The sequence below is a fragment of the Ranitomeya variabilis genome, chromosome 6 (assembly GCF_051348905.1).
Source record: "Ranitomeya variabilis isolate aRanVar5 chromosome 6, aRanVar5.hap1, whole genome shotgun sequence".
NCBI lineage: Eukaryota > Metazoa > Chordata > Amphibia > Anura > Dendrobatidae > Ranitomeya > Ranitomeya variabilis.
Window position 1 is genome coordinate 80,360,097 of NC_135237.1, and position 72,089 is coordinate 80,432,185.

The 72,089-nt window shown below is 45.3% G+C and overlaps 2 protein-coding genes across 3 annotated transcripts in view; both read right to left on the reverse strand.

Annotated features, from left to right (window-relative positions):
- DNAH11 (dynein axonemal heavy chain 11) overlaps positions 1 to 693 on the reverse strand; it is a 390,030-nt gene extending 389,337 nt beyond the window's left edge. Inside the window, exon 1 of the mRNA XM_077268714.1 lies at positions 338 to 693. The gene's annotated coding sequence lies outside the window, so the exon portion shown is untranslated. The remainder of the gene's footprint in view (positions 1 to 337) is intronic.
- A 22,362-nt stretch (positions 694 to 23,055) lies between these two features.
- SP4 (Sp4 transcription factor) lies at positions 23,056 to 53,690 on the reverse strand. 2 transcript variants are annotated; one of them, XM_077268711.1, is made up of 6 exons: positions 53,502 to 53,690; positions 52,293 to 52,378; positions 48,234 to 49,788; positions 37,730 to 37,958; positions 26,358 to 26,557; positions 23,056 to 24,875 (listed from the first exon to the last, which is right to left on the reverse strand). In XM_077268711.1, exons 2-6 carry the CDS (start codon positions 52,359 to 52,361, stop codon positions 24,628 to 24,630), a joined length of 2,301 nt encoding a protein of 766 aa, XP_077124826.1. In that variant the 5' UTR covers positions 52,362 to 52,378; positions 53,502 to 53,690; the 3' UTR covers positions 23,056 to 24,627. The 2 variants fall into 2 exon arrangements, with proteins under 2 accessions (XP_077124826.1, XP_077124825.1); XM_077268710.1 differs by lacking the exon at positions 53,502 to 53,690 and adding an exon at positions 53,098 to 53,356.
- Positions 53,691 to 72,089: the final 18,399 nt, after the last annotated feature.

Below are 72,089 nucleotides of genomic sequence, written 5' to 3' on the forward strand. Positions count from 1 at the left end.
TTTTTTTCTGAACTTCTCTCATCTGATTTGTAACCACAGAACGCAACAAAGTTACAGGTGCAGGGAAACAAACAGCTGGTAACAGCAGAATGCTGCTGCAGTTTTAATTAAACCAAACAGAAAAAAAATCCTCCAAAAGCTACAAAGAAAAAAACGCTCCCTGAGGTGGAAACAATCCCATTAGCTCAGGTGCGGCTGTTTTATGCCCTGTGGTCAGATTAACAGCTTGCAATGTCCCGAGGTACAGGGTGAGACTGCACAGCCACTTATCACCCCAACTCTGAGCTCCATTACTCTGTAGTCCCCCATAGTGAGCTGCCCGCCCCCTCAGGCTCACCTGCCGTGCTCTCCTCTACTCCGCTGAGTACATGACTCTGCCACTTCTTATCTCCCTGCTGTGTTTGCTGACACTTCTTCCCCTAACGGCCCCAATTACCGAGGCGTGCCCGGAAGGTGCCTGTTACCGGGGCTGAGGCAGCAGCGGCGCCCCGTCTCCCTGGGACACACATTGCTGGGACTCGCAGAGCAGTAAACATCTCCCGCCCGCCTGCCAGGCTGCTGCACGGCTCCGTCATTCACCGCTTCCCTCCATCAGACGCCTCAGCCTCCACCAGGCGCCTCAGCCTCCACCAGACGCCTCAGCCTCCACCAGACGCCTCAGCCTCCATCAGGCGACTCAGCCTCCATCAGACGCCTCAGCCTCCACCAGGCGCCTCAGCCTCCACCAGGCGCCTCAGCCTCCACCAGGCGCCTCAGCCTCCATCAGGCGACTCAGCCTCCATCAGACGCCTCAGCCTCCATCAGGCGACTCAGCCTCCACCAGACGCCTCAGCCTCCACCAGACGCCTCAGCCTCCATCAGGCGACTCAGCCTCCATCAGACGCCTCAGCCTCCATCAGGCGCCTCAGCCTCCATCAGGCGCCTCAGCCTCCACCAGGCGCCTCAGCCTCCACCAGGCGCCTCAGCCTCCACCAGGCGCCTCAGCCTCCATCAGACGCCTCAGCCTCCACCAGGCGCCTCAGCCTCCACCAGGCGCCTCAGCCTCCACCAGGCGCCTCAGCCTCCACCAGGCGCCTCAGCCTCCACCAGGCGCCTCAGCCTCCACCAGGCGCCTCAGCCTCCACCAGGCGCCTCAGCCTCCACCAGGCGCCTCAGCCTCCACCAGACGCCTCAGCCTCCACCAGGCGCCTCAGCCTCCATCAGGCGCCTCAGCCTCCATCAGGCGCCTCAGCCTCCATCAGGCGCCTCAGCCTCCATCAGGCGCCTCAGCCTCCATCAGGCGCCTCAGCCTCCATCAGACGCCTCAGCCTCCATCAGACGCCTCAGCCTCCATCAGACGCCTCAGCCTCCATCAGACGCCTCAGCCTCCTCTCTGCCTGTGTGCACAGGGACAATACTCCCAGGAAGGTGCGGAGCCGGGACAAAGCCGGAGGAATCTCCATTGTTCTAAAGAATTTATTACACTATTGCTAAGCGTTTATGAGGTTTATCATCTGTTTTATTCACAAGTAATTTGTGTCAGCAAAATGGCCCCAAATCCTACACCCTGGGTGCTGCTGATCTATCCAGGTTCTCTGCCACCCTGTGCCATGGTCCTGCGTTTTTCCACATTTCGTCTTTAGGCTATGTGCACACGCAGCGGATTTGCAGCAGTTTTCCATGCGTTGTACAGTATCATGTAAACGTATGGAAAACAAAATCCACAGTGCACATGCTGCAGAAAAAAACGCGCGGAAACGTAGCGGTTTATATTCCGCAGCATATCAATTCTTTGTGTGGATTCCGCAGCGGTTTACACCTGCTCCATAATAGGAATCCGCAGATTTACCAAAATCAGTGCGGAAAAATCCACACACCATTCCGCAGCATGTGCACATAGCCTGTATATATATATATGTGTGTGTGTGTGTGTGTGTGTGTGTGTGTGTGTGTGTGTGTGTGTGTGTGTGTGTGTGTGTGTGTGTATATATATATATATATATATATATATATATATATATATACATATATATACACACACTATTAAAGGGAACCTGTCACCCCAAAATCGAAGTTGAGCTAAGCCCCCGATGTAACCTGAAAGATGAGAAGAACCAGTTAGATTATACTCACCCAGGGGCGGTCCCGGTTCGGTCCGGTCCGGGGCCTCCCATCTTCATACAATGAAGTCCTCTTCTTGTCTTCACGCTGCGGCTCCAGCAAACGTTGTCCTGTTGAGGGCAGAGCAAAGTACTGCAGTGCGCAGGCGTCGGGCCTCTCTGACCTTTCCTGGCGCCTGCGCACTGCAGTACTCTGCTCTGCCCTCAACAGGCCAGACAATGTTCGCCGGAGCCGCAGTGTTAAGACAAAAGGACGTCATTGTAAGAAGATAGGAGGCCCTGGACTGGACCGCGACGCCCATCGGACCCGAACGGAACCGCCCCTGGGTGAGTATAATATACTGTATATACTCGAGTATAAGCCGACCCCCCTAATTTTGCCACAAAAAACTGGGAAAACCTATTGACTCGAGTATAAGCCTAGGGGGGAAAATGCAGCAGCTACCTGTAAATGTCAAAAGTAATAATAGATACCAATAAAAGTAAAATTAATTGAGACATCAGTAGGTTAAGTGTCTTTGAATATCCATATTGAATCAGGAGCCCCATATAATGCTCCACACTGTTCATTATGGCCCCATAAGATGTTCCATATTAAAATATGCCCCATATAATCCTGCATAAAGGTTAATAAAGGCCCCATAAGATGCTCCATAGACACATTTGCCCAATATAATGCTGCACAAATGCTGATTATGGCCCCATAAGATGCTCTATAAAGATATTTGCCCCTTATAGTGCTGCACAAACGTTATGGCCCTATAAGATGCTCCATACAGACACTTGCCCCATATGCCGTAGTGCCCTACAAACGTTAATTATGGCCCCATACAGACACTTGCCCCATATAGTGCTGCACAAACATTATGCCCCTATATAGTGCTGCAGAAACGTTATGGCCCCATATAGTGCTGCAGAAACGTTATGGCCCCATATAGTGCTGCAGAAACGTTATGGCCCCATATAGTGCTGCAGAAACGTTATGGCCCCATATAGTGCTGCAGGAATGTTATGGCCCCATATAGTGCTGCAGGAATGTTATGGCCCAATATAGTGCTGCAGGAACGTTATGGCCCCATATAGTGCTGCAGGAACGTAATGGCCCCCATATAGTGCTGCAGGAACGTTATGGCCCCATATAGTGCTGCAGGAACGTTATGGCCCCCATATAGTGCTGCAGGAATGTTATGGCCCCCATATAGTGCTCCAGGAACGTTATGGCCCCCATATAGTGCTGCAGGAACGTTATGGCCCCCATATAGTGCTGCAGGAATGTTATGGCCCCATATAGTGCTGCAGGAATGTTATGGCCCCCATATAGTGCTGCAGGAATGTTATGGCCCCCATATAGTGCTGCAGGAATGTTATGGCCCCATATAGTGCTGCAGGAATGTTATGGCCCCATATAGTGCTGCAGGAATGTTATGGCCCCATATAGTGCTGCAGGAATGTTATGGCCCCATATAGTGCTGCAGGAATGTTATGGCCCAATATAGTGCTGCAGGAACGTTATGGCCCCATATAGTGCTGCAGGAACGTTATGGCCCCCATATAGTGCTGCAGGAATGTTATGGCCCCATATAGTGCTGCAGGAATGTTATGGCCCCCATATAGTGCTGCAGGAATGTTATGGCCCCATATAGTGCTGCAGGAATGTTATGGCCCTTATAGTGCTGCAGGAATGTTATGGCCCCATATAGTGCTGCAGGAATGTTATGGCCCTTATAGTGCTGCAGGAATGTTATGGCCCCATATAGTGCTGCAGGAATGTTATGGCCCCATATAGTGCTGCAGGAATGTTATGGCCCAATATAGTGCTGCAGGAACGTTATGGCCCCATATAGTGCTGCAGGAACGTTATGGCCCCCATATAGTGCTGCAGGAATGTTATGGCCCCATATAGTGCTGCAGGAACGTTATGGCCCCATATAGTGCTGCAGGAACGTTATGGCCCCCATATAGTGCTGCAGGAACGTTATGGCCCCATATAGTGCTGCAGGAATGTTATGGCCCCATATAGTGCTGCAGGAACGTTATGGCCCCCATATAGTGCTGCAGGAACGTTATGGCCCCATAGATGCTCCATACAGACACTTGCCCCATTTGCTGCGATAAAAAAAAAATCACATACTCACCTCTCCGTCGCTCAGGCCCCCGCACTTTCAATAGTCACCTGCTCCTCGTTCCGGTCGCCGATCTGTCTCCAGCACTGACGTTCAGCAGAGGGCGCGCACTGACCACGTCACCGCGCCCTCTGACCTCAGCGTCACTGCTGGAGACAGATCGGCGCCCGGAACGAGGAGCAGGTGACTATCGCGCAGCGCTGCGCTCCCCTCCCCGTATACTCACCTGGTCCTGCCGCTGTGTAGATCCTGCTTCTCCGACGCCGCAGCGCTTCATCCTGTACTCAGCGGTCACATGGTACCGCTGATTACAGTAATGAATAGGCAGCTCCACCCCTATGGGAGGTGGAGCCGAATATTCATTTACTGCAATGAGCGGGACCATGTGACCGCTGAGTACAGGAAGAAGCTGAAGCTGCTGCTGCCGGCGCTGGGGAAGCAGGGACCGCGCCTGGACTAGGTGAGTATTTTTAGACAGCCCCCGCTCCCCCTCCCCTGCCGACCCCCGGTATGACTCGAGTATAAGCCGAGAGGGGCAATTTCAGCCCAAAAAAGTGGGCTGAAAATCTCGGCTTATACTCGAGTATATACGGTAACCTCTTTTTCTCATCTTCCAGGATACATCGGGGGCCTACAGAATGCTGTAGATAAGCCCCTGACGCCGGTGGGCTTAGCTCATCTTCGAATTTGGGGGTGACAAGTTCCCTTTAACAATCTGCTCCAATTATTGGGTCTTTGCTGTATTTTTTATGTTTCCTATTTTATGTATTTTTGGTGTAGCTTTAATGCAGTTTTTTATGCATTTTTAGTGCTGAGATTCTGCACTGTAAGCAGCACTCCAGTGTTGTGTTTTTTGGGGGGTTGTTGCGCTGGAGTCTTGTTTCTAACCTAAGGTCCCTGCCATGCTCCCTGCTGCCGTCTTCACCTTTTATCAGCGCCATCTTGTGACTGCAACTTCTGTTTGCGGGAAGTCAGAAGTAACAGAGACACGCGGTCAGGCCACGCTCACATGTTCAGTATTTTACCTCAGTATTTGTAAGGGTACTGTCACACATTGGCACTTTGATCGCTACGACGGTACGATCCGTGACGTTCCAGCGATATCCATACGATATCGCTGTGTCTGACACGCAGCAGCGATCAGGGATCCCGCTGAGAATCGTACGTCGTAGCAGATCGTTTGGAACTTTCTTTCGTCGCTGGATCTCCCGCTGTCATCGCTGGATCGTTGTGTGTGACAGCGATCCAGCGATGCGTTCGCTTGTAACCAGGGTAAACATCGGGTTACTAAGTGCAGGGCTGCGCTTAGTAACCCGATGTTTACCGTGGTTACCAGCGTAAAAGTAAAAAAAAACAAACAGTACATATTCACATTCCGGTGTCTGTCCCCCGGCGTTCTGCTTCTCTGCACTGTGAGCGCCGGCCGGCCGGAAAGCGAGCACAGCGGTGACGTCTGACGTCACCGCTGTGCTTTCCGGCTGGCGCAGACACAGTGCAGAGAAGCAAAACGCCGGGGGACAGACATCGGAATGTGAGTATGTACTGTTTTTTTTTTTTTTTACGTTTACGCTGGTAACCACGGTAAACATCGGGTTACTAAGCGCGGCCCTGCACTTAGTAACCCGATGTTTACCCTGGTTACCTGGGGACTTCGGCATCGTTGGTCGCTGGAGAGCTGACTGTGTGACAGCTCCCCAGCGACCACACAACCACTTACCGACGATCACGGCCAGGTCGTATCGCTGGTCGTGATCGTTGGTAAATCGTTTAGTGTGACAGTACCCTAAGCCAAAACCAGGAGGAGAACAAGAGGAAAAGTATAATAAAAACACGTTACCACTACTGTATTTATCACAAATGCTGATGTAAAATACTGACCAAATGCTGAATGTGTGACCGTGGCCTTAACATAAGTCTATGAGAGCCTCGTTCTGGCTCATTTAGGCCTCCTTCACATCATGGGCGGACAATACCGCCTGTTCAACTGTTGTGGCTGCACCGGGGCCCGGAGGCTCCAGGGGGCCCTGCAGGGTGGCTAATAATGAGGGCAATCTGGCCAGTTTATCTAGCCTCGAGGCTCTGGGGGGCCCCTGGACAGATTGCCCTCATGTGCCGCGGGCAGGGAGAATTCCCTGCAGCTCCGCTGCTTGCAAGAGAAAATGGGAAAATGGCAGTGGAGCGGAGCAGCAGGGATCCGTCCTGCTTTTTGCCTGTGCTTTTTCTCATACAGCAGCGGCTGTGTGAGACAGGAAGCTGCCGGCGATGGTGTGGCTTCAGGATACCATGCACAGAGGTGAGTTGTGGTGTGTGTATCCAGAGAGGGGAATGGTGGTGTGTGTGTGAAGGTGGAGGAGAGGGTAATCATGGGGCAGAAGGCAATGATGGGGGTGATGGGGCAGAAGGCAATGATAGGGGTGGTGGGGGAGAAAGCAATGATGGGGGTGGAGAAATGGGCAATAATGGGGGTGGTTGGGAGGAGGAAATGATGGAGGCGGTGTAATGGGCAATGATGGTGGTGGTGGAAAGGGCAATGATGGGGATGGTGGAGGAGGAGGAAATCATGGATGTCGTGGAATGGGTAATGATAGGGTGGTGGGCTAGAGGACGATGATGGCAGTGGAAAGGACAATGATGGGGTGGTGGGGAGGAGGCAATGATGGTGGCAGTGGAAAGGACAATGATGGGGGTGGTGGGGAGGAGGCAATGGTGGGGAGAAAGCAATGATGGAGGTTGTGAAGACGGCAATCATGGGGGTGGGGGAGAGGGCATTGAGGGGTGTGAGGGATTGGGATGGGAGGAAGGGGAATTTATAATGGATTTAGAAACAGGGTGAGGTGGAGGAAGACATTATTATCAATTATTATGTGTAACACAGTCCCTTAGTATAAAGTGTACTCACTTATTATGTATAGCACTGTCCCTTAGAGTATAGTGTACTCACATGTTAAGTATAACACCATCCTTAGTTACATAGTTTCCTCTTTTGTTATGTATAACACCGTCCCTTATTACGTACCATCCTCTCTAGTTATATATGATGCCCTCCCTTTTTATATAGCTTCCTCTACTGTTGAATGCTGTTGAATGTACAGTGCTGTCTCTAAGGCTGGAGTCACACTAGACCGTAATACGGACGAGTGCTATGCGATAAAAAATCGCATAGCACTCGGCCCAATGTTAATCTATGGTGCAGCTCCCATCATCCGATATTTTCTCCACCGTATTTCGGATCCGAGGGAACTCGCAGCAGGCTGCGATTGTCAGCGTATCTCGGCCGAGACTCGCCAATGAAAGTCTATGGGTGCGAGAAAAAATCGGATTACACACGGACCATGCGTGTGCATTGCGAGAAATACGCAGCGGTGTTCTATAGAAAAGCCGGTAATTCAATTGCTGGCTTTGCATTTCTCCTTCACAAACCCGACAGGATATGAGACATGGTTTACATACAGTAAACCATCTCATATCCCCATTTTTTTTGCATATTCCACACTACTACTGTTAGTATTGTGTATGTGCAAAATTTGGCCGCTGTAGCTGCTCAAATAAATGGCTAAATGGCGGAAAAAATTGGCGTGGGCTCCCGCGCAATTTTCTCCGCCAGAATGGTAAAGCCAGTGACTGAGGGCAGATATTAATAGCCAGGAGAGGGTCCATGGTTATTGGCCCCCCCGTGGCTAAAAACATCTGCCCCCAGCCACCCCAGAAAAGGCACATCTGGAAGATGCGCCTATTCTGGCACTTGGCCACTCTCTTCCCACTCCCTGTAGCGGTGGGCTATGGGGTAATGAAGGGTTAATGCCACCTTGCTATTGGAAGGTGACATTAAGCCAGATTAATAATGGAGAGGCGTCAATTATGTCACCTATCCATTATTAATCCAATTGTTTGAAAGGGTTAAAAAACACACACACACATGATTAAAAAGTATTTTAATGAAATAAACACAGCGGTTGTTTTAATATTTTATTGCTCTCTCATTCCATTTTCAGACCCTCGCTTGGCAAAACAATAAACACACACGATACATACCCTCTCTGATGAACTGTCACGTCCCACGAAGTAATCCATCTGAAGGGGTTAACTAATATTACAGGCAGAGCTGCGATAAACCACTCGCTCGTGCCTGTAATCCCCGGGTGCTGAAAGGAAAGCAGTGATCTGTACTTACATTGAGTCGCGGTGATGCGCCCCTGCTGGATGTTCTCATGAACTGCAGCCTGGGAACTTTTTCCCACGCTCCAGGTCATATGAGGACATCCACCAGGGGGCGCATCACCGCGACTGAAGGTAACTATAGCTCATTGACCTACATTTCCTTCAGTCGCGGTGATGCGCCCCCTGGTGGATGTCCTCATATGACCTGGAGCGTGGGAAAAAGTTCCCAGGCTGCAGTTCATGAGAACATCCAGCAGGGGCGCATCACCGCGACTGAATGTAAGTATAGATCACTGCTTTCCTTTCAGCACCCGGGGATTACAGGCAGAGCGAGTGGTTTATCGCAGCTCTGCCTGTAATATTAGTTAACCCCTTCAGATGGATTACTTCGTGGGACGTGACGGTTCAGCTGAGGGTATGTATCTTGTGTGTTTATTGTTTTGCCAAGCGAGGGTCTGAAAATGGAATGAGAGAGCAATAAAATATTAAAACAACCGCTGTGTTTATTTCATTAAAATACTTTTTAATCATGTGTGTGTGTGTTTTTTAACCCTTTCAAACAATTGGATTAATAATGGATAGGTGACATAATTGACGCCTCTCCATTATTAATCTGGCTTAATGTCACCTTACAATAGCAAGGTGGCATTAACCCTTCATTACCCCATAGCCCACCGCTACAGGGAGTGGGAAGAGAGTGGCCAAGTGCCAGAATAGGCGCATCTTCCAGATGTGCCTTTTCTGGGGTGGCTGGGGGCAGATGTTTTTAGCCACGGGGGGGCCAATAACCATGGACCCTCTCCTGGCTATTAATATCTGCCCTCAGTCACTGGCTTTACCATTCTGGCGGAGAAAATTGCGCGGGAGCCCACGCCAATTTTTTCCGCCATTTAACCCTTTATTTTAGCAGCTACAGCGGCCAAATTTTGCACATACACACTACTAACAGTAGTGTGGAATATGCAAAAAAAAGGGGGATATGAGATGGTTTACTGTATGTAAACCATGTCTCATATCCTGTCGGGTTTGTGAAGGAGAAATGCAAAGCCGGCAATTGAATTACCGGCTTTTCACAGATATCGCGCTGAATGAAATATAAATACAGAATATATATATATGTGTCTCAATGACATATATATATATATATATATATTACTGTATATATGTTTTCCCGAACATTTGAGCACATAAATCCATTAGATGTCGGTTTTGCAAGCTTGTGAGAAAATCTCGGCATACGGATGCCATACGGATGTCACACGGATCATTTGATGCGAGGAAATCGCATCCTCGCACTGCACACGGATCACTGTTTTTGAAACATTTGTGCGATTCTCGGCCGTGAAAAACGGACCGTTTTTTTATACGTTAAGTGTGTCCCCGGCCTAACAGTGTATTCTTGTTATTTTTGATTTTCACAGCGCACTCTGTTATTATAAACAGGGCTCTATAAAATCCAATATGTAAGGGACGGTGCTGTATATAACAAGAGAGGGCAGGCACTGTATAATAAGGGACGGCAATATACATGATAAAGGAGACTATGTAATATATACATGTATGTGCGTGTCCGCCCCTGCTTCACACATCCGTATAACACCAGTACTGGATAAACAGTACTTGTGTCATCAGTGTTTTGGATCAGTATGCCATCAGTTTTTCGGATCAGTGTTTTGGATCAGTGCGCCATCAGTGTTTTGGATGATTGTGCCATCAGTGTGCCATCAGTGTTTTGGATCAGTGAGCCCTCAGTGTTTTGGATCAGTGCGCCATCAGTGTTTTGGTTCAGTGCGCCATCAGTGTTTTGGATCAGTACGCCATCAGTGTTTTGGATCAGTGCGCCATCAGTGTTTTGGATCAGTACGCCCTCAGTGTTTTGGATGATTGTGCCATCAGTGTTTTGGATCAGTGAGCCCTCAGTGTTTTGGATCAGTGAGCCCTCAGTGTTTTGGATCAGTGAGCCCTCAGTGTTTTGGATCAGTGAGCCCTCAGTGTTTTGGATCAGTGAGCCCTCAGTGTTTTGGATCAGTACGCCATCAGTGTTTTGGACCAGTGCGCCATCAGTGTTTTGGATCATTGTGCCATCAGTGTTTTGGATCAGTGAGCCCTCAGTGTTTTGGATCAGTGAGCCCTCAGTGTTTAGGATCAGTGTGCTATCAGTGTATAGGATCAGTGCGCCCTCAGTGTTTTGGATCAGTGTGCCATCAGTGCTTTGGATCAGTGTGCCATCAGTGTTTTGGATCAGTGCTCCCTCAGTGTTTTGGATCAGTGCTCCCTCAGTGTTTTGGATCAGTGCTCCCTCAGTGTTTTGGATCAGTGCGCCCTCAGTGTTTTGGATCAGTGCTCCCTCAGTGTTTTGGATCAGTGCTCCCTCAGTGTTTTGGATCAGTGCTCCCTCAGTGTTTTGGATCAGTGCTCCCTCAGTGTTTTGGATCAGTGCTCCCTCAGTGTTTTGGATCAGTGCTCCCTCAGTGTTTTGGATCAGTGCTCCCTCAGTGTTTTGGATCAGTGCTCCCTCAGTGTTTTGGATCAGTGCTCCCTCAGTGTTTTGGATCAGTGCTCCCTCAGTGTTTTGGATCAGTGCGCCATCAGTGGTTTGGATCAGTGCGCCATCAGTGGTTTGGATCAGTGCGCCCTCAGTGGTTTGGATCAGTGCGCCCTCAGTGGTTTGGATCAGTGCGCCCTCAGTGTTTTGGATCAGTGCTCCCTCAGTGTTTTGGATCAGTGCTCCCTCAGTGTTTTGGATCAGTGCTCCCTCAGTGTTTTGGATCAGTGCTCCCTCAGTGTTTTGGATCAGTGCTCCCTCAGTGTTTTGGATCAGTGCTCCCTCAGTGTTTTGGATCAGTGCTCCCTCAGTGTTTTGGATCAGTGCTCCCTCAGTGTTTTGGATCAGTGCTCCCTCAGTGTTTTGGATCAGTGCTCCCTCAGTGTTTTGGATCAGAGCTCCCTCAGTGTTTTGGATCAGTGCGCCCTCAGTGTTTTGGATCAGTGCTCCCTCAGTGTTTTGGATGATTGTGCCATCAGTGTGCCATCAGTGTTTTGGATCAGTGAGCCCTCAGTGTTTTGGATCAGTGAGCCCTCAGTGTTTTGGATGATTGTGCCATCAGTGTGCCATCAGTGTTTTGGATCAGTGCTCCCTCAGTGTTTTGGATCAGTGCTCCCTCAGTGTTTTGGATCAGTGCTCCCTCAGTGTTTTGGATCAGTGCTCCCTCAGTGTTTTGGATCAGTGAGCCCTCAGTGTTTTGGATGATTGTGCCATCAGTGTGCCATCAGTGTTTTGGATCAGTGCTCCCTCAGTGTTTTGGATCAGTGCTCCCTCAGTGTTTTGGATCAGTGCTCCCTCAGTGTTTTGGATCAGTGCTCCCTCAGTGTTTTGGATCAGTGCTCCCTCAGTGTTTTGGATCAGTGCTCCCTCAGTGTTTTGGATCAGTGCTCCCTCAGTGTTTTGGATCAGTGCTCCCTCAGTGTTTTGGATCAGTGCTCCCTCAGTGTTTTGGATCAGTGCTCCCTCAGTGTTTTGGATCAGTGCTCCCTCAGTGTTTTGGATCAGTGCTCCCTCAGTGTTTTGGATCAGTGCTCCCTCAGTGTTTTGGATCAGTGCTCCCTCAGTGTTTTGGATCAGTGCTCCCTCAGTGTTTTGGATGATTGTGCCATCAGTGTTTTGGATCAGTGAGCCCTCAGTGTTTTGGATCAGTGAGCCCTCAGTGTTTTGGATCAGTGCTCCCTCAGTGTTTTGGATCAGTGCTCCATCAGTGTTTTGGATCAGTGCTCCCTCAGTGTTTTGGATCAGTGAGCCCTCAGTGTTTTGGATCAGTGAGCCCTCAGTGTTTTGGATCAGTGCGCCATCAGTGTTTTGGATCAGTGCGCCATCAGTGTTTTGGATCAGTGCGCCATCAGTGTTTTGGATCAGTGCGCCATCAGTGTTTTGGATCAGTGCGCCATCAGTGTTTTGGATCAGTGCGCCATCAGTGTTTTGGATCAGTGCTCCCTCAGTGTTTTGAATCTTCTGTTTAACGCTTCATAAACTGACCTGCGGTGTGGGTTTAGGAGCAGCAGCATGTCAATTATATGTAGCGGGGACACGAGTCTCCCCAACTGAAATTTCCACAATAGATATGTATTGAATGTGATAAATTCACACGGTTCAGTGAACACATGAGGAATTACCTGCGTGATTAGAATTCAGCGTTTTCGACGCAGCGAAAATACACTGCGTCCAAAATGCTGTTATTTCCTCATTGTGGGCACTAAGGCTATCAAGTCCTGAGATGCTCCATGCCGTGTTCAAATATTTAGGCCATGCAGACTGCTTACATTAGAACGATGCACCAAAAAATGACCCTTAAAACTAAGTATTATTAAATCATTTAAAAACAACAAACCACTGCGCATGTTAATTTTTTTAATCATAACTATGATGGGCTTTAAATAACACTCTCCCTATTAATACACTATAATCCTTCCCTACCTTGCCGCGGAGTTGGCACTCTATGCATAGCGAAATGGCGGATCCGTTCCATGAAGATTCTCCCTCACTCATCCTGGAAACCCTATCCTAAACTAGGGAAATTCATAATACAAGGGTGTAACCCAAAGGAGGTCAAATACAAATCCTCTCAAATTCTCTGCATGACCCTAGGACGTAAGTAAAAAAGCAAAGACTGTCCCAATTGATTCATTTAAAAAAAAGTAAAGAAAAAAAAACAACCTGATACTTCACAAATATCTGGACCAATAATAGGTCATACATTAAACAGGATATATTACAATATGAAAGCATGCATGGTGCATTGCCGTGCTGTATAACTGCGATCAGACTGCAAAAAGTGGAAGTCCCATAGAGGGACTAAATAAATAATTAAAAAAATAAAAATGTAAAAAATAATCACAAAATAAAAATATGCAGTCTAACCGGGATCCAAGGGGTAACATTTCTCCTTGCGGAGAGTGACATGCCAAGCCTTACATGCCAAGGAGATGGCACCCCAACAGCCCATCCTCTCACATGCACCCCCCAGTTCTCTGTCCCCTCCCCCACAATACCCCCATTCTCTCACATTCACCCCATGCTCTGTCCCCTCCCCCACAATACCCCATCCTCTCATATTCACCCCCAGTGCTCTGCCCCCCTCAACACCCACAATACCCCATCCTCTCATATACACCCCGAGTGCCATGTCGCCCCTCCCCCTCTTCAGCCCCCACAATACCCCCATCATCTCACATTAGCCCCCCCAGTGCTCTAGCCCCCACAATACCCTCATCCTCTCACATTAACCCCCCAATGCCCTGTCCCCCACCTCCACTTCAGCCCCACAATACCCCATTCACTCACATTCACCCCCAGTGCCCTGTCACTCCTCCGTCAATTCAGTCCCAACAGTTACAGTACCCCCATCCTCTCACATTCACCCCTCAGTGCCCTGTACCCCCTCCTCCACAATACCCTCATCTTCTCACATTCACCCTCCAGTGCCCTGTACCCCCTCTTCCGCAATACCCCCATCCTCTCACATTCACCCCACAGTGACATAACATGCCAAAACTGAATGGATTTAATAAATTCCATCCCCACTTACCGATTAAGTTTGCAGGCAGTGAGGCAGGACCAGGAAGTGTCCAGTTTAACCCAGCGTGCCTGAGACTATCAGAGCCTGCACAGCAGAAACTAACTGCAGCTGCTGAGGCCAGGAAGCAGCCCCTTGGGTCAGACAGTAGCACCTCACACTGCAGGGACTGAGGATCTGCAACCTGCCAGTGTGCAGAGTCTGTCAGACAGGGGAGCTGGCATTGTGCTGCTCTCTCACTGACACCTCAGATACGGCCAAATGACAAAAGTGGCCATGTCTCCCAGTGGACCCCTGCATTTGACAAGGCCTGGGGCGACGGCCCCCTCTGCCCCCCCAGTAGATACGCGACTGAGCGGTCACGTGACTGCCTGTATGCGATTTGCATACCTGCGGTCACAGACTGACTAGACTCTCCTCCACTAGGACATTCAGAAGCAGAGGGGCAGGTCTAGTTGTCCACAGCATGGAGAAAACACGCGGCCATGATTCAGCAGTCTGCAATCACATATGACTGTAGACTTTTCTTCTTAGGCTATGTGCACACTTTGTGGATTAGGCTTAGGAATTTCTGGTGCGGATTCAGCATCTCTTGGCAGAAAACGCAGGTGCAGATTTAACGCGTTTTCTGTGCGGATTTGCTGCAGATTTTTTGCAGATTTCTTGCGTTGTATACCCCTGTGGAGTCCTATAATGGAATTGGTACAAAAACGCTGCAGATCCGCAAAAAAAAAGTGACATGCTACTTCTTTTAATCTGCAGTGTTTCCACACGGAATTTTCCCCACCATCTGCACAGTGGTTTTTTTTTATACCATTGATTTACATTGTACTGTAAATCACTTGCGGATCTGCAGCGTTTCTATACCGCAAAAAAGGCTGCGGATCCGCAGGACATCCGCAACGTGTGCACATACCCTTAGACTGGACAAATCTGAAGTGAAAATGACAGCTTCTAAACACTGATTTTAACATTGGTTACTGTGTGCTGACCCACTTTGTCCAGTAGGAAAATAAATAAAATATAATAAACAGGCCAATAATTCAGTTTTGCCATATAAAAAGCAATACACCTCTCCATGCTGTCTAACAAGGCTCCTGAAAGTGTGTAACCTGCTGTTTATCGCCGTGCTCGACCTGCAGATTACCTCTTTATTTGGAAGGAACAGAGACTAAAGATTATCCAAAATAAACGACGCACCTGCGCCTCAATAATGTGAAATCCGCGGTCACTGCTGTATACAGGCTTACCTTTAAACATTTCATTAACTTAATGTACAGCAGAAAAGCTCAGTGTTGTATCAGTAGCAATCTGCTAACGCACTTGTGTTGTCTTCTGTGTTCTTGGAATCCAGTCTCATCCTAGTGGTTCTGTCCTAATAACTAATTCACCAATAATCTCATCAATCACATATTGTTCCTTCTAAACAACATGTAAAAAATGCTATGATTTAAAGCTTTTTTTTTTTTAAACTGCTACAAACCAAATTACTGTGTATGTAAATGTTCCAATATTTCACTTTCAGCCAAAGGGATAGTTCAGACGGTCATACTAAAATCTGTGTGCTGTCCGTATGCAAAATTGGTAGCGTACAGACAGTACAAAGACCAATGTAAGTCAGTGTGCTAGTTCACATGATATTTTTACACACAGACAGATCATCTAAGTGAAAAAAATGCTCAGAGTCGCCAGTTATAAGTCAATGGTTGCTCAATAACAGATCACATATGGTTTATCATAGCCAGACTGGGTCGGAAATTCAGTCCTGGCATTTGGGAGCACACAAGCACCAGATGGGGGTCAATATCACTAATATTACCATGCCTGTAATAGCCCCATGTAAGATTTATTAACAATAAAAACACTGCAATATAAAAGACAAATACCACCAGTCCATAATCAATTATTATATATCTTTAGCATGAACCCTCTCATCCATTTAATCTCTGTAAAGACAGGAAAAAACACTGGAGACTGATGATGTGAGGGACCTTTTAGGCCGGGTGCCCACAATCCGGACCTAGCAGCGCTTTGGACACAGCATTTGCTAGCTGCGTTCTATGGAACACAAGCAAATCATGTATTTACTGAACCATGCGGATTCACCGCATCCAATACATCCTATTGATGTCATTTCTGATGCGGAGAATAGGGTCTTCACAAGAGAAATTGACATTCTATGGTCTGGAAAGACACGGCACATGTCAGCCTGTGCGGGTGGTCCGCGGGCGTCTGTGGAAGCATAGTGGTCATGGGATTTCTTGAAATTCCATCCACTATGCTGTAACACCTCAACGCTGCGGCTTTATACTGTATAACTACACAGCATCAAACCCACAGCAGTTCTTGATCACTGGCACATACCCATAAGTCTATCTCTCTGTACTCCTGTCCCAACAGAAACACTAGTTTTAATTACTTCTACCTAAGTGTGTGTAAACTTATGACTTCAACTCTACTATCTTTGATTGGTTGGTGAATGTGACACACAAACAAAAAGGAATGCATCCCATCCCTGTGACTACTGGAAGGCTTCTCACACCTGCAGCTTCTCAACACATGCACCCGCAATAAAGTGGGAAGCTGCAATTTTGCGTCGCTTTCTACTCGAAATTTGTAGTATCTTAAAAATTTAATTTTATAAGGGGTTGTCTCATGATGCAGCTTCAGGTTCTCATGGCTCCTGGATTCCTGCACTTCACAAGTTTACTCATTTATGAACTTGAGACAATTCCTTTAACATCACAAGCCATTAGCAGAACTTTAAATCAGCATGCAATACAGTGGGGACAATAAGTATTTGATCCCTTGCTGATTTTGTAAGTTTGCCCACTGACAAAGACATGAACAGTCTATAATATTACGGATATATTAATTTTAACATTGAGGGATAGAATATCAAAAATAAAATCCAGAAAATCACATTGTATAAATTAATTTGCATTTTCAGTGAGAAATAAGTGTTTGATCCCCTACCAACCATAAAGGCCATGTTCACACGATCCTTTTTTTGCTGCGGATCCGCAGCTGTTTTGAGGCTGCGGATCCGCAGCCGTTTTCCATGCAGGGTACAGTACAATGTTACCCTATGGAAAACAAAAACCGCTGTGCCCACTATCCTTTTTTTCGCAGGCAAATCCGCGCGGATTTGCCTGCAGAAAAAAATAAGTACCATGTCTATTCTTTCTGCGGATTCCGCTCCTGTTTTCAACATGCACCAATAGGAAAGTGCTGTTGAAAACCCGCAGAGGAATCCGCAGAAGAAAAAGCAGGAAAATCAGCAGTGCAGTTTTGCACTGCGGGTTTTCCAAATCAGGACCTGAAAAAAACCACAGCAAAAAAAGGAACGTGTGAACATGGCCTAAGAGTTCTGGCTCCTACAGACCAGTTAGAAGCTCCTAATCAACCCGTTACCTGCATTAAAGACAGCTGTCTTACATAGTCACCTTTATAAAAGACTCCTGCCCACAGACTCAATTAATCAGTCAGACTCTAACCTCTACAACATGGGCAAGACCAAAGAGCTTTATAAGGAAGTCAGGGACAAGATCATAGACAATGCAAAATCTCACCTCGTGGGGTAGCCTTGATCATGAGGAAGGTGAGAGATCAGTCTATGTGCCCACGTTGCTTTTTACCTGCGGATTTACCACAGATTTCCTGCATTTTTTTTGCGGATTCCTATTGAGGAGCAAGTGTAAAACGCTGCGGAATCTGCACAAAGAATTGACATACTGGGGAAAATACAACACAGCGTTTCCACACGGTATTTTCCGCATTATGGGCACTGCGGATTTGGTTTTCCATAGGTTTACATGGTACTGTAAACCGCATGGAAAACAGCTGCGAATCCGCAGCGGCCAATCCGCAGCCAAATCCGCAACGTTTGCACTGTACACATACCCTAAAACTACACGGGGGAACTTGTTAATGATCCCAAGACAGATGGGACCACAGTCACCAAGAAAACCATTGGTAACACATTATGCCGTAAAGGTTTAAAATCCTGCAGTGGCAGCAAGGTCCCCCTGCTCAAGAAGGCCCATGTGCAGGCCCGTCTGAAGTTTGCCAATGAACACCTGGATGATTTTGTGAGCGATTGGGAGAAGGTGCTGTGGTCAGATGAGACAAAAAATTGAGCTCTTTGGCATTAACTCAACTCACCATGTTTGGAGAAAGAGAAATGCTGCCTATGACCCAAAGAAAACTGTCCCCACTTTCAAGCATGGAGGTGGAAACATGTTTTGGGGGTGTTTTTCTGCTAAGGGCACAGGACTACTGCACCGCATCAATGGGAGAATAGATGGAGCCATGTAGCATAAAATCTTGAGTGACAACCTCAATCCCTCCGCCAGGACATTAAAAATGGGTCGTGGCTGGATCTTCCAGCAAGACATTGACCCAAAACATACTGCCAAGACAACAAAGGAGTGGCTCAAAAAGACGTACATTAAGGTCATGGAGTGGTCTAGCCAGTCTCCAGTCCTTAATCCCATAGAAAACTTATGGAGGGAGGTGAAGCTCCAAGTTGCCAAGTGACAGCCACAAAATCTTAATGATTTAGAAATGATCTACAAAGAGGAGTGGACCAAAATTCCTCCTGACATGTGCGCAAACCTCATCATCAACTACAAAACACGTGACTGCTGTACTTGCCAACAAGGCTTTTGCCACCAAGTAATAAGTTTTGTTTGCCAGAGGGATCAAATACTTATTTCTTACTGCAGAATGCAAATAAATGTACATAATTTGTACACTGTGATTTTCTGGATTTTAGTTTTTGATATTCTATGTCTCAATGTTAAAATTAACCTACCCTTAAAATTATAGACTGTTCATGTATTTGTCAGTGGGCAAACTTACAAAATCAGCAAGGGATCAAATAATTATTTTCCCCACTGTATGTTCTAATCTACGAATCCAAGAACTGGTAGGTGGTCAAATCCAATTCCTTTACATTTCAAAAGGTTAATATATTATGGATCTTGCAAGAAAATATATTTGACTGAGAAAATGCCACCGATACAATAAATCCGGCATCTATAAGAATGTTACATAGACCTAATTTCTAGAAGAATATCTAAACTACTGAAGGTTCCAGTGAGCAGTGTTGGAGCTATAATCCGAAAGTGGAAAGAACATCATTTCACCATAAACTGGCCACGACCAGGTGCTCCCCGCAAAATTTCAGACAGAGGAGTGAAAAGAATTATTGGAAGAGTTGTCCAAGAGCCAAGGACCACCTGTGGAGAGCTACAGAAAGACCTGGAATCAGCAGGTACAATTGTTTCAAAGAACACTATAAGTAATGCACTCAACAGCCATGGCCTGTATGCACAGTCACTACACAAGACTCCATTGCAGATCAAAAAGCAAACGCTGTAAGTAATGTAGAAGCTGAATAGAGAGCAACTTGGCAACCAACTATAGATGCACCAAGACTCAAAAGGGGTTGTCTGAATTTAGGATATGTGACTGCCGACTCGTGAATCCTCAGATCGCACCCATTAGCACAGTGAGGGTTCTCCAGTGCCGGGAGCGTGACCGGAAGTATATGATTTGCATACATGTGGTCATGTGCTGACTAGATGGGCGCAGCCTTGCATAATGCACGTGTATTGAGAGAAGTCAGACACATCTAGTTGGAATGTGGCTAGAAATATGCAAATTGCATACTTGTGGTCACATGACTGACCACTCCAGGAGCTGGAAAATCCTCAGTGAGCATTCGTCTGCAGTCATATAAAGTGACTGCAGACTTGTACCCTAAAGCCAGACAACCCTTATAAGTTTTGGTGCATGTATGGTTGGATGCAAGTTGCTTTCTATTCAGCTTCTACATTAATTACAGTGGGTGAAATAAGTTTTGAACACGTCACCAATTTTCTAAGTAAATTTATTTCTAAAAGTGCTATTTACATGCACCATTCTCACCACATCTCGGTCCCAACACATCCCATCCACACAAAGAAATCAAACCACAGATGTCCATAAATCATGTGTAATAATGAGACATGACACAGGGAAAAAGTTTTGAACATGCTTACTGAAATTTAATACTTCCTACAAAGCCTTTATTGGTGATGACAGCTTCAAGATGCCTCCTATATGGAGAAACTAGTCCCATGCATTGCTCAGGTATGATTTTGGCCCATTCTTCCATGTTAACACTCTTTAAATCTTGTCTGTTCCGTGGGCTCCTTCTATGAACTCTAAGCTTTAGTTCCTTCCAAAAAGTTTCTAGTGGATTTAGGTCAGGGCTAGCAGCTTTGTTTTGTTTATCTGAAACCATATGAGAGTTTCCTTGGCTGTGTGTTTGGGATCATTGTCTTCCTGAAATATCCAACCTTGTTTCACCTTCATCATGCTGGTACATGGCAGCAGACATTTATCAAGAATGTCTTGGTACATTTGTCAATTCATCCTTCCTTCAATTATATGACTTTTGACTGTGCCGTGTGCTGAACAACACCTGTTGGTATTGTGTTTGCCGTAGCTGGTTTTTAAAAATAGGGGACCCCAAGTACAGTAAACTACACATGCAAGTCACTGCTCCACATGGACCTCCACCTCCTGGTTCAAGGTTATTATTTCTTCTGTTATTTTAAGGACATTTCTCTATCCACACTTGTTTGCAGGGCAATTGTCCTTCTCATACCCCAATTTTGTTTCCTTTTGCAGCCCCCTAGCCCTTACTTTGACCACTTTACAGCACCAACTTGGGTCACTATTGGCTTCAATTCCGTGCTGGATCAAGTTCTGGTACCCGAACTGAACTTTGGGTCCGAACCCGACAAACCTGAACATCCACGGGTCCATTCATCCCTAGTAGTTACCAACATTTGGTGAGAATTTCTTGTCAATAGCAATTTTAGAAATATATTTACTTAGAAAATGGGTGACGTGTTCATGACTTATTTCACCCGCTGTAAACAAAACGAGACTTTTCCCTGAAAAACCACACGGACTGCATTTTGGACAACAGATTTCACAGAATTTTATTTCCAAATCCACAATAAAGAACAAAAGTTTGTACAAATCAGCACTGTAAAAATGACAAGTTAGAGGCTATGCTGGCAAAATGTAAAAGGAAGCAATTGTTTCCTCTTAATTATTTCCCCTTTGAAAAATGTACAATAGGCTCTAAAAAGGAAAAAAAAAACGAAAAAAAAAAAAAAACATCTCTTGCAAAACATATATTCTAATTTTCAAAAATGGTGTCCAATGGAATATCTGGTGCATATCTATATATTAACATATATATATAGAGAGCGATCAGTATCATCAGTGTAAGTGCTCACCCTTTGACATGCACAGAAGGCATTGAAATTAAATACAAATATTGTTGCAATAAAAATATCCTAAAATTGAAAAGTTGGACCAAGCATGCATCCTCACGTGTGACAAAATGAACTTTCATCCTACAGCAGAAAAAGGTGATAAATAAGTTAAATTTCTAAAGCAAATTTCTTCAGCACGTCCACATGACAACTACTCAATTACACGGGAAAAAATAAAAATAACACTGATATTCTAAACATGATAAATATACTTGAACAAATAGATAAAGAGGTTTATATAAAACAGTGGCATACATGTAGACAGTGAAATGACATCAAATTAGACAAAGTATACAAGCATCTAGAGTAACGACAAACCCACCGCAGTTCGAACCATATGAAATGCCAGGCTAGACCGGGGAAGTTTTTTTTTTCCGGCTGAAATTAAATTATTCAGGTTAGAAAACTACATTTACAATTCTTCCACTTTTTGTAAAATATACCTAATGATTTTGATATTTCAAATATACAAGCTGTATAAATAAGATCTTAAAGGTATAATATGATTCCTAATGAATAGGACAGGTACGCGAGCCAGCAGAAATCTGTACCTGTGGTGTGACCGCCTCAAGTGGAAGCGGGTAGTGCCGGGATTACCCATTGATTTTACCTATTGCGATTTAGATCCGATATTTACAGGATTGCAGCCTATACAATGCAATGATCAGAAAACCTGGTGGCTACTTTGGTATTTTGCATGCTGTGGTCGCAGTCGTTCTAGCACCGCTGGCATTTTTCATTGTTGCTGGAGAAGCGGGACAATTTGCTGTCTATATTATTTACTAGAAGAGATTGTTATTGGCTTCTAGGAAACTCGCTGACTACATTTTTATCAAAGGTTTACGCTTTAGAACCTACATCTGCCTTACAGCAGAATATGCCGACGTTACGAATTAAAGCTGGGGTTCCAATTCGAAAAAATTGCCATGTAAAACTAAGTATTTAGCTAAAGGAACGTAATAAACAGGACAGCTAACTTGAAATGTAAGAACATAATTAACATTGAAGTGTCATGGTCCCAGCTCCAGACCCGAAAGCTACACGCTCATCCAATTGAATAAGTGTGAAATGTGTGTACATTACCGCCCCATTCAACTCTATGGAGTCCGGTCGCACTTTAGTTTGGAGATCTGCAGGAATTTTAGTGTGCCACGGTCTCATTTTTCTGGCAGGTGGTGATGAGGCTGGCTTGGGCATGGGCTGGCTGGGCATAAGCTTGCATGTCAACAATTTGTGAAAACAAAATCCACTTTAAGTGCTCAAAAGAGAATAAAAAATAGAAAAAAAATAACATGCAAACTAAACATATGCACTTTGGTGCGTATGTGTCCATAGAAATTCATAACTACAACTTCTGCTAAGAGAAACCTAAAATAACAGCTTTCTTACACAGAGCTCTGTAATATGTACATAGGTTGAAACTTTATTACCTTTGTCGAGTTACTGAGATTGGATTTCCGGTTTATGAAAATAAATATTGTATTTGTGGAGCTATTTCTAATATATCGTCTATCTGACAAATGGTACTTACATTTGATGAGCATTGCAATAATTAAAACAATATGAATGTGTATATATATATTGTATATACATAACTCCATACACAAACTCAGTCACACACATACACTTGCCTGGTGTCCTAAGTGCCATCTTTTGTCCCAAGAATTCAGACAGGACTATATAAATATAATTATTTTAGAAAACAAATATGCAAATCTTGATCTAGACTCCTGAATCTGTGGTATGTTCAGAATTTTGCAGTTTCCTGTTGTGTTTTTTTTTTTTTTTTTACGCACAATAAAACGCAGACAATTTGAGGATGGCATTTTTATATGTCCAATTTATACAACGAGATAGACTTAAAGTCAATATGTTGTGCACCACGTCTGTTAGACACTTCTTCCGTCTAAATAATGGAATGTGGTTAGCGGAATTTAGTGTGGTTTTTTGCAAACGCAGGTGTACCCTGCAATGCAACACAATACCACAAACTTAACTGAAATATAGAAAGAATAAGCCAATAGGTGGTGTACGTTTAGACTTGAAAACCTAAAGATGCACTTACCATAACTGATCAAACTGCATGAGCATCTTTGATAAATTTGGCATAATTTTTAGACTGTCTAAAAATTAAACTACCTGCTCACAGAAATTAGGATAGTAAATCTTCCCGTGTGGTTTGAAAAACCTGTCCCAATCCTTTATTTTAGTGCAGTTGAATATTTTCTTCCAAACATACCCACCACCTAAAAAAATGCAACACATAAAAACCTGTTCTATGCACCAGCTTTCTTACCACTGCATGTTTAACAAAAAATGTGGTAATAAGGGAAAAAACTTTATTTTTTTGCAATTTTTATATATGGCTCTCTAATAACCCACTAACCCCCCGTGAATTTAAAAAAAATGAAAAAAATGAAAATAAATAATAGCATTACCTGTTAAAATTACTTGAAAACAAAGTGTAGATATATACCGGTAGGTTATCTTCCGTATGTTATAAAGAATATATGCTGATTTACATTAGTTGTGCTTCTAGAAATTGCAATTATTTGGGAAGTTTAACAAAATCAAATAATCCTTATTTAATGTCATAAACACATATTAATCTCACTCTTCCACTCAAGCCTTTGCATCTCATATGTATATGATATATACTAAACTGTACCAGACTAGACATACAAAAAAAAAAAAAAATTATAAAATATAAACTAAAACCATGGAATGTGGAAAGAACTACTTAGCTCCTGATGACTAATGGCTATGTACAAAATGTTACACAAGAAACAGCATATTCAATGTCAGGTAGCATCAAACTAAATGCAGCTTGCATCATTTTAACATTACATCTATATAAATAAGATTTTCTGAAAATTTTGTTTAAATATCAGATCTCCGTACAAAATTACTTCTTTGTAAAGGTGACTGCAGACTAATGTTTGCTACCATAAATACAAACTGATTGTATGGCCATTTACAAACAGCGTTTGTAACATAGTGGCCCTGAGTCTATCGTTATTCATTTCGTTATATGGTTCATCATGAAACCTCAGTTTCTTAAGAGGAAGATGAATGAAAACTCATTAAAACTTGAAGGCTTTTTACAAAATGTAGAATACATGATACAGATAAAATATCTTTGCTTTCTAACGCCTAATAATAGAAAATGGATATTATTCACAGCTTCATCTGCATTAGCTTTATCCCTCTATCCTCGGAATATTTAAAGGAACAAAAACATGGCTACCTCCGAAAGGTATTCTACAGAATAGTTCACGTCTCTGTAAATCCATAAATTTAAGTGCGAGAAAAAAAAAAAAAAAAAAAATTATGACATCGTTCAAAATTCATCTATGTTTGTGGAAACATTTGGGGTGGCTGGATTAGAATCTTGAGAAATGGCTGCAACTGTGACGATTCTTGGGGAACCAAGGACTCCGGTGACAGACGCATCCAGGTCCCCTGAGGTTACAATAGCCAAGGCCGTTCCACCTCCCTTTTTGTTCTGGTGGGTCTTCACGTGCTTGGAGAGATGGTCACTTCTCATGAATCTCTTTGAACATTCCGGACACTCAAAACGTTTTTCACCTAAAAATTAAAAAATATATATTTATTTTTTTAAAAGGCTGCCACATATCCATAAATATTTCTGAGTGTTATTGTCATGAGAAACAAGGGTATCTACAAAGATGCTAACTAATCACAAACAGAACCTGTCTCTTAAATGGGAACTTGTCACCAGGCTTGACCGATATGAGATAAGGCCACCACCTTTCTGGCCTGATATACAGCATTCTATAATGCTGTATATCTGCCCCCAACCAAAGCTGAAAGGCAAGAAAAAGACCTTTCATTATACTCACCTGCGGGGCAGTCTGGTCCCATGGGTATCACAGGTGTTGGTCTGGAGCCTACCTTCTTCCTCCTTGCTTCGTGTGGATCACGCGTCCCTATTCGTGTGGATCACGCGTCCTTACGTCATCCACAGTCTCTCCGACATTGAAAGGCATACTTTTTTGCCCTGACAAGGGCATAGCAAAGCACTGCAGTGTGCTGGAATCGGGAAAGGTCAAAGAGCGCATGCGCAGGAGAGCGAGGCCGGGGAGACTGTGTTGATCACATAGGGACGTGTCATCCACAAGAAGCAGGACAGCATCGCAAGAAGAAGGTAGGTGCCAGGCCAAGAGCAGCAACACCCATTGGACTGAACTGTCCCACAGGCGAGTATAAGAAAAGGGGTTTTCTCACGTTTGGAATTTTTCTCTTCCATAGGATAGGGGATAACTTCCAGATTGTGACGGGGTGAGGTTTCAAAAAGCATTATATAGCCATTCTGACACTGATTTTTAAAAAGATTAACAAAAGCCTCATCAGGTCTAAAGATTCATATCAGATCCAATTAATATCTGTAGTTTATATTGTGAAATGTGATGACACACGTTTTAAGCCCGATTCATACAAACCACTTGAACAACAAGATTTTCAGAGACTACAAATCACAAGAGACTCCATGACGTTGTGGAATTGGTTGAGTCCTCAAAACTGAAATCTAAGTATTATATCGGTGTGTGGCAATAGTATAATTTGTGGCCTATGGCCTCCTATTTTGATGGTAACCTTAGCAGTCTTTTTTAGTATATGCATTAGTGAGTGTATACAAGGTCTTTGCCTGTAGGTGAGACGTTCCCATATGAGAAGTTTGCGCTCACAGTCCATTTAGCCCTAGAAAAGGGCAGTGCTTTCAAAGAGTAGAGAAACAAGCTAAGGTTACGTTCACATTTGCGTTGTGCGCCGCTGCGTCGGCGACGCAACGCACAACGCAAACAAAAACGCACGCTAAAACGCTGCGTTTTGCGACGCATGCATCCTTTTTCGCCGAAAGTTGGACGCAAAAAAAAATGCAACTTGCTGCGTTCTCTGCGCCCAACGCTTGCGGCCAAAAAAACGCATGCGTCGCAAAACGCAGCACAACGCATGTCCATGCGCCCCCATGTTAAATATAGGGGCGCATGACGCATGCGGCGACGCTGCGGCGCCGAACGCTAATGTGAACGTAGACTAACATGGTACCTGTGTGAGTTCTTCTATGTCTCTGCAGCTCATCACTTCTGGTGAATCTTTTTCCGCAAAATATCCAGTTGCACACGAAAGGTCTTTCTCCGGTATGCCAGCGAAGATGGGCTCGCAGATGGGATGTCTTCCCATAGACTTTACCACAACCTTCAATATGACAGATATGCTGTTTCTTTTTCCCAGGCTCACTGCTGCTTCTAATAAAACAAATACATATGCGGAACTAGTCAGTATAAAAAGTGGTTTATTGTGGCACCTCTAGAAAGGAAAAAAATAAAAAAACTTTCAGAATCTCATTTCCACTATTCACTACGAATATGTGGACATGGACACATGTATGTGGCAAGTACAAATTCTAACAAAAAAAAAAATAATATAAACCATGGAATGTAGGAAAAAAAGAAAAAAAAAAGTCAATACCCGATTACTAGTGAATATGTACAAAGTAACGCAAGAAACATCAAATTCAATGACAGGTAGTATCCAATGATATGCAGTTTGCATGATTTTAACATAAGCAATATAACATTATGTGTGCGTATATAGATGTAATCTAATTGAGAACAATTCTCTTCTCAAATACTATATTCCGCCATGTAAAATACCAGCCGCTTGTAATAACCTCCAATGCTCCAACAAAGCTGGGAAGGCCCCGGGCTCGCTGGACATTCTTGTGGCTCACAAGTCACAATAACCATACGAGAGCCCCAGGACCGCGAGTGCCAACACCTCTGGAATGGCGTCGGCACGGGAGGGGGGGGGGGGGGAATACGCTTTTTTATTTCAGCAGAGCCAAACATTTAGATCAAGAAGGGGGATGTCCTGGTAGTGGACAACTCCTTTAGGTTTCATAAAATCTGGCAGTGTGTAATTTGACTTACTGCTGCGATTTCAGAAAGGATTATAGAGCCATTCAGGGACAGATATATAAACTAAGTACAGCATCCTTATTGTGATAGGTGATTTCATGGTGGTTACAGATTATTATTTTTTTTTAATCGCTGTCAGATCCACTTAAAAAGGTTATTTGCCAGCACAAAATGACTGTTCAAACCAAGCACAGTTACTCGGTGCACCCTTGGCATGGACAAACTGTTCAGTGCACCTTTTCACCTACTGTTTTTCCCATCCATCTCCAACCTTATCTGGCTTTTGTATTGCTTGGTCACACCGAGGGTGCACCGAGTACCTGTGCTTGGTCTGAACAGTAATTTTTAACGAATATTCTCTGCTACTGGCTTTCTTTCTACTTTTCAATATGTAGATAGGTAGTAAATCTCTTAGCCTTCTATTTTGCAAGTTAAACGTTCCCAGATCCTTTAACCGTTCCTCATAGAACATAATTTGCAGTCCGCTGACTATTTTGGTAGCTCTTCTCTGAACTTACTTCAGTTTTTCAATGATCTTACTTTACGTGATCTAGATTCTATGCTTCTCTTAATACATCCTAGAACTGTGTTTGCCTCTTTGCTGCTACATCACACTGTTGACTCGTGTACAGTTTGATCTATTAGCATACCCAAATCTTTCTCACACGTGCTGTTGCTTAAGGTACCTTCACACTGAACGATATCGCTAGTGATCTGTGACGTTGCAGCGTCCTGGCTAGTGATATCGTTGAGTTTGACACGCAGCAGCGATCAGGATCCTGCTGTGCCATCGTTGGTCGGAGCAGAAAGTCCAGAACTTTATTTCGTTGCTGGACTCCTGCAGACATTGCTGAATCGGTGTGTGTGACGCCGATTCAGCGATGTCTTCACTAGTAACCAGGGTAAACATCGGGTTACTAAGCGCAGGGCCGCGCTTAGTAACCCGATGTTTACCCTGGTTACCAGTGTAAATGTAAAAAAAAAAAAACACTACATACTTACATTCCAGTGTCTGTCCCCCGGCGCTGTGCTTTCCTGCACTGTCAGCGCCGGCCAGCCGTAAAGCAGATTACAGCGGTGACGTCACCGCTGTGCTTTCCAGCCGGCGCTCACAGTCAGTGCAGGAAAGCACAGCGCCGGGGGACAGACACCGGAATGTAAGTATGTAGTGTTTTTTTTTTTTTACATTAGCACTGGTAACCAGGGTAAACATCGGGTTACTAAGCGCGGCCCTGCGCTTAGTAACCCGATGTTTACCCTGGTTACCCGGGGACCGGCATCGTTGGTCGCTGGAGAGCTGTCTGTGTGACAGCTCTCCAGCGACCACACAATGACGAAACAGCGACGCTGCAGCGATCGGCATCGTTGTCTAGATCGCTGCAGCGTCGCTAAATGTGACGGTACCTTTAGTTCCATTCCTCCTATTCTGTAGATGTAATTTTCGTTTTTCATGCCCAGATGTAGAATCTTGCATTTCTCCCTGTTAAATACCATTGTATTAGTCCCTTCCCATTGCTGAAGCTTATCTAGAGCCTTCTGAATCCTTTCTCTGTGTTCTCTAGTGTTAGCTATCCCTCCTAGCTTTGATCAGATTATCTTCAGTTCCCTTATTTAGATCATTTATAAAAATAAAAGGTTAAACAATACTGGTGCCAGGGCAGAGCCTTGTAATAGCCCACTTGAACTATTCTTCCAATTGGATGTGCAACCTCCTTGCTGTTTAAGCACGAGATAAGGCTCTTTGCAGTAACTGAGTTCTGCCGCATATGTTACTAATAGTGATGAGCGAGTATACTCGTTGCTCGGGTGATCTCCGAATATTTGGATGTGCTCGGAGAATTCGTTTTCGTTGCCGCAGCTGCATGATTTACGGCTGCTAGACAGGCTGAATACATGTGAGGAATGCCCGTTTGTTAGGGAATACCCACATGTTTTCAGGCTGTCCAGAAGCCGTAAATCATGCAGCTGAGGCGATGAAAACTAAATCTCCGACCAATAACAAATACTTGGAGATAACCCGAGCGTGCCACTCACTCATCACTAGTTACTAAGCCATTAATGAACTAGTGATGAGTGAATGTGCTCGTTACTCGGCTTTTCCGAGCATGCTCGGGTATTCTCCGAGTATCTTGGGTGTGCTCGGAGATTTAGTTTGTGTCGCCGCAGCTGCATGATTTGAGGCTGCTAGACAGCCTGAATACATGTGGGGATTCCCTAACAAACAGGCAATCCCTGCATGTGTTCAGGTTTTCTAACAGCCGCAAATCATGCAGCTGTGGGAACACAAACCTAATCTCCGAGCAAGCCCAAGACACTCGAACACCCAAGCATGCTCGGAAAAGCCGAGTAACGAGCACACTCACTCATCACTAATGGTAACATCATTAGTGCAATTATCGCTCAGTAACAGTTTGGTAAAATATACAGAATTGGGTTAATGTAAACAGCGAGGACTTGCTCTTTCATAGCAAGGAGGGTCACAGAGGGCCACAACCCTAACGATCTGACTAAACTTTTGCTAGAAATTAGAGACACTTGGGACCTCTTTTGTTAATAGGTGTTATTTAGAAAATTCACTCTTCTGAAGCTGACAGACTGGCGATAGGTACTCTTTAATAGACAGCCCTGAAGGTCTATGTGGGTCCCCAATGCTGTCTGCAGACATGTCCTTCAGTCTCCCAAGTGATCAGAAATTCTAGTGACCCAATCAAAGTGGTGTCACGGACCATGGCTGTCAAGCTACGACCCTCACCAAAAGAGAGTGGGGCCATCAGAATAGAGAAATGTGCTATAGTACAGCTAAAAGTATAAAACTATATAGATGGGGAATTACTCAGACAGGATATTATAGTTACAAGTTTTAAGGGAATCTGTCTGATGAATTTTATTTATCTTTAAAAGGGATCTGCCACAACATTTTTTCTACCTAAACCGAGAGCAGCGTAATGTAATGACAGAGACCCCGATTCCAGTAATGTAACTTACTGGGCTGCTTTCTTTTGATTAAAAAACAAAACACAACATTATTTTAATTAGAAGGAGAATATTACCAGTGGACTAATAAATCTACAGTCAGGTAGTCCCTCATATTCTTGCGCGGTGTATAGCCTCGCCCTCCACCACCGATTGGCAGCTTGCTGAGCATAGGCAGAAAGCTTCCAATCAGTGGTGTGGGCGGGGTTATACAGAGCTTGGCATGCAGAGAACGGCTAGATCTGCAGCAGATAAAACAGAAAATTCATCAAAAGTGCAGCACCTGATACATAATTGGAATCAGGGTCTCTGCCCCTACATTTGGCCGCTCTCTGATGGGGAGAGCAAAAATCTGGTGCCAGATCTCCTATAATAGCAATAATGAGGGAGCTAAAGAAACCACACACATAGATCCTAAAAAGAGCTGTAATCCTAGTTATGGTATATCATGTATATGTCAGAAGTTCAGTTAGTTGTACAACAGAATTACATTTTTTCTTCTTGTGAATTTCTACATACATCATGTGGTTCACTTTCTGTACTTAAAAAAGTCACTGCAGTCCTTATAATCAGAAACGAACTCTGATTGTGCAGAATATGGCCCATTATAGCAGCATCCAAACATTTCTGTGTGGGTTCAGAAATAGAAAAGAAGCGTGCATTTCCAAAACCATGAAAAAAAAAACCACGCCCCGACACTAGATCCGCTTCACCTGTAACAACCAGCTTATTAAAGGGGCGGGGGTACGGTTTCACATCTGCAAGGAAAACAAAGGAAACACAAGCAGAGGCCGTGCAAGCTCAGCAGCATTAATCTTCTTAGGTCTTTCTTGAAAAGAAAAAAAAAAAAAAATTATAACAAACATTGTTGTGAGACGATCAAGTCTGATGTTTAGTACAAATAGTCCAATGCATTAAGATGTGCAAGATTTAATAAAAGGTGCACACCGCCATCAATGTGGTGAATCTTTCTGCCTGCAAGTGCACCAAACACTGCAGCCATGAGCTGCTTAATTTATGCCACTCTCTGCAAAAAATGACAATGAAGCTGTCTGCTTAGGCCTCTTTCACACTTCAGTTGTTTGGCGTCAGTCTAAAACCGCCAGTTTCCTCAAATAACGGATCCGTCATTTTTTTTGGCGGATCCGTTATTTTCCCATAGACTTGCATTGGCGACGGATTGTGACGGATGGTCGTCCGTTCCATCCGTCATGCGATGGATCCGTTGAAATTTGGCGGACGTTGTCTAGACATAGACGGACATTGAAACGTTTTTTGTCAACGCCGAAATGACGGTTCGCGGCGGATCCGTCATTCCATAGAATGGCCGCCTATGGGCGACGGATCCGTCGCGACCTTCATTTCGGCGGATCCGTCGCCCCAATCCGCTTTTTCAATTGCGCATGCTCCAAAAAGTAGATGCTTTTCCCAGACAACCCCCAAGTAACGGATCCGTCAAAAAAACGGATTCGTTAGAACCGTTTTCTCAACAATTGTGACGGATCCGTGACTGACGCCAAACAACTGAAGTGTGAAAGAAGCCTTAGACTATGCCCTCCTGCGAAGCTCTGCCTACAGCCTACATTTCAGCAAAGTGGCAAAGCTTATGTAAAAAAAAAAAAAAAGCTACATTTTTGCGCAACTGTTTTAATTAATTATTTCCATAGTTTGATATACAAGCAATTCTAATTTTCTTCGACGGTTTCTTTGACAACAGCCGCAGGCAAACAGCGGTTGTCATTCAGCAGTTGTACGGGTAAAAGAAGAGGTTTAGGATAATAGGAGAAGGGGTCTGGGGTGCAGAAAAAAGGGAGGACGAGACAAAGTGGCTGCATAAAAACCTGCATCTTCCAGAAACGACAAGGCCCTTTTTGGAATGACAATAAGGAGCAGCGGACCATATTTATACCATACCTAGGCCACATTTTTTCACGTTTTATTGCAGCTTTACGAATTAGTACAGTCAGACAATGTTGCTCTTGGGCAACAAAAAGGTCATGTACTCAATTATGATCTAGGACCCCAAACTTATCTAGCTACTGGGCCATTACTAAAAAGGCTTAGAGCCCCTGTGGTCATTAAACAGGAAAAAGTCAATAAAACTATGTGACCAGATCACATGCCTTACACAGGTATTAACCCCTTAGGGTACTGTCACACAGTGCAATTTTGATCGCTACGACGGTACGATTCGTGACGTTCTAGCGATATCGTTACGATATCGCAGTGTCTGACACGCAGCAGCGATCAGGGACCCTGCTGAGAATCGTACGTCGTAGCAGATCGTTTGGAACTTTCTTTCGTCGCTTGATCACCCGCTGACATCGCTGGATCGTTGTGTGTGACAGCGATCCAGCGATGTGTTCGCTTGTAACCAGGGTAAACATCGGGTAACTAAGCGCAGGGCCGCGCTTAGTAACCCGATGTTTACCCTGGTTACCAGCGTAAACGTAAAAAAAAAAACAGTACATACTCACATTCCGGTGTCTGTCCTCCGGCGTCTCAGCTTCTCTGCACTGTGAGCGCCGGCCAGCCAGAAAGCGAGCACAGCGGTGACGTCTGACGTCACCGCTCTGCTTTCCGGCCGCTGTGCTTACACAGTGCAGAGAAGCTGAGACGCCGGGGGACAGACACCGGAATGTAAGTATGTACTGTTTGGTTTTTTTACGTTTATGCTGGTAACCAGGGTAAACATCGGGTTACTAAGCGCGGCCCTGCTCTTAGTAACCCGATGTTTACCCTGGTTACCCGGGGACTTCGGCATCGCTCCAGCGCCGTGATTGCAACGTGTGACCGCAGTCTACGAAGCTGGAGCGATAATCATACGACGCTGCGACGTCACGGATTGTGCCGTCGTAGCGATCAAAATGGCACTGTGTGACAGTACCCTTAGTGAGAGCCAATTTGGTACTTAATGACCACTTTTTACAATTCTGACCACTGTCACTTTATGAGGTTATAACTCTGGAACGCTTTAAACAGATCCTGCTGATTCTAAGGCCGGTTTCACACGTCAGTGTCTCCAGTACGTGAGGTGACATGGATCTTTATTTTAAACACTATTATTTATATTTTCTCTGCAGCAAACGCTGCTGCAGGGAACATATGAATCGCGGCTTCAGCACGATGCAGGGTACCACTCGCTCCGTGTGGTACCCACTCGCCATACGGGCGGCACACGTATGCCGCACGTATGGCCTACGTGAGTTCACAGGCACACGGACACGGATAACTCCGGTACCGATTTATTCCAGTACCGGAATTATCTGGACGTGTGGGACAGCCCTAAGACTGTTTTTTCGTGACATATTGTACTTCTGTCATGTCGGACGCTATTCACTCTAGGACGTCCGACAGACAGCGGTAATTCCGCATTCGTCCACTATACGCTCAGTGGCGCCGACTAGATTTTATCTAGGTTGTCTGGGGTTAATTTAGCTGGTACTCGGGTTGGAAGCTGGGTCACGCCCACTGCCTTTACATAGTTCTGCTGGACTTTGGGCGTCGCCGATTATAGCTTGTGCCTGGTGCCTAGTGATTCCGGTCTGGAGTGGTGGTCTTGGAGAAGAAATATCGTATCTGGTGGTGAATTATCCTTTGTCATATTTCTCCTTCCTATATTTATATTTGTTTTGCCCTGTGCACATTATAGTGTTTTCCTGTGTGTCTGCGGCGTGGTGCGTTTTTAGTTTTCCCTGTCTGTGCTTTCTGTGGGGGTTGGTGTGTGGTCTAATCACTGGGTGGCGGGTGGAGGTTTCAGCATAGGGCTGAAACAGGAGTCAGGGTCAGGCCTGGTGGCCCAGACAAGCACACCATTAGTGTAAATTCTGGGAGAGGGACAGACAGGGTTTTCCCTAGCTTGAGGGATATCGCAGGGGCCCGGGTAACCAGCCTTAGTCTACCCAGTACCGCCGTGACAACTTAGTTAGTGGTAACATTTCTTTGATATTACTTGCGATTATTTATGAAAAAACGGAAATATGGCGAAAATTTTTAAAATTTTGCAATTTTCAAACTTTGTATTTTTATGCCTTTAAATCAGAGAGATCTGTCACAAAAAATAGTTAATAAATAACATTTCCCACATGTCTACTTTACATCAGCACAATTTTGGAAACAATTTTTTTTTTGTTAGGGAGTTATAAGGGTTAAAAGTTGACCAGCAATTTCTCATTTTTACAACACCATTTTTTTTTTTTCAGGGACCACATCACATTTGAAGTCATTTTGAGGGGTCTATATGATAGAAAATAACCAAGTGTGACACCATTCTAAAAACTGCACCCCTCAAGGTGCTCAAAACCACATTCAAGAAGTTTATTAACCCTTTACGTGCTTCACAGGAACTGAAACAATGTGGAAGGAAAAAATGAACATTTAACTTTTTTTTGCAAACATTTTACTTCAGAACCATTTTTTTTTTATTTTCACAAGCGTAAAAACAGAAACTTAACCATAAATTTTGTTGTGCAATTTCTCCTGAATACGCCGATACCCCATATGTGGAGGTAAACCACTGTTTGGGCGCACGGCAGAGCTTGGAAGAGAAGGAGCGCCGTTTGACTTTTTCAATGGAGAATTGGCTGGAATTGAGATCGGATTCAATGTTGCGTTTGGAGAGCCCCTGATGTGCCTAAACAGTGGAAACCCCCACAAGTGACGCCATTTTGGAAACTAGATCCCTTAAGGAACTTATCTAGATGTGTGGTGAGCACTTTGAGCCCCCAAGTGCTTCACAGAAGTTTATAAAGTAGAGCCGTAAAAATAAAAAAATCGCATTTGTTTACACAAAAATTATCTTTTCGCCCACAAATACTTATTTTCACAAGGGTAACAGGAGAAATTAGACCACAAGTTGTGCAATTTCTCCTGAGTACGTGGATACCCCATATGTGGGGGTAAACCACTGTTTGGGCGCACCGCAGAGCTTGGAAGAGAAGGAGTGCCGTTTTACTTTTTCAATGTAGAATTGGCTGGAATTGAGATCGGACGCCATGTCGCGTTTGGAGAGCCCCTGATGTGCCTAAACAGTGGAAACCCCCCACAAGTGACACCATTTTGGAAACTAGACCCCTTAAGGAATTTATCTAGATGTGTGGTGAGCACTTTAAACCCCCAGGTGCTTCACAGAAGTTTATAACGTAGAGCTGTGAAAATAAAAAATCCTTTTTTTTTCCTCAAAAATGATTTTTTAGCCTGCAATTTTTTATTTTCTCAACGGTAACAGGAGGCATTGGACCCCAAAATCTGTTGACCAGTTTGTCCTGAGTACGCTGATACCCCATATGTGGGGGGGGGGTCACTGTTTGGGCACCCATCGGGGCTTGGAAGGGAAGAAGCTCCGCTTGGAATGCAGACTTTGATGGGATGGTCTGCGGGCGTCATGTTGCATTTGCAGAGCTCCTGATGTACCTAAACAGTAGAAACCCCCCACAAGTGACCCCATTTTGTAAACTAGACCCCCCAAGGAACTTATCTAGATGTGTTGTGAGAACTTTGATGCCCAAGTGCTTCACAGAAGTTTATAATGCAGAGTCGTGAAAATAAAAAATAATATTTTTTTCCCACAAAAAAAGATTTTTTAGCCCCCACGTTTTTATTTTCACAAGGGTAACAGGAGAAATTGGACCCCAAAAGTTGTTGCCCAATTTATCCCGAGTACGCTGATGCCCCATATGTGGGGGTAAACCACTGTTTGGGCGCACGGCAGAGCTCAGAAGAGAGGGAGCACCATTTGACTTTTTGAGTGCAAAATTGCCTGTGGCGTTTAGAGACCCCCTGATGTACCTAAACAGTGGAAACCCCCCAATTCTAACTCCAACCCTAACCCCAACACATCCCTAACCCTAATCCCAACCCGATCCATAATCCTAATCACAACCCTAATGATAATCACAACCCTAACTCCAAAACAACCATAACCCTAATCAGAACCCTAAATCCAACACACCCCTAATCCTAATCTCAAGCCTAACCCTAATCCCAATACACCCCTAACCCTAATCCCAAACGTAACCCTAATCCCAAACGTAACCCTAATGCCAACCCTAATCCAAACCCTAATCCCAACTCTAACCCTAACTTTAGCCACAACCCTAGTCCTAACTTTAGCCCCAACCCTAAATTTAGCCCCAACCCTAACCCTAAATTTAGCCCCAACCCTAAATTTAGCCCCAACCCTAAATTTAGCCCCAACCCTAACCCTAATTATAGCCCCAACCCTAACCCTAATTATAGCCCCAACTCCTCTAGCTGCCGGCCGGCAGATCATGGGGGGCGCACTGCGCATGCGCCCGCCATTTTCTTACCGGAGGAAGAAGCTGACGGCCAGGAGGGGACACAGGAGGACCCAGGGACACCGGTAAGTATAACAGGGTCTCCGAATCCCCCTATTTCTCTGTCCTCTGATGTGCGATCACATCAGAGGACAGAGTATTACACATCGCTTTTTTTTTTTTTTTTTTTCAGTTAATTACAGGCGATCGCAAAACAGGGTCGGTAAAAACCGACCCCGATCATGTTCTTTAGGGTCTCGGCTACCCCCGGCAGCCGAGAGCCGGCCGGCGGGCGCACTGCGCCCACCATTTTTTGGCCGGAACAAGATGGCGGCGCCCAACGGGAGCCACGAGGAGCACCGGGGGACACAGGTGAGTATCGGGGGCGATTGGGGACCCCATTTCCCTGTCCTCTGATGTGCGATCACATCGGAGGACAGAGAAATTAAATGGGAAATCGCGTTTTGGTTTTTTTGCGACCGCCGGTAAACGGTTAATTACCGGCGATCGCAACCCGGGGGTCGGTAAAAAAAACCCGAATCATGTTCTCTGGGGTCTCGGTTACCCCCGGTATCCGAGACCCCAGAGAAAATCCGACTCTGGGGGGCGCTATTCACTTTTTCCACAGCGCTGTTAATTAACGGCGCTGTGGTTTAAGTACCCTTAACTGCCGCCGTTAAAAGGTGTATCGGCGGTCGTTAAGGGGTTAAGCGCTGGTGACGATTTTGGTAATACTATGGCATCCCTACGGCCATTAAAAACAAAATAGTATTTAGAGCGACCACAAGCTGGGGAGCCTCGTACACAGGATATGATAACCACGGCTGGGGGTAGCAGGTGAAGGCACGGACCCTGTGAGAAATGACTACTAGCAGGTCAATCTCCGCTGCCGGCATCACAGAAGGGGGCTGGCTTAGAAAGAGAATTAAACTACATCCCGGGGCATGTACAAGGCTGTTGAGTTCGGCTCAGGAAACCAGCGGCAAGTCCGTGCTTCATGGTCTGAGTTTGGACCATGAATGGATGTGAAATTAGCCTTGCATACAACTTTAGGTCAGAATATGCACTAAATGGTATACGGTAAAATATATCTGATAAAACCAAAACAATTTTTATCAAATACCTACCATTTACAATCTTTGAAAATCATCAGAAAAAACAGCTGGGATTAAAAGGCGTCATAAAATAGCTAAACATGTGCGGCAGCCACAAGGAAGATAAGCGTGTCCTTTATATGTGCAATGCTACATACCTTCCTTCTCCTTCTCTGCAGTTAGGACATGAACATGCCACACGTCTTAGTCTCTTTCCTGTCTGCACCTCTTGATCGGATGATGGTTGGGATTGTTGAAGCTGCACTTGTGTTATCTGGTCAGGGCTGACAGCACCGATGGTGGCATTCGCTAGTCCGCCTACTGCCACGGTCACAGGCGCTATGGTAGCTTGTTGAAGTTTGAGGCCATCAGCTCCATGCTGTTGACCTGTAGAAATTAAATTAGGACAACGTTCTGAAAAGGGTCAGTGTATAAGGACACTATGGCCAATTCTCCAAAATAAGTTTGCATAGGTTTATTTGCAAGTCATCTTGTAAGTTTGCATAAGAATGCTATGGCAAAGACGGCCTATAGACATCTACAGAGAAGACCATATCCTCAAACCCTAAACAAAATGCAAACCCTCGTATGGCATGTGGACTTTATTGAGGATCCTCCATCCATCAAAGATCCAGTTGCGAGCAGCTCTGGCGGACTCAGACTGATTTTCCATTACATGGACGGTCATACATCTGAATCGCTGCCATGGAACAATACATTTTCTCTTCAGTAGCAATTGCAGTGGAAACGCCTGACCGACTGAGGTTTTCCTGGACAAAATCAGGTATTTCCAGGGCATGCAGTGAGTGGAAACCAGGGAGATCAGCCGTTTGCCTCAGTGATGGCTTTTAAAAAAATAAAATGCTTTAAAGGGGACCTTTCACCAGATTCACCAAGCATGTTACACTGGCCACATCATTGACTAGCGACTGAAGAGCTGAGTGAAACATATTTGTTATTTCTCATTTCTGTTGCGGAGATATTAGCTTGTAAAAATTTAGATTATAATGTCTTCTTCAACCGCGGGGCATTAGCAGATATTCTTCACCTCGTTCGCTTACTTTTTTGTCCTTTGGGAAGCTCAGAGATGCTCTCTGTGTACAGTGGGTACGGAAAACATTCAGACCTCTTTAAATTTTTCACTCTTTGTTTCATTGCAGCCATTTGATAAATTCAAAAAAGTTCATTTTTTTCTCATTAATGTACACTCTGTACTCCATCTTGAGAGAAAAAAAAAAAAAGGTAGAAATTTTTGCACATTTGCTAAAAAAGAAAAACTGAAATACCATATGGTCATAAGTATTCAGACTCTTTGCTCAGACACTCATATTTAAGTCACAAGCTGTTCATTTCCTTGTGCTCCTCCTTGAGATGGCGCTACTCCTTCATTGGAGGCCAGCTGTGTCTAATTAAACTGATAGGACTTGATTTGGAAAGGCACACACCTGTCTATATAAGACCTCACAGCTCACAGTGCATGTCAGACCAAATGAGAATTATGAGGTCAAAGGAACTGGCCAAGGAGCTCAGAGACAGAATTGTGGCAAGGCACAGATCTGGCCAAGGTTACAACAGAATTTCTGCAGTACTCAAGGTTCTTAAGAGCATAATGAACTCCATAATCCTTAAATAGAAGAAGTTTGGGACCACCAGAAGTCTTCCTAGACCTGGCCGTCCAGCCAAACTGAGCAATCGTGGGAGAAGAGCCTTGGTGAGAGAGGTAAAGAACCCCAAGATCACTGTGGCTGAGTTCCAGAGATGCAGTAGGGAGATGGGAGAAAGTTCCACAAAGTCAACTATCACTGCAGCCCTCCACCAGTCGGGCCTTTATGGCAGAGTGGCTTGAAGGCAGCCTCTCCTCAGTGCAAGACATATGAAAGCCCGCACAGAGTTTGCTAAAAAACAAATGAAGGACTACCAGACTATGAGAAATAAGATTCTCTGGTCTGATGAGACGAAGATAGACCTTTGTGGTGACAATTTTAAGTTGTATGTGTGGAGAAAACCAGGCACTGCTCATCACCTGCTTAATACAATCCCAACAGTAAAACATGGTGGAGGCAGCATCATGCTATGGTAGTGTTTTTCAGCTGCAGGGACATGATGACTGGTTGTCATTGAAGGAAACATGAATGCTGCCAAGTACAGAAATATCCTGGATGAAAACCTCTTCCAGAGTGCTTTGGAACTCAGACTTGGCCGAAGGTTCACCGTCCAACAAGACAATGACCCTAAGCACACAGCTAAAATAACAAAGGAGTGGCTTCAAAACAACTCTGACCTTTCTTGACTGGCCCAATCCCAATTGAGCATCTCTGGAGAGACCTGAAAATGGCTGTCCACCAACGTTCACCATCAAACCTGACAGAACTGGAGAGGATCTGCAAGGGAGAAAGGCAGAGGATCCCCAAATCCAGGTGTGAAAAACTTGTTGCATCACTCCCAAGACGACTCATGGCTGTACTAGCTCAAAAGGTGCTTATACTCAATACTGAGCAAAGGGTCTGAATACTTATGACCATGTGAGTTTTTCTTTTTTTTAAAATTAGCAAAAATGACAACATTTCTGTTATTTTTCAGTGAAGATGGGGTGCAGAGTGTACATTAAAGAGAAAAACAATGAACTTTTCTGAGTTTACCAAATGGTTGCAATGAAACAGTAACAAAATTTAAAGGGGTCTGAATACTTCCGTACCCACTGTAAAACATGTAATGACACACAGACCTACTCTCCTCACTGATGGCATCTACTGGGATTACAAGTGGAGGAGGGGAGTAGAGCTCTTGTAGCTTTCACCTCAAGGCTCTCTCAGCTGAGCTCTGATCTACTCCTCCTTCCTCCCCACCAACTGCTGTGAGATGAAAGAAGCAAGAGATGTTTGTAAGGTCACACAGCTCAGTTCTACCGTATACAATGGGTGCAGAGCTCATGGAGGAGAACAGGGCTGTGTGTCATTATGTGTCTCACAGGAGAAAGCCTCTAAGCTTCTCTAGGGGTGTGTTTTTTTTCTCCTGTAAGTCACCTCCTGCTTATGATTGGTCAGTCTTACACAGGATAAAGAGTACATGTGCCCAGAGCCAAAGCTCTGCTAACATTTTTTTTTTTTTTTTTATTTTAAAGAGGAAATTAGACTTCATACTTTCCAAGCCACATCATGGAATAAAGTGGAGTAAATATACTCTTTATTTATAATTTTTCCTCTCCATTGTGGAGATAGCTTGTAAAGTTTAGATTAGAATATATGTTATAGTACAAATGGGCGTTACCAGAGGTTAGTCTCTGGGGCGTGTTCTTCTACCAACCCCTCCTCCCCGCATGAAGATAACCAATCATAATCATGAACTTCATTCCTCCTGGGAATCGCTGGCTTTCAGTCATGCAGGTGAATCATTCTATACCGCCATCCACACAGATGGGTTGCTGTTGAAGACCTCCCTCTGTGCCAGCATCAAAGAACTCCACTGAAATCTAGAAGAAGACCATGATTTTTTCTGTATACAGGAATACTGTGATAGTGCTATGTACAGCACAAGCGATCAGAGGATTGCAGAGTCAAGCCCCTAGGGAGTGTAACATATACAGTAAAAAAAAAAACCTAGAAATGTGGAATAGCCAGGTATGTAAAATCTGATCTATCAAAACAAAATAAAAAATGTCAAAAATTGTGTTTTTTGGGGTAGCCGCAATACCACAAAAAAATGCTGTAGGAAGAAATCAAAACGTTGCATCTATCCAAAAAATGGTGTAAATAAAAACTCCATCTTGCCAAGCAAAAAAATAAGCCGTGGATTGAGCTGCAGAAAGGAGGGCATGCTCTTTTTACCTCTGTGTGCTGCTGCCTGCTTATGACTGGTCAACCTCATGCAGGGGTAAAGGCACATTCTTCCAGAAACAAACCTCTGGTAATGCATAGATGGACTACAACAACTGAGAGGAGAAAATAAAGCTGTTGCGTTACTCAGCTCTGCAACTACTATTCCATGATGTGGCCAGTGTAACATGATCAAACTGGTGAAAGTCCTCTTTAAAATCCTGAACGAAGTTGAGTAACGTAAGCTTATTGGCCCCAGTGCAAAATCTCCAACAGGGCCCCAACTATCATGGATCTTCAAAGGGGTTGTCGGTCAGATAATGCGTCACTGATGGTTTCTTAGGATAGGTCATCGATTGCAGATGGGTGTGTCAGGTGTTGGACCCCAACAAACCAATCACCTGCATAAGAATTAGGCTATGTGCACATGTTGCGGAAAGTCCTGCAGATTTTTCCGGACTGATTTTGGTAAATCTGCAGGTAAACCGCACTGCGGAATTACCGCAGATTTGGCACGATTTTTTTGCGGACTTTGTGCGGATTCCATATGTGGTTTTACACCTGCGGATTCCTATTATGGAGCAGGTGTAAACCGCTGTGGAATCCGCACAAAGAATTGACATGCTGCGGAATAAACAACGCTACGTTTCCGCACATTTTTTTCAGCAGCATGTGCACTGCGGATTTTGTTTTCCATAGGTTTACATGGTACTGTAAGGGTATGTGCACATGTTGCGGATTTGCTGCGGATCCGCAGAGTTTTTTGAAGTGCAGAAACGCTGCAGATCCGCAATTGATTTACAGTGCAATGTAAATCAATGGAAAAAAAAAAAACGATGTGCACACTTTGCGGAAAATCCGCTGCGGTTTTTAAGAAATAGCATGTCAATTATTTTTTGTGAATCTGCAGCGTTTTTGTACCCACTCCATTATAGAAAACCGCAGGGGTAAAAACCGCAGCAAATCCGCAGCAAAAACTCACAAAAAAACACTGCGGAACCGCACAAAAAACCGCAAGTGTGTTTTCTGCCAGGAGAGGCAGAATCCGCACCAGAATTTCCTAAGCCTAATCCGCAACGTGTGCACATAGCCTAAATGCATGGAAAACTGCTGCGGATCCGCAGCAAAATCCGCAGTGTGTGCACGTAGCCTTAGGCCATGTGCACACGCTGCGGATTCCATTGCGGAATTTTCCGCAGCGGATTTGATAAATCCGCAGTGAAAAAACGCTGCGGTTTTTACTGTGGATTTATTACGGTTTCTAGTGCGGTCTTCTCTGCGGGTTTTCACCTGCAGATTTATATTGGAGCAGGTGGAAACCCGCAGTGGAATCCGCACAAACAATTAACATGCTGCAGAAAATAAACCGCTGCGTTTCCACGCGTTTTTTTCCGCAGCATGTGCACTGCGGATTTCATTTCCCATAGGTTTACATTGTACTGTAAACTTATGGGAAACCACTGCGGATCTGCAGCTGCGGAAACATTGCGGTTCCGCAGCGTGTGCACATACCCTTACTCTGCAGCACTCAGAAGTGGCCACTACACAATGAACCGAGGTGCTTCCCATCTGACCACAGTAGAGCTAAGACTGGTGGAGGTCTGATCTGATACTACGGATAAGTTAGTCAATAACCCGTGCATATACAACCCTTTTCATAGTATTACACTATGTTCACACGTTGCGTTTTTGCAGCGTTTTTTTAATGCAAATTTTCAGCTGCGTTTCACAGTACCATCAAAGTCTATGAGATTTCAGAAATGTCATGCACACACCTTGTTTTTTTCCTGACTGTTTTGTCAAATAGCTTGAATTTTTCCAAAATGCAGAATGTCACTTCTTTCAGCGTTTAAGCGCTTTTCCCCCCCATTGAGATAAATGGGTAGTGAGAAAACCGCAAGTATCAGGTTTTGCTGCATTTTTGGTGCCAAAACCTGATGAAGTGGATGCAGGTTGTTTTTCATGCACTAAACTTTATCAGCATGCACAAGAGACAAATGTACCCTGACAACAACACAGAAAAACAAAAAAAGCAGCAAAAAGTAAGTAAAAGGCCATGTTCACACGATCCTTTTTTTGATCCTTTTTTTTTTCAGGTCCTGATTTGGAAAACCCGCAGTGCAAAACTGCACTGCTGATTTTCCTGCAGTTTCTTCTGCAGATTCCTCTGCGGGTTTTCAACAGCACTTTCCTATTGGTGCCTGTTGAAAACAGGAGCTGAATCCGCAGAAAGAAGTGACATGGTACTTCTTTTTTTCTGCAGGCAAATCCGCGCGGATTTGCCTGAGAAAAAAAGGATAGTGGGCACAGCGGTTTTTGTTTTCCATAGAGTAACATTGGACTGTACCCTGCATGGAAAAAGGACCTGAAAAAAAAAAAGGATCAAAAAAAGGATCGTGTGAACATAGCCAAAACCTGTTTTTTTTGTAAGCAGCTTAAACTTAGCATAAAAAATGAAGCAAAAATGCAACATGCGAACATAACCTTAATCTTCTGATATGGGTCAAAGGGACCTAGGTGCAACTGCATCAAGTTTACCCACTGCAGTTATACCAGTGTTTAAAAGGGTGTAGGAGCAGTTTACACTAAACGATGGTTACTAGCTGGCAAAGTATCTTTACCAAAGAAAAGTTATTTTTACAAAGGTTGCCACTTTAAAAACAGATACTTTGCAAACTTCCAAACCCATGAATCCCATCTTCTTTAAATTGTTACAGTATTATAACATGTAGGGACCAAAATGCAGTCGAAGTCACTTAGTAGTAAAACTGCAAAATTGCTATTTAATGACTGCACACCAACAAGGCCACAAATAATACTTCTGTCCATAGTCACAGTTTTTCAATGGTTTTAAGAAAAAATTGCAACAAATTCAGAAACAAGGATAAATGAGATGTGAATACACTTTTTTAAAACTCAAGACTACAACTGGGGGTGCTGATGGCCGTGCTGGACTGAGGAGAGTCCATATAGCCCAGGAAATCTGCGGCACTTTATCCCTGCTCAGGATTCACCTGTGAATACCAAAATCACAATTTAGACTAGAGCTATAGGGAAACAATGAAGGCAGGGATGTCTTTGGACTCACAAAAGAAGTAGTGTCGTCCTAGCCTCAAGGTAAAGGGGGCTGGGCAGATAGAACTTATGAAGAGCTGGGCACCACAGTTAAGATGTTGCAGGTACGGTATTACCTACGCCATATTTCTATACAAATATATGGAATATATGGATATGTATATCCATACATATGCTTGAATATGGAAAAAAATAAAAATAAATAAATAATATATACAGGTCCTTCTCAAAAAATTAGCATATAGTGTTAAATTTCATTATTTACCATAATGTAATGATTACAATTAAACTTTCATATATTATAGATTCATTATCCACCAACTGAAATTTGTCAGGTCTTTTATTGTTTTAATACTGATGATTTTGGCATACAACTCCTGATAACCCAAAAAACCTGTCTCAATAAATTAGCATATTTCACCCGACCAATCAAATAAAAGTGTTTTTTAATACCAAACAAAAAAACCATCAAATAATAATGTTCAGTTATGCACTCAATACTTGGTCGGGAATCCTTTGGCAGAAATGACTGCTTCAATGCGGCGTGGCATGGAGGCAATCAGCCTGTGACACTGCTGAGATGTTATGGAGGCCCAGGATGCTTCAATAGCGGCCTTAAGCTCATCCAGAGTGTTGGGTCTTGCGTCTCTCAACTTTCTCTTCACAATATCCCACAGATTCTCTATGGGGTTCAGGTCAGGAGAGTTGGCAGGCCAATTGAGCACAGTAATACCATGGTCAGTAAACCATTTACCAGGTCAGTAAACCATTTACCAGTGGTTTTGGCACTGTGAGCAGGTGCCAGGTCGTGCTGAAAAATGAAATCTTCATCTCCATAAAGCATTTCAGCCGATGGAAGCATGAAGTGCTCCAAAATCTCCTGATAGCTAGCTGCATTGACCCTGCCCTTGATGAAACACAGTGGACCAACACCAGCAGCTGACATGGCACCCCACACCATCACTGACTGTGGGTACTTGACACTGGACTTCAGGCATTTTGGCATTTCCTTCTCCCCAGTCTTCCTCCAGACTCTGGCACCTTGATTTCCGAATGACATGCAAAATTTGCTTTCATCAGAAAAAAGTACTTGGGACCACTTAGCAACAGTCCAGTGCTGCTTCTCTGTAGCCCAGGTCAGGCGCTTCTGCCGCTGTTTATGGTTCAAAAGTGGCTTTACCTGGGGAATGCGGCACCTGTAGCCCATTTCCTGCACACGCCAGACTCAGTCCACTGCTTCCTCAGGTTCCCCAAGGTCTGGAATCGGTCCTTCTCCACAATCTTCCTCAGGGTCCGGTCACCTCTTCTCGTTGTACAGCGTTTTCTGCCACATTGTTTCCTTCCAACAGACTTACCATTGAGGTGCCTTGATACAGCACTCTGGGAACAGCCTATTTGTTGAGAAATTTCTTTCTGGGTCTTACCCTCTTGCTTGAGGGTGTCAATGATGGCCTTCTTGACATCTGTCAGGTCGCTAGTCTTACCCATGATGGGGGTTTTGAGTAATGAACCAGGCAGGGAGTTTTTAAAAGCCTCGGGTATCTTTTGCATGTGTTTAGAGTTAATTAGTTGATTCAGAAGATTAGGGTAATAGGTCATTTAGAGAACCTTTTCTTGATATGCTAATTTATTGAGACAGGTTTTTTGGGTTATCAGGAGTTGTATGCCAAAATCATCAGTATTAAAACAATAAAAGACCTGACAAATTTCAGTTGGTGGATAATGAATCTATAATATATGAAAGTTTAATTGTAATCATTACATTATGGTAAATAATGAAATTTAACACAATATGCTAATTTTTTGAGAAGGACCTGTATATATATACACCAAGTCATAAGATGTATTTTTGCAGTGGGACAGTTGTGTAGTTGCTCATGAATGTTTATTACGGCTAGCACCTCAGACTGCTCCAATTTGTGAACTAACTATTTCAGCCATGGTCACCTTTATTCAGATCAAAAACCTTAATGGAGAAGTCTGCAGGCTCCATCCCTTAACACTTCTGACAGATACATCTGACAGCTCAAGCAGTATGATGGTGACAGTGCGGTAATGCCGAGTCATCACCGCCCAGCTCATGGGTTCCTATGGGGAAAAGATGTCTGGAACTTTTTGTAGAGTGATATTACCAGGACTGCTTGGTGACCGAATAACACTTAGCATCCTAGTCAAGGAGCCCCCTCTCTGCAATCACAAGCCTAATGACAAACATGCCTTACTCCTAAAAAAAAAAAAAAAATGTTTTTATTAAAATTGTATATATAATTGTATATAGTCTGCTGTTACACAGGGGCACAAAGTGGCTGCAATGAGTCCTGATAGGGAACGTTTAGTAACGCTCGTTTATTTAACACAGCCTAGTTTTGGGTCGGGTGCTGTCCGTGTGTGTAGTGAAATCATCTAGATCTGAGGTCTATGAACTGACGGTGTAGGTGGGTGACATCACAACTTTCTCCATTTTTGTGTGATTTACGGATGATGCAGCGCTTCTTTAGCAGGCAGCTCTGACATCCATACATGAAGTGTCCACACTTTGTGCAAGTGACTGATCTGACTTCTACATTCATCTGAACACAGCCTTAGGCCGGGGTCACACTTGCGAGTTCAATGCAAGAAACTCACACTGGTCGCTCGTATCAAGTCCCGTCACTGCCGCCGGCACTCGGGACCGGAGTGTGCGGAAACATGTATTTCTATGCAGCTGAACGCTCTGGTCTCGAGTGCCGGCGGCAGCGCCGGGTATTGATGCACGAGTTTCTCACATCACACTTGCAAGTATGACGCCGGCCTTAGAGGCTGTATACACAGACAAACCAGGGGCACAATATGACCGCTGATTAGAAAGTTTTTACTGAGTGGTGGTCATTCAAATGCCGGTTTACACAGGCAGACCAAGAGCAAATGATGTGCACCAAGCGATCTCTAATAGATCACTCAGTGTGCATAGGCTGCTACATTACCCGGCGCGAGTCCTGTTTACCAAGAAGGATGCGCAGCGATCACAACAGATCATTTCACCTCATCAGCAGACTGTTTCCACTGCAAGGTAATCATTTTTAACAACGCTGTTCATGATCCTCTTTCAGTGTAAATGCAGCTTAATGTTTAGCAGTAAGGCTTACAAATACTAATGTAAAATACTGACCAAATACTGCTAGTGTGACGGCAGCTTAATTCTGAGTTTTTCCACACTAAAATAATCCGTGTGAAATAATTTACATTAGCATTGCATCCCTTCTTGTTTACACAGGCTGTGCTGTCAACCGACAATGATTTTTAGGTCAACAAATTATCTGATCTCCCATTGTTCGCTTCCTGACTTTTTTTTTTTTTTTTTTTCAATGATCGGTAATGTTCATGCAAATGATTGCACAAGCTGTTATTGCCCCAGGAAATAAAAAAAAGCCTCCTAATACCATTTGACTTCTGATATCCATATTATCAACAAGGCCTCATCCAGACTGTACGCTGGACAACCATGGTTTGCAGAACAAACTATTTTTATTGCATTATGCCCATTGAATGTCTATAAAGGTTATTCAGAGCCTGTGTAAAGACAGCGATGATCGGATCAGCCACGGGTCTCCTGACCTGAACGCAATAGCCTCATAGACTCCTATGAAGCGGTTGGTGCCGGATCGGGACACCTGTTGGCTGGGGGCCGGCATGGTGGTCCATACTCAAGATACTTGGATTAATCATATACAAACAACTACAGGAAACATATACAGAATTTATAGGATTTCGACTGGGTTTTTCCCCTTTCACATACCTCCAACACTGGTAATTGTAACCGGTACTCCCTGTACCTGAACTCCTGCTGCACCAAGACTGGCAACGCTTACTGTCTGCAGATTAGGTACAGATGTAAAGTGGGCAGCATTGAGCGTGATCGGAGTGCCACCTACTGTGACCGGTGCAATCTGTGCAATTGTCGTGCCGCTGCTTGTGGACACCGGGGTTATGGTTAATTGCTGCGGTAAGCCAGCGTTCTGGACCTGTAAGTTCTGGAGACTCTGAATGTTCTGCACCTGCACTGTTTGCCAGCTGATCTGACCAGAAGGGGTTAATGTTGGGGCCCTTATGAGAACCTGGGTTGGGCTTAACGCCTGAAGCTGAACGTTTTGCAGCTGTTGCTGCTGCAGCGTTTGGATAGTCTGTCCTGACTGCAGCTGAAATGACTGCTGTGGTATGGCTTGTAGGATCTGCTGCTGAGGCTGTTGGATCTGGATTTGCTGTAAGACGGGCTGGCCTACAATTTGCACCTGCTGCAGAGAGTTTGATTGTTCGGACACGTTCTGGAGTCCATTTGCCTGCAGCTGACCGCCGCTCTGGTTCTCGGCCTCTGTCACTGAGGACGGCGATTCTTCTGCGGCACGGTCACTGCTTGCTGCTGTGCTGGTGAACTGGCCTGTTTCAGCTGAGCTGACCAGAGTATCACTGCTAGTCAGAGTCGTAGCCACTGTGGTCGCACAGGTTGAGGATGTGGAGGAGGAGGGAGATTCAGGCATGGTACTGACAGAGGACGTTGTGATGGGTGTGGAGACCAGCTGATTTCCATTGGTGACTCCGCCATCTGTGGGTTGAACAATCTGGGCTGAGCTTCCTCCAGCAGCTACACTATTTATCACTGGCAAGGCCAGAGTCACTCCTCCTATGTTAATGGGTAAGGTTGTCACCACTTGTTGAGCCCCAGGAATGGTCTGCAGCTGCAATGGTATCGACACTCCAGGACGAATCTGCACGGGAACAGTTTGGTTTGCTAAGTTTTGCGCAATAATATTTCCAGATGTTGTTCTATTGCCAGCCGTGATAATGGCCTGATTATTGCCAGCAGGAATAAATTGGATTTGACCTTGTAAGTCTTGCAGTGCTGTGGCATTTCCAGGGCTGATCTGAATGTGCTGGCCTTCTACAGTCTGAATCTGTGGGATGACCTGGTACTGTACGTTCCCCCCAGGAGTCTGGACTTGGATCACTTGGAACTGTCCTGGGGCCGCGGCAGAAGTGCTTGGTTTGGATTTTGATGGTGAAGCTGTCTCGCTGGTGTTATTCGATGACGCTGCTGTACTGGCAGCTATGGAAATCCCCTGTTGTGCTATGCTGCCTTCTTTTGAAACCGGGGGCGCAGCAGCCACAATCTGCCAAGCGCTGCCAGCCAGCTGAGTGGTCACCAATTCCAGTTGCTGGGGTTGATTCTGAAGCTGAACTAAACCTTGGCTGGGATCAATGATGATCTGCTGCTGTCCGGCACCTTGGTTTTCCCCTGTAGTTCCTATTTTACTGCAGGTGGCAGCTAGCAAAGCCAAGGGTGATGGCTGAGAGTCCTAATCAAAAAAAGAAAGGAGGAGGATTTAGAGGCAGATCGGCAGTGTTCACATCTGATCTAACATCACAGGAAGTGGTCACAGTCTCAGAAATATCTCCCAGCCCTATAACTGTACTGCAAATTTGCATGTGCAGGAAGCCTGAGGCATAAAATGATATGCTCACAACATAAACTAATAGGAAGAGACAGTGCACCTACTTAAGATGCAAACTGTCACAACAGCACATTGAAGTGCATCTGTCTCATGTCTCAACAAACTCAAGACTAAAAGATACTGCTACATACACAGCCAGTTGTCTCCCCAACAATTACTGTCCACGAGACATCTGCCCACGCTCAGAGCTGGCACTGCTGTGCCACTCGCATAGTCGTGCCAAGTAAATTTTCGAAGGTTTCTAAATAACCCACACTTTCCATTGCTCCACTCTAGCTCCATGTTCCTGACCCAAACTCAAAAACATCATACAGGAGTACGTGTCTGCCGAGTTCAGGCCAGGATACTGGCAGCCAGGCCATACACCGCAGTTGGTACTCAGACCATAAGGATATGTCCACACGTTCAGTATTGGGCAGCTCTACGGATGCAGCACACATGCAAAGGGTCCAAAGCGCTGTCTGCTTTTGAACGCAAGTGATTCCACGTGTGTTCATTGAACCGTGTGGAATCACCAAGTCCAATACATTGTATGGGTGAAATTTATCTTATAAATAGACATGCTGCAGTCTGGAAAGACGCGTCGCATGTGCGTCTCTCGCAGGTAAGCCGGAGCGTCAGTGCATGCATAGTGGACATGGATTTCTTGAAATTCCCTCCACTATGATGTAACATCTGGCAGAAGCGGGTTGGACGCTGCAGATGTACGCAGCGTCCAACCTGCAGCGCTTCCTGACCGTGGGAACATACCCTAAATGTCAAAAGTGTGAAACTGGCCTTACATGTGGTTTCGGTTCACATGATCTGGTCACACTGCATGACTTTAGTCCTTGTTTTTCTAAAACAATGTATGTTTGCCCAATTTTCTCTTCTTCATGCATTGACTAAGTGACCTTCTGGTGAGCAGAGCTGTATGCAGAACTGCTGGCCACTATGGTGACTTTGGCTAAGACACGGGTTGCACAGCTAAAGATCGCTCTGTGCCGCTGCGACACCGCAGCACAATGCAGGTGAATAGTGCTGCAAGAAGCAAAAGACAAATGGCCTGACTTATCAGAATGGCATAGAAACTTTGTAAAGTTGTATAATTTTGGTGAAAATCAAGGCTCTGCTAAAATGTTGCGACTTTTGGCATTCTTATGCCATTTTTGCCTAGCTACGACAAAATGGGTGGAGCAGGGATGGGGGCATGACAACAGCCAATAATCAAATTCATGACGAACGGTGGCGTTCACCAGGCCACAAAGCTTATTCCAGCAGGGACTGTAGTATCGGACACAGAGGCGTCCATCGCTCCACATTCATGAAGAGTCATATACAGGAGCGTCTGACTCCAGCACATCTCCTCATCAAGACTGGTGTGAACAACGCCGCTCCTGAAGAAGGCTCAAAGAGGACCAAATGGTTCCTGACTTTTTCGATTTGCCTGTGGGTGGCATAGCAGTTTGCGGGTTGCCATGAGCGGTACACAGCATAAGGCCAACGTGGAGTGTAGTTGCAGCACACTATAAAGCCATGTACATATGCACTCAGTATCACTGTGTGCTGCCTCCCTGAGAAAAGCTTTAAAATAGGACATGGAACACATCATATTTTTGTTTTTGAGCCCAAAAGTAAATACCTTCATGTGCGTCTGTATAAAATCTGACTGTAGCTAGTGTATGACCTTATGGACTACAAAGGGCACGATATAACGAATCTGGACTACATCATACCCTCCTGCCCAATCTGACATCCGGCAGGAAGAATTGCATCTGCAGGCCAGGCAGCTGCGGCATCTGTACGACCCAGCGGGCATCTCTCCATGCCTGAACACAGACTGGGCAGTGCAGTATGCCATCTTACACTACAGGCTTCATTCTGCACATCCAATGCCTCCGCACCTTTAGCCTGTATTCTGCTGAAATGTGGTCTTTATGCTGAGTCTCAGGACCAGTCAGTAATCTGTGGCCATTGTACAGGAGCCATGAGACCCATCTCTTACCCCCGGCATCCATAGCTCCTCTTCTGATTAGCTGGCCTGGCGTGACGTGCGTTGTACTGTGACTATGACATCACGCAGGGCTGGCTAATCAAAACAAGATCCACAGAGGTAAGAGGCGGTCCACAGGGGTAAGAGGCGGTCCTCATGGCTCCTGTACGGCGGCCACAGATCACTGACTGGTCCTGAGCATTGAGCTGCACCATCTGTAGCTGGGACCATTACTGCGGGCAGCTATGTGTGAATATGTCCTTGTATTCATACACACCGGATATATGGAAATACCATAGCTGGCAGCAGGTGTGGACATTGGGGTCTCTGGGGGGGAATCTAGAGAATTGGGTGATGACATCTGATGGGAGATTACCTGTGAGCCGGAGCCTTTGCCCTTTTTCTTGCCCTCCGTCTCGCTGGTTTTTCCTCCCTCGGTGGCCATGTCTTCCTCCGCCTGATCTGTAACATAATGAACACTGACATACGTCACCCAGCGCACAAGACACAAAGTTGCAATGATGCAGGTGATGTGTAGGGAGCAGGGCGGCCTCATGTAAGGAGCAGGGCAGTCCCATGTAAGGAGATGGCAGGTGATGTGTAGAGAGCAGGGCAGCCCCATGTAAGGAGCAGGGCAGCCCCATGTAAGGAGCAGGGCAGGTGATGTGTAGAGAGCAGGGCAGCCCCATGTAAGGAGCAGGGCAGGTGATGTGTAGGGAGCAGGGCAGCCCCATGTAAGGAGCAGGGCAGGTGATGTGTAGGGAGCAGGGCAGCCCCGTGTAGGGAGCAGGGCAGGTGATGTGTAGGGAGCAGGGCAGCCCCATGTAAGGAGCAGGGCAGGTGATGTGTAGGGAGCAGGGCAGCCCCATGTAGGGAGCAGGGCAGCTCCATGTAGGGGGCAGGGCAGCCCCATGTAGGGAGCAGGGCAGCCCCATGTAGGGAGCAGGGCAGCCCCATGTAGGGGGCAGGGCAGCCCCATGTAGGGGGCAGGGCAGCCCCGTGCACTGCTGTCATCCCCAGCACCTGTCTGAGCAGACCCCACCCCCAGGACCATACTGTAACACATGCTGGAGTAGAGCCACGGCTGCTGTCACAGCCCACTGTCACGGGCCGGGGGTCTGCGGAGGAGGAGGAGGGGGCCCTGCTCCGGGAAGGCAGGGGCTGGACGGGGTGTTACGTACCGCTCATGCTGTATTATAATGCGAGCACTTATTCGTGGCACTGCTAATCAGGAGGACGGGAAGAGGCTAGGGGATGGGACGGGGGAGGATAAAAGGCCGGCTGGATGCTGGAGGAGGAGGGATGGGGGCCTGGCTCTCTCCCTGTACGGATGGCGGCGGTGCTGGCTGGCTGGAGAAGGGGGCTGTGGCGTACAAGCTCCGTCTCTCCCCGCAGCCGGGCCCCTGATTGACAGCCCCGGAGAGGGGCCGGGCACAGGCCGGGGCGGACACCCCCCTCTACCTCCCACCCTCCCCCGTCCATCCCGCCACGGGATCCATCGCCTCCATCCAGCCCCTAAACCTCTCTCGTGTGGTTAGGCCTCCTCCCCGGGTCCCTCCTCTCTCCCCTCCTCGCCATTGCTTACCGCACGTCCTCCCTCTTCTTCTCCACGTCAGTGCCCGCCTCGCTGCGCTGCCGCCCCCGTCACCGCTGGCTCCCGCCGGCTTTTAGCGCTTTATTCCGAGGGGCCGAGGAGCAATAATATTTATTTTATTATTTTCCAGCAGCTGCTGGGCGAGTCCCCTCCCCGGCTCCTCCTCCTCCGCACACATACAGAGAGCGGGGCGGGAGTGGCGCACACACTGCGCCCTCCTCCTCTCTCCACTGCCGGGGGAGGCGGAGGAGGGGAAGCATTAACCGTCTCCTTCCCGGCTGCTGTACGCTGACAGCCTGATGTGGAAGACTAGTGGAGCAGTTGCTAATAGCAACCAATCAGCTTCTGGCTTTCATGCAGAATGGAAAAGTTAGAAAATGAAAGAAGGAAATTGATTGGTTGCTATAAGCAACAGCCTCACTTTATGTCTGTCCTAAATGAGGCCCTATATTGTATTTAGTGTAATCTTATAAATAATAAAGTTTATTTAAAGCTCAAGTCTCACTGCATTTGCATTGCACCGCTTGCGTCCTGAACACTCCATATGTGAAATGTCATTGGGCTCCATAGTCCTGCCCTGGCCCTGTTAGTGGCGGTGTTAGCTGGCACGCCTTTTTTAAGCTGTATTGAATATCATATTTGACAATACTAATGCAGTGACATCCCATAATAACGTATACAGCGTGGCATATGCTCAGTGGTTAGCACAGTATGGTGGCTCAGTGGTTAGCACTGCATCCTTGCAGCGTAGGGGTCCTGGTTTCCAATCCCACCAAGGACAACATCTGCAAGGAGTTTGTGCGTTCTCCCCATGTTTGTGCGGGTTCTCCAGTTTCCTCCCACACTCCAACGACATACTGATAGGGAATGTAGATTGTGAGCCCCAATGGGGACAGCAATGATGACGTCTGTAACGAGCTGCAGAATATGTTGGCGCTATAAAAGCAACTATTATACGTAAATATGTTTTATAATGGGGGTCAATCGGCCAGGCCGGGCCTACGTGACCATGAGGCCAGTCACGACCACAAGTTGCAGACGTCACTGGCTCCTGTGTCAGGGTGCAAATGCAACCACTGCATCCAGCCTCGGACTGGCCCTCGGGAGAACCGGTGAATCTCCTGGTGGGCCTCCCACCTTTCTATATGAGTAGTAATTGACACAATACATTTGAGACACCGGCAGCATCTCCTCATTCATTTATCTAAATAACTAGTTTATGATTACATAGAAGCAGAAGTTAATTTGTCAGTGAGGGTCATGTAATATTTCGACGTGGTTGAACAGTCACAGGTGCCCCCCGCACCTCAGCCTGACACCGCCTGCAGCCTGTATAGCTACACCCATGCTCCACAAGATAGCTGGCCGAGGCCACGGAAATCGATAGATTCTGACGATTTTGCTCTTTCTTTGTAGGTTTTCCAGTGTTTGACCCTCCATCGCAGGATATTGCTGGCACATCCTGTGTCTTCATCGCCTCTGGGGTGTATGCGTCCATAGGATGAATATTATACACCTCGTAAGCACATACAGGCTCGGACTGCCCCATAGGGGTACATGGGAATCCCCCGGTGGGCCCCTGTGCAAATCGGGGCCCACAACCTTACTGTATGGGCAGTACTTGGCATAATTCACTCTTTTCACAAAAAAGCAGCATCTCATCATTCATTATCCAAACTCCCCAGTTTATTATTATATATTTGTTAACCAGGGTAGTGTAATATTTGTAGACAGGTGAAAAGTGGGCCCCCAAAGTCAATGTTACTGGTGGGCCCTTGGCACCCCAATCCGACACTGAGCGCATAGATTGAATAATACCAGTCACTGTTACGTGATAGGATTTATATGATTTATCCAGTAGTGAACATATACTGGCGCATCACTGGATGTTAGACAGAGCTGCTGGCGGGAGCATTACAAATACAGGACCATTCAGTCCTGCCTCTGTGATGGGGAGACATAGTCTATACCTAGACCTCCAGCCATCAGTCTGTGCCTCCCCTGCTATGTTGGAGTTTTTAACATCAAGTGACAAAAATGACTTCTATTGAGTCTGACGTCACCGTAATCCTAACTGGGTATTGGCTGAAATGGTGGCACTGCACTGAATGTCGGGAACTGTAGTTCCATGGACTGACGCAGGTCTCCTCCATATGCCTGTAGACAGTGTGAGGGTTTGGCAGGCGGGCCTGAGGTGTTGTCCTCCCTGGGAGGCATGGATGAGGCGGGCCAGCTGTCAGCAGTGGGAGTAGGGCTGCTCCAGGGGGTGGTAGAAGAGGGAGTTGATCTTCTCAATGTCCTCCCTTTCCTCGTGTAACCTCGGACACTGATAAACATCCCCATGTGTCAGTTGCAGCCTGAAGACACCTGGGCTGCTGCATACTTGTAGGCACATCACAACCTGCAGCACAATGTGACATAGCGGCCTGGAATGCATCTGTATGTGGAAGAGGCCTTAGAAATAGCAATTCCTGTAGAGAATGCTTCAGTACATTGTTGGCCTATGCTGCGGATTCTCCTGGGCAAGGAATGGGCTTTTCTGTGATCGCCCTCCCAATGCTGCTACGGTGAGATGCAGCGGATTGTCTGGATCCAGTTCCGTCCACACAGGAGTTTGCATACTTTTGTGCAGATTTTGCTGAAAATGCAAGTTCAGAATTTGACAAATAGTGAATTATTTTTAAAATGTGAAAAAAAAAAAATCAGATTTTTTTGTATTCTGGAGAGGTACCAGATTGTTGACTGGGAGCATGGCCATCCCTGTATGTTTATATAGTAACATTGTACCCGATTGTAATTGTGCAACTAGCCTATCCCAAAAATAAGCTACCGGTATTTGTACACCCTCTTCCCATGAAGCATTGTCTGGCCTATAAAGTCTCCCAGAAGGAGAAACGTTACCCCCTGGACGGACTGTAGTTGTCACTGTAGTGTCTATATTGTAATGCAATGAATGCAACGGAACATGTAACAAAAACATGTAACAAAAGTTAAAGGGGTTTTTCATGTTCAGGAAAGTTGAGTCGGCAGGCGCAATATGCTGTAAAATATCAAAATGCGCTTTACTCACCATCCCCGAATCCAACACTGAGTCTCTGATGCTGCCCCCATATCTGTTATTGTCTTCAGAAGTGACATCACGCTGACAGCGCTGCAGCTAATCGGAGAGGTTGTGTTGGCTTGTGTTGTCTACACAGGCAGTCGCTGAGCTCAGTGATTGGCTGCAGCGCTGTCACACCAACAGCAACAGTCACGGAGGCAGTGGTGGAAACTCGGCGCCATACCTGGGAAGAGTGAATAAAGCACAGTTTGTTAATTTACAACAAATTGCTGGGAGACACCGCTTTCCTGAAAATGGACAACCCCATTAACATAGATGCAAATTACTTACTGAGTTTCTAGTAGTATTGGTCCCATAGACACAAAGGGGGACATTTAGCCTACCTTAAAACAGGTTTTTTTTGAAATTTTAGCAAAAAAACGTCAGTGTTTTGTATATACATTTTGTCTAACAAGCTACGGTAGGTAAGTAAAAAAAAAAAAAACTCCTACAAACAAAACAGTCTAAGGCCTGTTTCACACGTCAGTGGCTCCGGTACGTGTGGTGACAGTTTTCTCACGTACCGGAGACACTGACTCACGTAGACACATTAAAATCAATGTGTCTCTGCACATGTCAGCGTGTTTTCACGCACCGTGTGTCAGTTTGAAAAACACGGAGACATGTCAGTGTTCGTGGGAGCGCACGGATCACACGGACCCATTAAAGTCAATGGGTCCGTGTAAACACGTACCGCACACGGATGCTGTCCCCCATAGGGGTGGAGCCACATATTCATCACTGTAATGAGCGGCACCACGTGACCGCTCATACAGGACAAGCTGCGACGCTGAGAGGAAGCATTGAGGGAGCTGGGTGAGTATTTTATTTCCAGCAGGCGGGCGCACAGGGGGTGGGAGGGGGGAGGTTACCGGGAACTTTATTTTAACCACAAAAAAAACAATGATTTTTCATTCCTTCTCTCCAGCAAACGCTGCTGGGAAGAAGGAATGAATTCCAGCTTCAGCACCCAAAGCAGGGGACAGCGCTTACTGTAGCGCTGTCTCCTGCACGGTCCGTGTGGTACTCAGTCGGCACACGGGCGGCACACGGCTGCCGCACGTGTGCCACACTGATGTGCCGCGTGAGCACACGGACACGGATAACTCCGATACCGATTTTTCCGGTACCGGAATTATCTGGATGTGTGAGACTGGCCTAAGGCCTCGTTCACAAGTCTGTGAATCATGTGCACTACCAGTCAAAAGCTTGACAAACCAGTTTATGTAATGGTTTTCCTTGTACATTATAGAATCAGACTGTAGGCACTAAATCGACAAAGGAAATCATATAGAAATAAGGAATAGAGAAACATGTGGGAAACAAACTAGCAGTATTTGGTCAGTATTTTCCATCAGTATTTGTAAGCCAAAACCAGGAGTGGGTGATAAATGCAGAAGTGGTGCATATGTTTCTATTATACTTTTCCTCTATTTGTTCCACTCCTGGATTTGGCTTACAAATACTGATGTAAAATACTGACCAAATACTGAACGTGTGAACATTGCTTAAGCCTAAGGCTATGTCTTTGCCTTGCAGAAATTTCCTGAGCAAATCCGGACATTTTCTGCAAGAAATCAGCATGCGTTTTTCTCGCTTTTTTTTGCGGATTTTTCTGGAGGTTCCCAATGCAATAATATAGTGGGAAATCCGCAAACAAATCCGCAAAATTAATGAACATGCTGCGTTTTTTACCGCGATGCGTTTTTTTTCGCAGAAAAAAACGCATCATGTGCACAAAAATTGCAGAATGCATTCTAAATGATGGGAGGCATAATGTATGCGTTTTTTCACGTTTTTATAGCGAAAAATCTGCAACGTGTGCACACCGCCTTAGAGTCCTCAAAGATATATCCAAACTTTTAACCAGTAATGTACATGTGCTATCAGATAGCACATGTATCCTTTATTATCTATAGCCCTGTTAACATGTCAATGTTTTTTGTGGTTTACAGTGACTTGCGAAAGTCTCCTCCCCCATCAACCCCCTTGGCATTTTTCGTGTTTCGCTACCTCACAACCTGGAATTTCACAGTTTTTTTCCTTTTGAGGGTTTGCATCTGTTGTTGTAAAGAACATGCATACAACTCTGAAAATGTTTGTTTTCTTTTTAGTTTAATCAGATTTTATTGGTTATACATAACAAAACATAGGATAAAACCCAAATTTTCATTTGGGCCACGCAGGGCCTCATTGCATACAATAACCAGAGAATTATAATACCGCTCTTGTATATCTAAGTTGATCACAGATGCATTTAAGATAATTTATACACTATGCTCTTTTCTCTATAGTATGTTAACCCCTTAATCCCATATGACATACTATCCCATCGAGGTGGGGTGGGCCCGTATGACCACCGACTGGATAGTATGTCATATGCAATCGGCCGCGCTCACGGGGGGAGCGTGGCCGGGTGTCAGCTGACTATCGCAGCTGACATCCGGCACTATGTGCCAGGACTCAGGAGCGGTCACGGACCGACCCTGGCACATTAAGCCCCGGAACACTGCGATAAAACATGATCGCAGCGTTCCGGCGCTACAGGGAAGCATCGCGCAGGGAGAGGGCTCCCTGCGGGCTTCCCTGAGACCCTCGGTACAAGGCGATGTGCTCACCTTGTACCGAGCGTCTCCTCCCTGCAGGCCCCGGATCCAAAATGGCCGCAGGGCTACATCTGGGTCCTGCAAGGAGGTGGCTTACCAGCGCCTGCTCAGAGCAAGAGCTGGTAAGCCTGCAGCCTTGCATGTCAGATCGCTGATCTGACACAGTGCACTGCAATGTGTCAGATCAGCAATCTGACCCTAGAACATGATGCCCAACCCTGGGGCACTGTTATAAAGTAAAAAAAAAAAAATATTCACATGTGTAAAAAACATAAAAAATATTCCTAAATAAACAAAAAAAAATATTGTTCCCATAAATAAATTTCTTTATCTAAATAATAAAAAAAACAATAAAAGTACACATATTTAGTATCGCTGCGTCTGTAACGACCCCACCTATAAAACTGTCCCGCTAGTTAACCCCTTCAGTGAACGCGGTAAAAAAAAAAAAAGAGGCAAAAAACAATGCTTTATTATCATACCGCCAAAAAAAAAGTGGAATAACACGCAATCAAAAAGACAGATATAAATAGCCATGGTACCGCTGAAGACGTCATCTTGTCCCTCAATAAACGAGCCGCCATACAGCATCATCAGCGAAAAAAAAAAAGTTATAGTCCTCAGAATAAAGCGATGCAAAAATAATTATTTTTTCTATAAAATAGTTTTTATCGTATAAAAGCGCCAAAACATAAAAAAATGATATAAATGAGGTATCGCTATAATCGTACTGACCTGAAGAATAAAACTGCTTTATCCATTTTACCCAACGTGGAACGGTATAAACGCCCCCCAAAAAAAGAAATTCATGAATAGCTGGTTTTTGTTCATTCTGCCTCATAAAAATCGGAATAAAAAGCGATCAAAAAATGTCATGTGCCCGAAAATGTTACCAATAAAAATGTCAACTCGTCCCGCAAAAAACAAGACCTCACATGAATCTGTGGACCAAAATATGGAAAAATTATAGCTCTCAAAATGTGGAGACGCAAAAACTTTTTTGAAATTAAAAGCGTCTTTTAGTGTGTGACGGCTGCCAATCATAAAAATCCGCTAAAAAAAGCTATAAAAGTAAATCAAACCCCCTTCATCACCCCCTTAGTTAGGGAAAAATAATAAAATTAAAAAAATGTATTTATTTCCATTTTCCCATTAGGGTTAGGATTAGGGCTAGGGTTAGGGCTGGGGTTAGGGCTAGGGTTGGGGTTTCAGTTAGAATTGGAGGTTTCCACTGTTTCGGCACATCAGGGGCTCTCCAAACGCGACATGGCGTCCGATCTCAATTCCAGCCAATTCTGCGTTGAAAAAGTAAAATAGTGCTCCTTCCCTTCCGAGCTCTCCCGTGCACCCAAACAGGGGTTTACCCCAACATATGGGGTATCACCGTACTCAGGACAAATTGGACAACAACTTTTGGGGTCCAATTTCTCCTGTTACCCTTGGGAAAATAAAAATTTGGGGGGCTAAAAAACCTTTTTTGTGGGGAAAAAAATGATTTTTTATTTTCACGGCTCTGCGTTATAAACTGTAGTGAAACACTTGGGGGTTCAAAGCTCTCACAACACATCTAGATAAGATCCCTGGGGGGGTCTAGTTTCCAATATGGGGTCACTTGTGGGGGGTTTCTACTGTTCAGGTACATTAGAGGCTCTGCAAGCACAATGTGACGCCTGCAGACCATTCCATCTAAGTCTGCATTCCAAATGGCGCTCCTTCCCTTCCGAGCTCTGCCATGCGCCCAAACGGTGGTTCCCCCCACATATGGGGTATCAGCGTACTCAGGACAAATTGGACAACAACTTTTGGGGTCCAATTTCTCCTGTTACCCTTGGAAAAATACAAAACTGGGGGCTAAAAAATAATTTTTGTGGGAGAAAAAAAAAAAGTATTTTCACGGCTCTGCGTTATAAACTGTAGTGAAACACTTGCGGGTTTAAAGCTCTCACAACACATCTAGATAAGTTCCTTAGGGGGTCTACTTTCCCAAATTGTGTCACTTTTGGGGGGTTTCAATGTTTAGGCACATCAGTGGCTCTCCAAACGCAACATGGCGTCCCATCTCAATTCCAGTCAATTTTGCATTGAAAAGTCAAACGGCGCTCCTTCCCTTCCGAGCTCTGTCATGCGCCCAAACAGTGGTTTACCCACACATATGGGGTATCAGCATACTCAGGACAAATTGCACAACAACATTTGGGGTCCAATTTCTTCTCTTACCCTTGGGAAAATAAAAAATTGGGGGCAAAAAGATCATTTTTGTGAAAAAATATGATTTTTTACTTTTACGGCTCTGCATTATAAGCTTTTGTGAAGCACTTGGTGGGTCAAAGTGCTCACCACATGTCTAGATAAGTTCCTTAGGGGGTCTACTTTCCAAAATGGTGTCACTTGTGGGGGGTTTCAATGTTTAGGCACATCAGTGGCTCTCCAAACGCAACATGGCGTCCCATCTCAATTCCTGTGAATTTTGCATTGAAAAGTCAAAAGACGCTCCTTCCCTTCCGAGCTCTGCCATGCGCCCAAACAGTGGTTTACCCCCACATATGGGGTATCGGCGTACTCAGGACAAATTGTACAACAACTTTTGGGGTCCATTTTCTCCTGTTACTCTTGGTAAAATAAAACAAATTGGAGCTGAAGTAAATTTTGAGTGAAAAAAAGTTAAATGTTCATTTTTATTTAAACATTCCAAAAATTCATGTGAAACACCTGGTGGGTTAATAAACTTTATGAATGTGGTTTTGAGCACCTTGAGGGGTGCAGTTTTTAGAATGGTGTCACACTTGGTTCTTTTCTATCATATAGACCCCTCAAAATGACTTCAAATGAGATGTGGTCCCTAAAAAAAATGGTGTTGTAAAAATGAGAAATTGCTGGTCAACTTTTAACCCTTATAACTCCCTAACAAAAAAAAGTTTTGGTTCCAAAATTGTGCTTATGTAAAGTAAACATGTGGGAAATGTTACTTACGGTATGTATTTTGTGTGACATATCTCTGTGATTTACGGGCATAAAATTTCAAAGTTGGAAAATTGCCAAATTTCCATTTTTTTCACAAAGAAACGTAAGTCTTATCGAAGAAATTTTACCACTATCATGAAGTACAATATGTCACGAGAAAACCGTGTCAGAATCATCAGGATCCGTTGAAGCGTTCCAGAGTTATAACCTCATAAAAGGACAGTGGTCAGAATTGTAAAAATTGGCCCCGTCATTAACGTGCAAACCACCCTTGGGGCTTAAAGATATATCAAGTAGAAAAAAAAAGACAAACAAACGGGAAACATACCACCACATTGGTGAATATCGCTGAAGGATATATAAATTTTATTAGATATAAAAGTAGGAAGAGGGAGGAGAAGAAGAAGAAAAAGATGAAGATCATACAAGGGATAAGGCAAAGGCAGGACAGGGTGGAGAGGAGTAGGGGGGGGGGGGGAATTTTTAGTCCGTATTTTTCCTGTTCGGAAGGATAAATAGTGGGGATCAAACAAGTGTCTAGGAGGGGTGACCAAATGAATTATTTCCCAGTATTGCGAAGTCTTTTCTCTCAGCTCTCAGGAAAATAAGGAAAAGAATTCGGGTGAGTTCCTAAAGAGAATCAAGGGTTGCCACAACCGAACAAACTTTATCTTGTTACCCGTGGCTTCTGCTGATAGATCTTCCATATGACAAATATGACATTTTTTTGGTTTTCTTTTTATTGTGAAGCAGACAACAGATAGGACAAAATAACTTAAAACTTTGGTGTATGTAAGGCCTCTTTCACACTTCCGTCTTTTTTTTTTTTTCAGTCTCAATGCGTCGTTTTGTGAAAAAAAAACAAAAACGGATCCAGCAAATGTTTCTGCTGGATCCGTTTTGTTCTCATAGACTTGTATTAGCAACGGATTGTGACAGATGGCCTTCTGTTTCATCCATCGTACGCTAGATCCGTCGTAAAATTGTTGTCCGTCAGGCGGAGACAACGCAAATAGGAACATTTTTTGTGTATGTTGGAAAATCGCTCAGTTACGGATCCTGCGCTGTCCGTCGTTGGCAATAATGGAAGCCTATGGACGCAGGATCCGTCACTGACTGTCAAAAGCAGGAATCCAGCGACGGATGCCGTCTTTTGAAACTGAGCTTGTGCGCAAGCATTTCCCATCAGGGAAATTCTCTCTCGCTCTCTCTCTTTGTACTATTGATGCTGCCCATGCAGCATCATTAGTAAAAAGATATAATGTTAAAAATAATAATCATAAAAAAAAAATCATGATATTCTTACCTTCTGGCGTCCCTCGCAGCCTTCCCACCACCCCCGCAGCCTTCCCGATGCTCTCGATGCTGCCAGCAGCTCCCGTCCCTAGTGATGCCTTGCGAAATGACCCGATGACGTAGCGGTCTTGCGAGAACGCTACATCATCACAGGTCACTGTCTTGCAAGGCATTACTGGGAACGGAAGCTGCTGGCAGCATCGCGATCATCATGTATGCGTTTTCACAGTGGAAAAATGCGGCGAAGACGCATACACAACGTGTGCACATAGCCTCGATGGATCCGTTAAAAAAACGGACCCAGTGCACCCATTTTTTACAATCTGCACAGGATCCGTCTTTTCAACATTTTGACGGATTGTGACTGATTGTAAAAAACGGAAGTGTAAAAGAGGCCTAACTATTCACCCACCTAAAGTCAGTACTGTGTAGAGCCTCCTTTTGGTGCACTTACAGCTGCAAGTCACTTTGGATAAGAGTCTATGTGCTTTCCACATCTTGCCACTGGGATTTTTGCCCATTCCTCAAGGCAAAACTTATCCAGGTCCTTCAAGTTAGATGGTTTCCTCTGGTGAACAGCCATCTTCAAGTCTGACCACAGGTTGGATTAAGGTCTGTGCATTATCTAGGCCACTTCAAATCATTTACACGTTTCCCCTTAAACCACTCGAGTATTTCTTTAGCAGTATGCTTTGGGTCATTGTCTTGTTGGAAGCTGAACCTCTGTCCCAGTGTCAAATCACTGACAGACTGACCAGATTTTGCTCAAGAATATCCCTGTATTTCGCACCATCCATCTTCCTCTCGACTCAAACCATTTTCTCTGTCCCTGCTGCCGAAAAACATTGCCACATCATGATGCTGCTACCAGCATGTTTCACTGTGGGGATGGTGCTCTGGGGGTGATAAGTTGTGTTGGTTTGGTGCCAGACATAGCTTTTACCTTGCTGACCAAAAACTTCAGTTTTGGTCTTATCTACCCACAGCACCATCATCCAAATATTTGGGGAGTCTCCCACATGTCTTTTGGCAAACTCAAAACGAGCCTTACAAATTTTGTGTGTAAGTAAAGGCTTTTTTATGCCCACTTTTCCATAAAGGCCACCTCTATGGAATGTACGGCTTATTGTGGTTGTATGGTCAGATAGTCTAGTCTTTGCATGCGAACTCTGCAGCTCCTTCAGGGTTACCTTTCCTCTCTCTGCTGCCTCTATGATTAATGCTTTCCTTGGCATGCCCGGGCTGAGAGTGTCACGGGGAGACTAGGTGAGTGAGAACTAATAACCTGGGCCCCTGCAATTTCCCTCTGACTAGGGAAATCTACCTGGAGTTTACACTGATGGTGTGCATGTCCAGGCCTCGAACCTCACCCTGTCTCCTGTTTCAACCCTAGGCTGAAACCTTCGCCCACCACCCAGTGAAAAGATCATACACCAATACCCACAGTTAGCACAGACAAGGATAAAGGAAAATATACACCACGCCGCAGTCACTCAGGAATACACTATAAATGTGCAGGGCAAAATAAATACAAATATAGGAAGGAGTAAATAAGACTAAGGAAAATACACCACCAGCAACGAATCTCCAACAACCAGCTCTCCACTCCAGACCGAGATAACAACGCACAAGACAGACGCTATAATCGGCGACGCCCAATGATCAGGAGAACTATTTAAAGGCAATGGGCATGGCCCAGCTTCCAATCTGAGGATCAGGTAAATTAACCCCGGAACAGCTAGATAAAATCTAGCCGACGCCAATGAGCAAATAGTGGTCAAAAGCGGAATTACCGCTGTCTGTCGAACGACCTTGTCTGAACAGCGTCCGACATGACAGTACCCCGCCTTCTACGAGGGACCCCAGGGCCCTCACGGCTTATAGGACCCGGCTTGTCTGGATGGCGACGATGAAAAAACCTGACCAGCCGATCCGCATGAATATCCGAGGCTGGTACCCAGGACCTCTCCTCAGGCCCATAACCACGCCAGTGTACCAAGTACTGTAAAGTGCGACGCACTACACGAGAGTCAACCACCTTGGAGACTTCAAACTCCCAATTACCATCCACCAAGACTGGAGGTGGCATAGGCGCCGCGTCCACAGAACCCACCACCTTCTTTAGAAAAGACCTGTGGAACACGTTGTGTATCTTATATACCGTAGGGAGCTCCAATCGGTACACTACTGGGTTAATGACGGCGGTGACCCTAAATGGACCAATAAACCGTGGACCCAATTTAAGGGACTGTATTTTGAGTCTTATGTTTTTTGTGGATAATCACACCCAGTCATCCACACTCAGGTCCGGACCTGGCACACGCCTACTGTCAGCCACACATTTGTACCTAGCACCCACATTCAACAGGCGCTGTTTAACTCTCCTCCAGACTGATGACAATTGTGCTCCTAACTGATCCTCCTCCGGAACGCCGGAAGAGCCCCTCTGACTCAAGGTACAAAATTGAGGATGTAGCCCATAAACACAAAAAAACGGAGACTCCCCAGACGACTCCTGGCGGTGATTATTGATGGCAAACTCAGCCAAAGGAAGAAAGGTAGACCACTCCTCCTGGTTATCAGAGACAAAGCAGCGTAGGTACTGTTCCAAATTTTGGTTCATACGCTCAGTCTGACCATTTGACTGAGGATGGAACGCTGAAGAATGAGACAACTTGATCCCCAGCCGTGAGCAAAATGCTTTCCAAAATTTTGCCACAAACTGAGACCCCCTATCAGACACGATGTCAGATGGAACCCCATGAAGTCTGACCACCTCCTGCACAAATACCTGAGACAGAGTCTTAGCGTTAGGCAACGAAGGCAAAGACACAAAGTGCGACATTTTAGAAAACCGATCAACAATCACCAAGATGACCGTGTTCCCAGCTGATGAGGGCAAATCAGTGATGAAATCCATGAAGATTTCCGTCCATGGCTTACTAGGTACTTCAAGAGGAAGTAGTGTGCCAACAGGACGGGAGTGGGGCGTCTTAGCCCTAGCGCACGTGGTACAAGCTGACACGTATGAGACCACGTCCTGTCAGATCTTGGGCCACCAAAACCGACGTGACACCAACTCCAAGGTACCTCTAACCCCTGGGTGGCCAGCCAGGACAGCATCATGATGCTCCACCAAAACCTTTAAGCGGAGATGAAGCGGTAGAAAAGATTTGTTGATGGGAAGCTCAGATGGTACCTCCTCCTGAGCCTCGGCAAGCTCAGCCTCAACCTCGGTAGTGAGAGCCGAAACCACAACACCCTTTTGGAGGATGGGTACTGGATCTTCCCGAGGTTCACCCCCCGGAAAACACCTGGACAGAGCATCCGCCTTAGTGTTTTTAGACCCCGGTCTGTAAGTGACAATAAAATTGAACCGCGTGAAAAACAATGCCCAGCGAGCCTGCCTGGGGGACAGATGCTTGGCTGACTCCAAATACAGCAGATTCTTATGATCGGTAATAACAGTAACCTGATGTACCGACCCCTCCAAGAAGTGTCGCCATTCCTCAAAGGCCAACTTGATTGCCAACAACTCCCTGTTGCCGATATCGTAGTTACGTTCGGCGGACGACAGTTTCTTGGAGAAATAGGCACACGGACGCAAACCACTCAAAGATGAGCCTTGAGATAGTACCGCCCCCACACCAACCCCCACACCAACCTCAGACGCATCGACTTCCACAACAAAGGGTTTTGATACGTCTGGCTGCACAAGAATGAGGGCTGAAACAAAACTGTTCTTAAGAAACTCAAATGCGCGCACAGCAGCCTCAGGCCAAACGGAGAAATTGGTACCCTTTTTAGTCATGTCAGTTAGCGGTTTAGCAATGATGGAAAAATCCTTGATAAATTTCCTATAGTAGTTAGAAAACCCAAGGAACCGCTGAAGTGCTTTCAGGTTATCAGGACGTTCCCAATGCAGCACCGCTTGCACCTTAGCGGCGTCCATTTTAAAACCAGAAGCAGACACAATATAACCCAAGAAAGGCAACTCTTGAACAGAAAATACACATTTCTCAAGTTTAGCATACAGCTTATTCTCTCTGAGAAGCTGTAACACCTGCCTGACATGATTTAAATGAGCATCACGGTCGCAAGAATATATGAGGATGTCATCTAGATACACCATAACGAATTTCCCCAAAACATGCGAGAACACATCATTGATGAAATGTTGGAACACTGCAGGTGCGTTAGTCAACCCAAATGGCATCACCAAATTTTCAAAATGACCCTCAGGGGTATTAAAAGCCGTCTTCCACTCATCACCTTGACGGACTCTTATGAGGTTGTACGCCCCCCTGAGGTCAAGCTTGGTAAACCACTTAGCACCCGCCACCTGGTTGAACAAATCTGGTATCAGTGGCATCGGGTATGGATCACGAACCGTAATCTGGTTCAACTCCCTGAAATCCAAACACGGGCGTAATCCGCCATCTTTCTTCTTCACGAAGAAGAACCCTGCTGCCACCGGCGAGGATGACGGCCTGATGTGCCCTTTGCTCAAGCTTTCAGCAATATAATCTTTTAACGCTTGTCTCTCCGGACCGGAGATGTTAAACATCCTTGCTTTAGGCAACTTGGCCCCTGGTGTAAACCTGATAGAACAGTCATAGGGACGATGTGGCGGCAACTCTGAACAACCCTTCTCAGAGAACACATCCACAAAATCCAGAAGTGACTCAGGAACGCTTGAAGTCACAACAGACACACATGTGGCCAGGCAATTCTCCTGGCAGAACTCGCTCCACTGAATTACGGTATGTCCTGAGTTTTCCAGTCAATTACCGGGTTGTGCATGGACAACCAAGGAAAACCCAAAACCACCTGAGCAGGAAGATTCCTGAGCACCGTACATGTAACCCGCTCGGAATGTAGAACCCCAATGTGGAGTTTCACCTCAGCCACAAATTCAGTAATCTCCCCCTGAGAGAGAGGAGCAGCATTGATGGTGACCACGCGGATAGGATGAGACAGTTTTTCAATCCTAAAACCTGCTGTGCGCGCAAACTCCTTATCAATGAGATTTGTGGCTGAACCACTATCCACAAAAACAGTAATTGGCAGCTCACTGCCAGCGATAAAAACCTTAGCAGGGAGCATGCATTGAGAAACCACAATGGAGGATATACATAAGCTCAGAATGGTCTCCTCCACACCCTCTGAGCTTAGAAGTTTTCCGCCGTTGCGTTTTTCTTAGACAGCAGAGGACAGATGTTAATAAAATGACCAGATTTACCACAGTAAAAACAGGCTCCCTGCTTCCTGAGCTCAGGGGCTCGACACTTCACATGTGACACCCCTGCGATTTGCATAGGCTCCGTGGGCTCACCTGCAGCAACCACACGTGAACCTAAACCCTCTCCCATAGGCGGTGTCTCATGCTCCCCCTGACGCAAACGGCGATCAATGCGGACAACCAGACTCATAGCGGAATCTAGAGAAGTAGGAGTCTCGTACATCAGAAGGGCTTTTTTAACCCTTCCAGAAACCCCATGAATAAACTGACTCCGCAATGCTGGATCATTCCATTGTGTATCGATCGCCCAGCGATGAAATTCAGAACAGTAATCCTCTGCAACTCGCTCCCCCTGGCGAATAGTGCGTATCTTAGATTCTGCTAGAGCCATTCTGTCTGGTTCATCGTAGATTTTTCCAAGAGAGGAAAAAAAACTCTCCACAGAGTCAAATGCAGCAGAATCAGACGGCAAAGAAAACGCCCATGCTTGGAGATCCCCGCTTAACAATGACAACACCAGGCCCACACGCTGAGCCTCATTACCCGAGGAGATCGGGCGCATACGGAAATATAGTTTGCAAGCTTCACGAAAAGAAACAAATTTACTGCGTTCCCCAGCAAATTTTTCAGGCAAAGGGAATTTAGGCTCAGCAACTCTTCCTGTCGCTCCAGCTTGCACATTAGATACTGCTAGTCCCTGTTGCTTAACTGCCCCCCTCAACTCAGTGACCTGTAGGGACAGCGCCTCCAACTGGCGGGTTATGGAAGTCATGACAAAATCCATGACAAAAGAAAAAAAAAGAACCCCCTTTTTTTTTTTTTCTTTTTTGTTGTTGGGCCGATTATAATGTCACGGGGAGACTAGGTGAGCGAGAGTTAATAACCCGGGCCCCTGCAATCTCCCTCAGACTAGAGAAATACTGACTGACCCTCTACCTGGAGATTACACTGATGGAGTGCATGTCCAGGCCTCGAACCTCACCCTGTCTCCTGTTTCAACCCTAGGCTGAAACCTCCGCCCACCACCCAGTGAAAAGATCATACACCAATACCCACAGTTAGCACAGACAAGGATAAAGGAAAATATACACCACGCCGCAGTCACTCAGGAATACAGTATAAATGTGCAGGGCAAAATAAATACAAATATAGGAAGGAGTAAATAAGACTAAGGAAAATACACCACCAGCAACGAATCTCCAACAACCAGCTCTCCACTCCAGACCGAGATAACGCACAAGACAGAAGCTATAATTGGCGACGCACAATGATCAGGAGAACTATTTAAAGGCAATGGGCATGGCCCAGCTTCCAATCCGAGGATCAGGTAAATTAACCCTGGAACAGCTAGATAAAATCTAGCCGACGCCAATGAGCAAATAGTGGTCAAAAGCGGAATTACCGCTGTCTGTCGAACGACCTGGTCTGAACAGCGTCCGACATGACAGAGTTTTGGTGAGTGGTCCTCTCTTGGCAGCTTTCTTGTGGCATCATGTTTTTCTCCATTTGATGATAATGGTGCTCCAGAGGATCATCAGAGCTTGAGATATTTTTTTGTTATAACCAAACCCTGACTTATACTTCTCAACAACTTTGTCCCTGACTTGTTTGGAGATCTCCTTGGTCTTCATGGTGTTGTTTGGTTAGTGATGCCTCTTACTTAATAGTGATGCTGCCTCTGTGACCTTATAGAAAAGGTGTGTCTATACTGACAGGCCTTTGACACATAGGGTATGTTTCCACAGTCAGTAAATGCTGCGGGTTGGACACTGTGTACCGCCACAGCATCCAACCCGCAGCATCCAGATATTACAGCATAGTGGATGGGAGTTCAAGAAATTACATGTCCACTATGCGTGCACCGACACCCGCAGTTTACCTGTGGAGACTGACATGCGGCGCTTCTTTCCAGACCGCAGCATGTCTATTTATGTGGCGAAGACACGAGCCTGCGCAAGATAAATTTCACCCATACAATGTATTGGACGCAATGATTCCGCACGGTTCAATGAATACATGTGGAATCACCTGTGTTCAAAAGCCGGCAGTGCTTTGGACGCAGTGGACTTGTGCTGCGTCCAAAGCGCTGCTGATTACTGACTTTGGGGATGTAGCCTAAGATTGCACACAGGTGGACTTCCTTTCACTAAGCATGTGCCTTATGAAAGTGTAACAAGGTGGCACTGGGTGGTAGTCGAGGGCGAGTCTACTAAGTCACAGTCAGTGAGCACCCCGGCCCCGTGCACGTGAAACAACTGGTGAAGTCCCACTCCTGCAGTACAGTCAATTACATTCAGATCACAGTCAATCAGGATGCAGGGGACAAAATCTCAGGAAAACACCACAATCCAAAGTTCTGTTCCAACGGCAAAACTTCACTGAACACGGTGCAAACAAGACAATGCTTCCTGCTCTTTCCCTGAGGTTTCAATAGACTGTATGACAGCAGGAGGGTTCTCACTCCTACATTTGGGAGGTCCCTCCATCATTCCAAAGTGTTAGCTAGATAGTGGAATACATATTCCCCATCACTTTAAAATGCCATTTCAAACACTCCCATTTGAATTTTGGGCTTCGCCCGCCACCACCATGTTCACCACCTTATCGTTATGCGGCCTTTGCTTCACATTTTCAGAGGGCCAGTAGGTGCCGTGAAACCTGGGTTTTGTGAGCTCCAAAGTTCATTTTGGCCATCGGTTCCCAATGGAGCCATTCATAGTGTGTAAACCCGCTGTAAGGTGAATATAATACAGGAGTTGGGGGAGCTGTATGATCAATGTCAGTAAATTGGATTCTACCTGACTTCGGAATGTATGACTATACGGCCTTCTATACATAGCCCCACTGAAACCCCCTTAACTATAAATAAAAAACACCACAATGTGTGACATTGGATATAATGGTCACAGCAGCCTCATTTATTAAATAACATATAAACATAAATAACATTAAACAACATTAACTTGACTCTCAAAAGGAGGAGGGGAATTGAAGGTTCAACGATTTGGAAAACTGCAACAAACAGCTCCACCATGCCACCCCCAGCGGCACCGCAAGCAGCCTAGGGGGACCCAGCTGACTGTTGCCAATAACAAAAATGTGCCACTGAGACCTCTACGAGTAGTGACCGGTTCCAATTTTAACACCCGCTTAATACCGATGGGAGTCACCCATCCCAGCAGTGGGCTCCCCTGTTTTCCTTTGGTGTAAGTAACATCCTTCAAACCCCCCCCTCCTTTTCTGCCATAGCGAGCAGGCATGACCCCCTTATGCCTGTGAGTCCCCCCACACCAAAAGTGCCTTTTCGACTCCCTCCATCAGTGCTAATGCCCACCTATCTATACCAATATCATTTAAATGGAACCCATCTGACC

Bases quoted from the DNA above. Each gene is read 5' to 3' on its own strand.
- SP4 (XM_077268710.1), bottom strand. The intron at 37,959-48,233 runs GTATGTGAAAGG...TAATTTCTACAG, and splicing joins TACAATTACCAGTGTTGGAG to GTCAACAGCATGGAGCTGAT. The intron at 26,558-37,729 runs GTATGTAGCATT...TTGTTTTATTAG, and splicing joins TGCAGAGAAGGAGAAGGAAG to AAGCAGCAGTGAGCCTGGGA.